The sequence below is a fragment of the Pecten maximus genome, chromosome 17 (genome assembly GCF_902652985.1).
Source record: "Pecten maximus chromosome 17, xPecMax1.1, whole genome shotgun sequence".
Classification (NCBI taxonomy): Eukaryota; Metazoa; Mollusca; class Bivalvia; order Pectinida; family Pectinidae; genus Pecten; species Pecten maximus.
The window spans coordinates 17990087-18062175 of NC_047031.1; the positions used below are offsets into that span (position 1 = coordinate 17990087).

The 72089-nt window shown below is 38.8% G+C and overlaps 5 protein-coding genes across 5 annotated transcripts; 3 read left to right on the forward strand and 2 right to left on the reverse strand.

Moving 5' to 3' along the window:
- Positions 1-12469: 12469 nt before the first annotated feature.
- LOC117315178 (neuronal acetylcholine receptor subunit alpha-7-like) lies at positions 12470-13642 on the reverse strand. The gene has a single exon (XM_033869322.1). The coding sequence runs from the start codon at positions 13640-13642 to the stop codon at positions 12470-12472; it is 1173 nt and encodes a 390-aa protein (XP_033725213.1).
- Positions 13643-16330: 2688 nt separating this feature from the next.
- Positions 16331-17020, forward strand: LOC117315179 (acetylcholine receptor subunit beta-type lev-1-like). Its single transcript, XM_033869324.1, has one exon. The coding sequence runs from the start codon at positions 16331-16333 to the stop codon at positions 17018-17020; it is 690 nt and encodes a 229-aa protein (XP_033725215.1).
- A 3101-nt stretch (positions 17021-20121) lies between these two features.
- On the reverse strand, positions 20122-22982 carry LOC117315664 (neuronal acetylcholine receptor subunit alpha-3-like). The gene is made up of 2 exons (XM_033869960.1): positions 22912-22982; positions 20122-22617 (listed from the first exon to the last, which is right to left on the reverse strand). Exon 2 carries the CDS (start codon positions 22598-22600, stop codon positions 21344-21346), a length of 1257 nt encoding a protein of 418 aa, XP_033725851.1. The 5' UTR covers positions 22601-22617; positions 22912-22982; the 3' UTR covers positions 20122-21343.
- A 3351-nt stretch (positions 22983-26333) lies between these two features.
- On the forward strand, positions 26334-27506 carry LOC117315180 (neuronal acetylcholine receptor subunit alpha-7-like). The gene has a single exon (XM_033869325.1). It carries the CDS (start codon positions 26334-26336, stop codon positions 27504-27506), a length of 1173 nt encoding a protein of 390 aa, XP_033725216.1.
- Positions 27507-31195: 3689 nt separating this feature from the next.
- LOC117315932 (neuronal acetylcholine receptor subunit alpha-7-like) lies at positions 31196-32687 on the forward strand. Its single transcript, XM_033870357.1, has one exon. It carries the CDS (start codon positions 31288-31290, stop codon positions 32467-32469), a length of 1182 nt encoding a protein of 393 aa, XP_033726248.1. The 5' UTR covers positions 31196-31287; the 3' UTR covers positions 32470-32687.
- Positions 32688-72089: the final 39402 nt, after the last annotated feature.

The window sequence follows — 72089 nt, forward strand, 5'->3', positions numbered from 1 at the left end:
TTTAATTATTTATTGACAAACATTTGCGAGACAAGCTATGCTGTTCTCCAACAGCTCTTGTTTAACCTTGTATTAAAGTGCAATAATGCTTATCAGCACAAAAAAAACCTGCTGAATGGCAAGATTAGTGAAAGTGAAGGCGTGTTTATTAATATAGATGTTGATGTACATGTGTATTTTATTTCAAATACATGGTGGAACCATTTTAAGTAGCTACTTGTATAGTGAAAATATACCCCTGTCTTTGACTAGGTTTATAGACTACAATGACACTGGGACACTGGCTCAATAATGATTTTCAGTTATGAACTTGTTTCTGTATCCACGAGGTCACCTAGTCGGAAGGTTCCGGGAACGTCTACTGTATCATGGCGCGTTGTCCGTCACCGTCTGTTAACTGTTCCTGAAAATCGCTACGATTCATGAACGAGTGAAGAATATATGATTAAATTTGACCTGAAACATCGTTTGGTGAAGGTGATCAGTTTCGTTGGGTCCAAGGGCCCGAGGGGCGGGCACAAAAGGGAACATATTCCAAATTCGTCAAAATCCTTGTTTTGTTTTGGGATTGAAAGGATTCTGTGCAGGTTTGCTCTGAAGCATATTTGGGTGAAGTTGAACCTATTTCAAATAAACGATTGGGTCTGGCACCCAGGGCTCTGAAGGGCGGGGCCCTATAGGGGAAATATAGCAAATAGTAGAAGTGGGCCCTTATTAATATGTATAAGGACCGGATCTTGCTCCTCGCGAATTGCTGGCGCGAAAAGGTATATTATAAATCCTTTGCAGTACTTTTCAACTTAATGGGGTTTGAATCTTACTTAAGAGAAAAATGTTACTGTAGTGTATTGTGTATTAATTTACAAAATTTAGTAAAGTATTCGTAATTTAAATAGATGTAGTGTATATCCATAATCACTGAAATATCCAGATGAGCGATGCAGGCCCGATAGGCCTCTTGCTCTTGATTTGAATTATACCTCATTATAACTAATGTGTGTGTTGATGTTGTATCAGGCGTATTTCGTCCTCGATACAAAGGTTTTAGTTCAACTGCGCTCTGCACCTCTGGAATATAACATGACAAAACTGAAAGCTCAATCATCGCCAGTCTGTGGATAATACAGTTTAACCCATAGATCTTCATTAAACGAAACTCGAGGTCGTTTTACCCTGAAATTGTTTTGAACTTGGATGTCGCTTCTCTGTGGCCTTCAAGAGAAAATGCATCAGCTTAGCCATTGGTCTGAGATTTTTCTGACACCAATCAAAAAGCTACATATATAGTTATGTGGGTTCGATTTTGCCATTACATAGTCTACGGTTGCATAGCACGTAAGCTATGGTGTCTTTCTCGTCTGTCATTGTGGATGGCCGGGGATGGAAATCATGAAAAAAGTTCGTACGAACGAAAAACACTGAAATATCAGAACGGGCCGAAAACAAATCGGAAACTATGAAGGGAAAAGTGCTTTAACTCCTTAATTCAATCAATATCTTTTATTTTGTTGAATATTGGATCATTTTTTTAAGTATAAAATATGTGTAAGCTATATGCACATTGTGTTATAAATATGTATTTTGATCACCATTATCAGCATTATGACAATTCAAAGTTTAATTTTCGTTGTTACAGATAGAGATATATTTATAATACTGTGTGTATATTCCTGTTGTTTTTCTCAATATTGAGATAATATTTGTAAAAAAATCGCTCGTCGACAGGTCTACTGTAGGCGGGCTACCCTCATATGATTTACTGTGTAACTTATTTCATTGTCAATTAAACATATTTATTGAATCATTCGATAAGTGTTATTGTTGTAAGTTTTGTTTATTTACTTTATTTGTTTTAAGTGTTTAAAACATAATAACGGATCGCTTGTTTTGTTAAATGTATTCCCCGTAAGGAAACACAAAAGTGAAGGAAACGGTGCAGAAAAAGAAAGAAAAAGTAAATGAAACCAAGAAGTTGAGACAAAGAAAGAGGAAGAATGTAAGAAAAGGAAAGAAAGAAAAAATAGTGAACGTAAGAAAGAAACAATAATTAAAAAATGGAAAGAGGGTGCAAAATGAAAAAGGAAAACGAGAGAACGCAAGGATAAAAAGAAAAGAGTAACATACAGGAAGTAAAAGAGCTTAAGAAAGAAGGAATAACAAAAAAGGAAAAAGAATAAGATAAAGGAAGAAAAAGAGAACGTACAAAAAGAACAACATTACACAAAAAAAATATTTCCATTGTCACAAAACAAATTTCATTTACACAAAACACATTTCCTTTTAGTAAAATACATTTTCCAGAATTTGTAAGAGTAAGGACGCCGCAATACAAATAACTTTCACCGAAAACAAGCCACGAAAAAAAACCCAATGAAATACATTACATAAGTTATCTAATGAAGGTAAAAGACAACTGTCTTGTGTTATATTGTGGCCAACCAGTTGTCCCACTCCTAAAAATACCGAGCGCTAAACAGGAGTATAAGTTTATAGACTGATATGTCTTGGGCAGGAGACATAATCCATGTCCTTCCTCACCAGGGTGAACAATCAGCTAAAGGTCAAAAGCGAGGCATTGTCAAGGGAGACATTAGGAAGAAGAGCAAAGATAAGATCCCACATTTAATCGCCTCTTACGATCATGTAATTGGGGCATCAGGTACAATTCTTACGCCCTACCTGCAGTACAGTATACGCTTAGTTATTATAAAATAATTAAGATAACATAACAGGCCAAGTCCGGTGTCTGTTTAATTGACCGGAAGTGATGTCATGTCATGGAATTTCAATGGGATGACACTATAAAGTGACAATAGCCCCGTTGAAGAAGGATCCGCCCGTATATGACCTTATTGTGTAGTCCAAGCCTAACACAAATCTTTCTCCTTAGGTTACGATAAGGTTATATCATTTTATATCAAAGGGACGTAACTCGAACACAAAGTGAAAAATAGTAAACATGGAAAACTTAAAGCCAGTAATAAAAAACAAAAACTGATGCCGTCACAATAGTCGCCGACAGTGCTATGCAGAATAAACATTGGTCAATAAACCGAGTCACATCCTCCATCTGTGGATTCTTGTCTAGTCCGTCGGCCATGTTTTCGTGCCCGTCCTCTGTTCGTCCTTCACATGTAACCGTTCGGCCATTGCTTCCAATATTGATATCACGTGTCGTTTTATCATTGCCACAAGTTCGATATCTGACGCGGTAGGTTAGCCTCAGAAACCAGCCTGGGAAAGTATTTATATCGACTGCAACGTCACAGCGAAGCGTGAATATCGTCATCAATATCTGCGCACAGCTATTCAACATAGCCACGAGGAGGAGATAGGAAACTCCCGCCATCGGATTTGAAACCTTTGGTATGTTTTCACCAATAAGTGTCATATAAACGGCCAAAGACAGAAATATAGTTAACGTGTAAGAAATACGTTCTCCCGAGGAGGTCGGCAAGAGAAACACGAAAGGGTTGAGGAGACATAGCAACAAAACCGGTATTATCATGGAAATGAAGAAGAATTCTGATCGTCTGGTCAGGTGGATTGAAATCGCTACCAAAGAAAAATCTGTCCCGAAATCAATGTTGTTTGTCACGGATGTTTTGTCGATAACCCACTCGCCGTTAGGTCTGTAGTATAACATGTTGATGTCTGAACGCGAGATAACAAACGACAACTCGCTTGACATGTAAAAGTAAGAGGCGAGCTGGAGGGAACATTTCTGTGAATCTGTAGGAAAGTTTGTCATATCGAAGCTGCAGGTAGCCTTGACATGGCGACCGGGTGTAGAGACTACCGTCCCGTTCTGATAAACTCTCACATCAAACGCGTCGTAAGAAAAATCAGACAAATCGTCCGAAGAGGTTGTAATGTAAATTCGAGGTTTCCAAACATTTGATGACTTTAACACAAGAGAACCGACACGGTTGAAGTCCCTTGTGTTCCACACAAGGTGGTCATCCGTCCAAGTCGCCATGATTTGACAGTTCAGAGTGATTGTCCCGCTTACTGTGTTGAGGTCTATAATAGACATCAGGAACATTTCAATGGTCACGTGTGTTGTCTCACTCAGGTTATAGACCGGCCGGAAGTCCTTGGTGTAATTCCGGAACAGCTTCTGCCTCAGTCTCACTAGGTCGTTCATCGTACCTTGTGTATGTGCACATGATATGATGACGTCACCGTAAATCACTATTGTCAACAAAAATGGAATCTTCGCCATCCTTAATTTTGGATTATATAGCTGCAAGATAAAACAACCAGAATACATAAACCCATGTTTATCTTTACTGATTAAATTTATACTCACAATCAATTCTAATTTCAGTTTCAATTTCTTTATTAACTGTGGGCCATATTGCCCATTGGTACATATTATGCACACAATCGTAATATACGTGAACAACAGCAATACAAAATACAAAGTGGAGAACGAGTTAAGAATCTGTACATATAGCCTGGATCTTATTGGCTTCGAAAATAAATTTGCATGGTATGCTTTAATTCACTGACATAAGTTACACTCAATAACTTATATATAAAGGTCTATACAAATATCTATGTGTATCAAGTTAAAATACATTGAACAAACAATAAGAAAATACATGAACAAGTTAAAATATGCGGGTCGAATCTAATTAGCTTCGAAAACAAATTTGCCTGAACGAGTTAACTCTTTGATATTATTTACACTCAATAACTGCATCAATTTAAACACTGAAAGTTTTTGCCGGTTATATCTTATGAAGAGACGAGTCGGACCTCTTTATCCCGAGGTCAGTGGGGATCATAGAGAAAATCTGAGATACACGGTGTATTTGAGATAACCGAATCTATATCTTATACATGTATTTAATTTTTCTTGTCTAATTGAATTTTTACTGCGAGTTAAGTAGAGTCTCCGGGTTTTCAGAGATCGAAATAACGAAGTTTGACTGAAATTAAAGAATGGATGTCATTTTAGATATGGATTCAGTTATAGATATAAGATACACGCCGAATAATGTACATAGTAGATAAAACTGCACCCTACAGCTATTCTGTCCTTTTATGAGTCGTCAGTGAATTTATGAACATCATACAGCTGTTCTGTCATTTTAAGACTCGCTAGTGAAGTAAGGGACATCATACAGCCGTTCCGTCCTTTTGGGACTCGTCAGTGAAGTTAGGGACAATAATAACAATAAATGATGTTATAACAAACATTCTAAGTATCCATTTCCCTGAAGATGTATCTCCTTATCAAGTTTTAATTAAGTTTTAAGTAGGTCTCGCCATACCTGTTTGGACTTGATGATAGTCGAAGTTTAATATGATGTGTCCATTCCATTCGCTGTCAAATGACAAACAGTACTGCATTCACGGCTGTCCAAGGCTGAAGTCATATTGCACCATACGATGGTTATATGTAATTTGCCCTTCAATTAAACTGGAATGTTTAAGGGGAAATCAATTTATAATGATATGGTAAGTTAATACAAAATATCATTTAATGTGTATGTATTTATAAAGAACTGCCATTGCCTAGCAACGACGAGTTTTGCTATTGTGTTTTAGATACGGCAGGGCAGGAGTACGGATTTGTCACCTGAAGTTATTGTTTCGTCGGTAACACTCACAACAAAGAACGAAGGACGCGGTGAGGACGCGGTACAGCATCGTTTATAAATCAATGTTTTCTACAAAAGACAAAAAACTTTTCAACGGAATTGGTAAACATTATATCAGTCATATATGCATTTGCGCTTTGTTGTTACTTATACTGTAGCATATATCGTTTTATCTTTAAAGGACTCGTCAGCGATGACAAAGGATGGGAATACATAATATGATATCAATCCATATTGACTTTAAAACACTGTTTTGTGAACACGGCCGTCTATCTTGTTGTTTTCCATACGAGATCAATTTTAGATTGTTTATCAAAAGCGTTGTTTTTAAGGACGGTCTCCACTGTTTGCGATATGCATGCGATGGCGAGTGTGTATGTTGCATGTATGTGGTGAGTGTGTGATACATACGTGTGGTGAGTGTGTAATACATACGTGTGGTGAGTGTGTGATACATAGTGTGGTGAGTGTGTGATACATACGTGTGGTGAGTGTGTGATACATGCGTGTGGTGAGTGTGTGATACATACGTGTGGTGAGTGTGTGATACATACGTGTGGTGAGTGTGTGATACATACGTGTGGTGAGTGTGTGATACATACGTGTGGTGGGTTGGTGTGATACATACGTGTGGTGGGTTGGTGTGATACATACGTGTGGTGAGTGTGTGATACATACGTGTGGTGAGTGTGTGATACATGCATGTGGTGGGTTGGTGTGATACATACGTGTGGTGAGTGTGTGATACATACGTGTGGTGGGTTGGTGTGATACATACGTGTGGTGAGTGTGTGATACATACGTGTGGTGGGTTGGTGTGATACATGCGTGTGGTGAGTGTGTGATACATGCGTGTGGTGAGTGTGATACATACATGTGGTGGGTTGGTGTGATACATGCATGTGGTGAGTGTGTGGTACATACGTTTGGTGAGTGTGTGATACATACGTGTGGTGAGTGTGTGATACATACATGTGGTAGGTTGGTGTGATACATACATGTGGTGAGTGTGTGATACATGCGTGTGGTGAGTGTGTGATACATGCATGTGGTGAGTGTGTGGTACATACGTTTGGTGAGTGTGTGATACATACGTGTAGTGAGTGTGTGATACATACGTGTGCTGAGTGTGATACATACGTGTGGTAACTGTGTGATACATACGTGTGGTGAGTGTGTGATACATACGTGTGGTGAGTGTGTGATACATACGTGTGGTGGGTTGGTGTGATACATACGTGTGGTGAGTGTGTGATACATACGTGTGGTGAGTGTGTGATACATGCGTGTGGTGAGTGTGTGATACATACATGTGGTGAGTGTGTGATACATAGGTGTAGTGGGTTGGTGTGATACATACATGTGGTGGGTGTGTGATACATACGTGTGGTGAGTGTGTGATACATACCTGTGATGGGTTGGTGTGATACATATGTGTGGTGAGTGTGTGATACATACGTGTGGTGAGTGTGTGATACATACGTGTGGTGAGTGTGTGATACATGCGTGTGGTGAGTGTGTGATACATACGTGTGGTGGGTTGGTGTGATACATACGTGTGGTGAGTGTGTGATACATACGTGTGGTGAGTGTGTGATACATACGTGTGGTGAGTGTGTGATACATACGTGTGGTGAGTGTGTGATACATACGTGTGGTGAGTGTGTGATACATACGTGTGGTGAGTGTGATACATACGTGTGGTGACTGTGTGATACATACGTGTGGTGAGTGTGTGATACATACATGGGGTGGGTTGGTGTGATACATACGTGTGGTGAGTGTGTGATACATACATGTGGTGGGTTGGTGTGATACATACGTGTGGTGGGTTGGTGTGAACATACGTGTGGTGAGTGTGTGATACATACGTGTGGTGAGTGTGTGATACATACATGTGGTGAGTGTGTGATACATACGTGTGGTGAGTGTGTGATACATACATGGGGTGGGTTGGTGTGATACATACGTGTGGTGAGTGTGTGATACATACGTGTGGTGAGTGTGTGATACATACATGGGGTGGGTTGGTGTGATACATACGTGTGGTGAGTGTGTGATACATACGTGTGGTGAGTGTGTGATACATACATGTGGTGGGTTGGTGTGATACATACGTGTGGTGGGTTGGTGTGATACATATGTGTGATGAGTGTGTGATACATACGTGTGGTGAGTGTGTGATACATACATGTGGTGAGTGTGTGATACATACGTGTGGTGGGTTGGTGTGATACATACGTGTGGTGAGTGTGTGATACATACGTGTGGTGAGTGTGTGATACATACATGTGGTGAGTGTGTGATACATACGTGTGGTGAGTGTGTGATACATACATGTGGTGAGTTGGTGTGATACATACGTGTGGTGAGTGTGTGATACATACGTGTGGTGGGTTGGTGTGATACATGCGTGTGGTGAGTGTGTGATACATACGTGTGGTGAGTTGGTGTGATACATGCGTGTGGTGGGTTGGTGTGATACATACGTGTGGTGAGTGTGATACATACATGTGGTGGGTTGGTGTGAAACATACGTGTGGTGAGTGTGATACATACATGTGGTGGGTTGGTGTGATACATACATGTGGTGAGTGTGTGATACATACGTGTGGTGAGTGTGTGATACATACGTGTGGTGAGTGTGTGATACATACGTGTGGTGAGTGTGTGATACATACATGTGGTGGGTTGGTGTGATACATACATGTGGTGAGTGTGTGATACATACGTGTGGTGAGTGTGTGATACATACCTGTGGTGAGTGTGTGATACATACGTGTGGTGAGTGTGTGATACATACGTGTGGTGAGTGTGTGATACATACGTGTGGTGAGTGTGTGATACATACGTGTGGTGAGTGTGTGATACATACGTGTGGTGAGTGTGGTACATACGTGTGGTGAGTGTGTGATACATACGTGTGGTGAGTGTGTGATACATAAGTGTGGTGGGTTGGTGTGATACATACATGTAGTGAGTGTGTGGTACATACGTGTGGTGAGTGTGTGATGCATACGTGTGGTGAGTGTGTGATACATACGTGTGGTGAGTGTGTGATACATAGGTGTGGTGGGTTGGTGTGATACATACATGTGGTGGGTGTGTGATACATACGTGTGGTGAGTGTGTGATACATACCTGTGATGGGTTGGTGTGATACATATGTGTGGTGAGTGTGTGATACATACGTGTGGTGAGTGTGTGATACATGCGTGTGGTGAGTGTGTGATACATACGTGTGGTGGGTTGGTGTGATACATACGTGTGGTGAGTGTGTGATACATACGTGTGGTGAGTGTGTGATACATACGTGTGGTGAGTGTGTGATACATACGTGTGGTGAGTGTGTGATACATACGTGTGGTGAGTGTGATACATACGTGTGGTGACTGTGTGATACATACGTGTGGTGAGTGTGTGATACATGCGTGTGGTGAGTGTGTGATACATACATGTGGTGAGTGTGTGATACATACGTGTGGTGAGTGTGTGATACATGCGTGTGGTGAGTGTGTGATACATACATGTGGTGAGTGTGTGATACATACGTGTGGTGGGTTGGTGTGATACATGCGTGTGGTGAGTGTGTGATACATACGTGTGGTGGGTTGGTGTGATACGAGTGTGTGATACATACGTGTCGTGAGTGTGTGATACATACATGGGGTGGGTTGGTGTGATACATACGTGTGGTGAGTGTGTGATACATACGTGTGGTGAGTGTGTGATACATACATGTGGTGGGTTGGTGTGATACATACGTGTGGTGGGTTGGTGTGATACATATGTGTGATGAGTGTGTGATACATACGTGTGGTGAGTGTGTGATACATACATGTGGTGAGTGTGTGATACATACGTGTGGTGGGTTGGTGTGATACATACGTGTGGTGAGTGTGTGATACATACGTGTGGTGAGTGTGTGATACATACATGTGGTGAGTGTGTGATACATACGTGTGGTGAGTGTGTGATACATACATGTGGTGAGTTGGTGTGATACATACGTGTGGTGGGTTGGTGTGATACATACGTGTGGTGAGTGTGTGATACATACGTGTGGTGGGTTGGTGTGATACATGCGTGTGGTGAGTGTGTGATACATACGTGTGGTGAGTTGGTGTGATACATGCGTGTGGTGGGTTGGTGTGATACATACGTGTGGTGAGTGTGATACATACATGTGGTGGGTTGGTGTGATACATACGTGTGGTGAGTGTGATACATACATGTGGTGGGTTGGTGTGATACATACATGTGGTGAGTCTGTGATACATACGTGTGGTGAGTGTGTGATACATACGTGTGGTGAGTGTGTGATACATACGTGTGGTGAGTGTGTGATACATACATGTGGTGGGTTGGTGTGATACATACGTGTGGTGAGTGTGTGATACATACGTGTGGTGGGTTGGTGTGATACGAGTGTGGTGAGTGTGTGATACATACGTGTGGTGGGTTGGTGTGATACGAGTGTGTGATACATACGTGTCGTGAGTGTGTGATACATACATGGGGTGGGTTGGTGTGATACATACGTGTGGTGAGTGTGTGATACATACGTGTGGTGAGTGTGTGATACATACATGTGGTGGGTTGGTGTGATACATACGTGTGGTGGGTTGGTGTGATACATATGTGTGATGAGTGTGTGATACATACGTGTGGTGAGTGTGTGATACATACATGTGGTGAGTGTGTGATACATACGTGTGGTGGGTTGGTGTGATACATACGTGTGGTGAGTGTGTGATACATACGTGTGGTGAGTGTGTGATACATACATGTGGTGAGTGTGTGATACATACGTGTGGTGAGTGTGTGATACATACATGTGGTGAGTTGGTGTGATACATACGTGTGGTGAGTGTGTGATACATACGTGTGGTGGGTTGGTGTGATACATGCGTGTGGTGAGTGTGTGATACATACGTGTGGTGAGTTGGTGTGATACATGCGTGTGGTGGGTTGGTGTGATACATACGTGTGGTGAGTGTGATACATACATGTGGTGGGTTGGTGTGATACATACGTGTGGTGAGTGTGATACATACATGTGGTGGGTTGGTGTGATACATACATGTGGTGAGTCTGTGATACATACGTGTGGTGAGTGTGTGATACATACGTGTGGTGAGTGTGTGATACATACGTGTGGTGAGTGTGTGATACATACATGTGGTGGGTTGGTGTGATACATACGTGTGGTGAGTGTGTGATACATGCGTGTGGTGAGTGTGTGATACATACATGTGGTGAGTCTGTGATACATACGTGTGGTGAGTGTGTGATACATACGTGTGGTGGGTTGGTGTGATACATACGTGTGGTGAGTGTGTGATACATACGTGTGGTGGGTTGGTGTGATACATACGTGTGGTGAGTGCGTGATACATACGTGTGGTGGGTTGGTGTGATACATACATGTGGTGAGTGTGTGATACATACGTGTGGTGGGTGTGTGATACATACATGTGGTGGGTTGGTGTGATACATACGTGTGGTGGGTGTGTGATACATACATGTGGTGAGTGTGTGATACATACGTGTGGTGAGTGTGTGATACATACGTGTGGTGAGTGTGTGATACATACGTGTGGTGAGTGTGTGATACATACGTGTGGTGGGTTGGTGTGATACATCCATGTGGTGAGTGTGTGATACATACGTGTGGTGAGTGTGTGATACATACGTGTGGTGAGTGTGATACATACGTGTGGTGAGTGTGTGATACATACGTGTGGTGAGTGTGTGATACATACATGGGGTGGGTTGGTGTGATACATACGTGTGGTGAGTGTGTGATACATAGGTGTGGTGGGTTGGTGTGATACATCCATGTGGTGAGTGTGTGATACATACGTGTGGTGGGTGTGTGATACATACGTGTGGTGGGTTGGTGTGATACATACATGTGGTGAGTGTGTGATACATACGTGTGGTGAGTGTGTGATACATACGTGTGGTGAGTGTGTGATACATACGTGTGGTGAGTGTGTGATACATACCTGTGGTGAGTGTGTGATACATACGTGTGGTGAGTGTGTGATACATACGTGTGGTGAGTGTGTGATACATACGTGTGGTGAGTGTGTGATACATACGTGTGGTGAGTGTGGTACATACGTGTGGTGAGTGTGTGATACATACGTGTGGTGAGTGTGTGATACATAAGTGTGGTGGGTTGGTGTGATACATACATGTAGTGAGTGTGTGATACATACGTGTGGTGAGTGTGTGATGCATACGTGTGGTGAGTGTGTGATACATACGTGTGGTGAGTGTGTGATACATAGGTGTGGTGGGTTGGTGTGATACATACATGTGGTGGGTGTGTGATACATACGTGTGATGAGTGTGTGATACATACCTGTGATGGGTTGGTGTGATACATATGTGTGGTGAGTGTGTGATACATACGTGTGGTGAGTGTGTGATACATACGTGTGGTGAGTGTGTGATACATGCGTGTGGTGAGTGTGTGATACATACGTGTGGTGGGTTGGTGTGATACATACGTGTGGTGAGTGTGTGATACATACGTGTGGTGAGTGTGTGATACATACGTGTGGTGAGTGTGTGATACATACGTGTGGTGAGTGTGTGATACATACGTGTGGTGAGTGTGTGATACATACGTGTGGTGAGTGTGATACATACGTGTGGTGACTGTGTGATACATACGTGTGGTGACTGTGTGATACATGCGTGTGGTGAGTGTGTGATACATACTTAAATTTACTTAACTTTCTTTAAATTGCTGTCTTTAAAAGATCTTATTGTCTTTCTGTTATTGTATACGGGTATTTTAATATTGGTTATTACGCAGACTACACAACTAATACAATGTCCATCTAACACCAGAACTGAACTACAAACACCGCGGTCATTACAATAGTCCCCGATAGTGTGACGTAAAACAGACATTTGTCAATACGTCGCGTCACGTGCTCCTTCTGTAGATCATGCTTGTGTTCGATGACGTAATTGTATTCCTCTTCCCCAATTGCCCGGACTTGTGTAATCGTTTGGTCACCGCTGATGATATCAGTTGTGTGAACTTTCTTGTCTCTACCACACGTTGGTCGAGAGCAATTCACTAGCCACTTAATCCACCGAGGGAATTTCTGTACCTCAGTCACAGCGTCACAGCGAAGAGTGAAAATTGTCAACAAGATCAGCAAGCAACTTGTTAACATAGCCCCGAGAAGAAAGTAAGAAATTCCCGCCATTGGATCTGAAACCTTCGGCATATTTCCAGCTATCAATGTCATATAAACAGCGAGCGACAGAAATATCGTTATTGTGTAAGAAATTCGTTCCCCTGAGGCGGCCGGCAGGAGGAACACGAATGGATTGAGAAAACACAGCAAAATCACTGGAACAGCCATAGATATAAGAAAGAAGCCAGATTGTCTTGTCAGGTGAATTGAAAAATCGAGGACAGAGAAGATATGTCCTAAATCGTTGCTCGCAGCGGACGTCCAGTCAACGTTCCATTCTCCGTTTGGTATGTAGTATGCCAGACTGATGTATGGCTGGGGAGATTTTAGTATCAACTCCTCTGATGAATAGAACCAAGATGTCAACTGAAGGACGCAAGTCTGCGAATCTCTTGGAAACTTAGTCATGTCAAAACTGCAGCTAGCCTTCACCTGTCGACCTGGCAAAGATTGTACCCCACCATTTGAATTTACTCTTACGTCGAAGGCGTCCAAAGGAAAATCAGTTAAATCGTCAGAAGATGTGGCAATGTAAACCCGAGGCTTCCATACATTTGAGGCCCCAAACACAAAAGAGGGGATACCAACAAACTCGTTAGGATTCCAGACCAGTCGGTAATCTGTCCAGGACAGGAGAAGGGCACAGCTCAGCGTAATTATCCCAGCCACCTCGTCTACATCTAGAATAGAGATGAGGTACATATCAAGGTCAATTTCTATGGGATCACTCTGATTTTGAACTGGCCGAAAGTCCTGGACGTAGTTTGCGAACAACGAATCCTTCAGTCTCACTAGGTCCGCCATTGTACCTTGAGCATGTACGCATGATATGATGACGTCAATAATCATTGTGTATGTAAGTAAATATTTTATCTTCGCCATCTTCTGTTCTTGGCTTTCTTTATATAGTAGATCAACTCTGAAAGAAAATTTAAAAAATGTGTTAACATGCACGTATTTCCTAAAATGTCAACAATGAACAAAACCAAACAAACGCCAACTAAACCATGCAACAATAAATCTAGGTTAATATATAACATTACAATATTTATATAAGTTTTGCATAATTTTCTTTCACAATGTTGATACATTTTTATAAATAATAATTCAAAGCTTCAAATAATCCCAAATCACAAAAAATGGATTTTGCTCCTTTAAACAAATCCTAACTTATTCCTTACATACCTGTTCAAAGTTAAGACTTGTCAACGCTTACACAACCTGTCCAAGATATGCACAGCTAAATAACAAAGCCTGCTGGCGATGCTATTCCTCCCGAAATGAATCAATTTGAGCGGTTAATCCAGTAGTTTGATATAAGGTTCGCTGTCGGCGTAACATCAATAATCTATTGTCTTGGTTTATCAGAATCACTTTTTCATAAAGTGACGACATAAATCTAATATTTGACGCCTTATGTATTTACTAACAATAGAACAATAGGGACTGGATATTATCGTGCGGCTGTGCATGTGGGGGTAATCAATGTTTTCTGTACGAAGGGCACACTGACAAAGAGAATATTTGAATATGATTTCAGAATGTTATCAATGTTACATACAGTGTTTGTCTAATCATTGACAAGATGTCGCTGTTTTGTCATCCGAGGACATTTCAGTGGTGGTTCCGGCCGAATTTCAGAAGCCCCGGAAAGAAATTCTAGAACAGAATTCATTTACAATTCATTTAAGATTGATGGTATATTTCCCTCCCTTGGGGTGACACTGGGGGCCCGGGGAATTCTTGAGCTGCCAAACTCGAGGTTTTCCAAGGGGATGAGTGATTCATTTTCTTACCTTGTTGACCCTCTTATCAATAATAGTCGAATGTTGTTAAATCCAGATTTTTATGTCACAGAAATATTGACATGATAGCTCCCTCCGTCAATCCTTCTGACACCTGGCTGGGCTATATATTTTTTTTTTTAACTGGCGGATCCCCTTCATTACTGATCGTCACACCGACTGCAACAAATGTGTCATTTTAATTACTTATGTACGTTACTGTTAGGAGAAAAATCCAGGATTTCACCAGGAGCAAAGGGGAGTAAGAATCAAATTGTGTTTGCGTCTTATATTATTACTAGAAAATAGCTTCTTACTCTTCTACCTGCTTTTCAATGATAAATATTATTTACGATTTACTGTAAGATTGTACTGCTCTGTCAATTCCGTCTCCCAGTTTAACGAAGACCTACCGACCTTCGATTAAAGCCCTTTTAATTAATGGGAATATTTTTGCAAACATGAAGGTAAATAGTGCTGATTGTCAAGTTCTGTCAATATCACACCACTGGTTCCCACCTGCCTCTTAACACCGTCGATGTCGGTACATAATATATAAAGATACACTACAATGTTAATTAATTAATCCTAGAACATTCGGTTCATTTGTTGTGTTGTCGTTGCACTGGACAATTCCGGCCAATGTTGATAATTTGCCCACCTGCAACCATCAGGTAATGTAATCTAAAGATATATATTATATTTAAAATACAGAAATACACCAACCTCTGTATCTTCAGCATGTTGTGTTGATACATTATTGGTAATATTATTTCTAACTGATATTGTATTCCTATTTAACCATTAACGAAATGTTACGTTTTGACAGTAATACAATTAACTAGGTATACCTCAATTCAAAGACTGATTGGAAAAGACTTATTGTAAACATACATGTACAGTCAAACCAGCCTTAGAAAATATTTGAATGAGATGACTTCCTGTAATGTGTGGCTGTGCTTCCCTCTCCAAATGTTATCCCCTATGCTAGTTACTTAAACCTGGATTAAGAGACCACCTGTCATATATGACGATTTTAATTGCTTCCTTGAACGGTAACATATGACAGGTTTGACTGTATAATTATCTTATGGTTTTTTTGTGGTTCACAGTGTATTCTTTTTCACAACTGACGATGATATGCATATTGCTGATCTTCACAATAACCTGTGACGTCATCATATCATGGGCACATGCACAAGGTACGATGGACGACCTTGCGAGACTAAGGGAGGATCTGTTCCATAATTACACCAAGGACTTTCGGCCGATCTATAACCTAAGTGAACCCGTACACGTGACAGTCGATATGGCCCTGGTTTCTGTTCTAGACCTGGACGAGGTAACTGGCATACTTACGCTGAACTGTGCCCTCTTGACATCCTGGACTGATTTTCGCCTTATGTGGAGCCCAAGCGACTTCGGTGGTATCACCGCTTTTGTGTTTAACTCGTCAAATGTTTGGAAACCTCGAATTTACATTGTAACATCTTCGGATGATTTGTCCGATTTGTCTTTTGACGCCTTTGACGTGCGTGTGTTTTCTAATGCAACTGTTTGATCCTCGCCAGGTCGACACGTAAAGACTAGCTGCATTGTCGATATGACCAAATTTCCAACAGATTCTCAAATATGCACTATACAGTTGACTTCGTGGTTGTATACAGCTTCCGAAATGAATCTCATTATGGTTAGTCCCTATATAAATATGGATTTCTACAAGTCCAACGGAGAGTGGTATATCAACTGGACATCTGTGCAAAATAATACGGGTCACGGGGCGGATATGTCTGTCCTAGATTTTTCGATCCACCTGACCAGACGATCTGATTTCTTCATTTTATCCATGATTACACCAATACTGCTTCCCTGCTTCCTCAACCCGTTTGTCTTCCTTCTGCCTGCCTCCTCGGGAGAGAGGATTTCCTACACAATTACCATGTTCTTGTCATTGGCCGTGTATATGACACTCATCGGAGAGAACATGCCGAAGACATCAGATCCAATGGCAGGGATTTCTTATCTCCTCTTAGTGTCCATGGTTTATAATTGTGTTCTGATTCTGTTGACGATATTCACGCTTCGCTGTTATTGTGTGAAGGATATACGGAAATATCCTGGATGGTTTCTGTGGCTAGTCGACCATGTTGCGAATCTCACATCACGCATGAACAAAAAGGATGTTACCGCCATTGAAGACCTCACCGATGACCGGACGATGACTGATGCAACATTAAAGGATGACGGAAGCGGAAATGACGTCAAAGAAATGGGATCTAAACGTAACTTACAAATTGAGTACATGACACGATTTATTGACATAAGTTTGTTTTGTATAACACTAACAGTCACCTTCGTGAAAGTCTTAGTATTTGTAACTTTCTACTGGAATGGATAAAACGTCTGTCTTCATCTTTGATTCTTTTGTTTTTCTAACTTGGAAAGTTATTTTCTAAATTTGTTATGATTTTATACCGAACCCCCATCTCTTTTTTAATCAAATGTGAGAACGTTTGGATAATTGACTTTTTATTTTCCTGACATATCGACGTCATATAATCAGGTAAATCTGTTTCATAATTGTGAGTCAATCAATAAAACTTAATCACACAAGCTTTCCATTTAATATATCTATTAATTTATGTGTCCGACAAATGGCTGTTTTGTCTTTTGTCAAGTTTCGTTTATCAAGTAGATTTTTTATGGATTTTCGCAAATTTATATGATTATCGTAACAGATGCGTACATGTCGATTGCTAACAAAAAATAAAATGAACAACAAAGAGTTTTGAGAAACCAAGACTAATGAATACCATTGTTTAAACTTAATCATGGTTGCCATTATGATACAATGGAACATTTTCCTCTTAAACTGGATTTTATGCGATTATAGGTTCGAAAAAAAGAACACTTTCGAAATTAAATAACAAAAAAAAACAAAAAAACAAAAAAAACACAGAAAACAAAAACAAAATAAAAATTAAGAACCGTCTCTTTGTTGAGGGGCTAGTCAACTAATGTAGAAAAATCGGGGGGAATCCAACGTCCCGTTCTTCTATGTAATTTTGTATACAGTAATATCATAGTGCTTCATTATCAAAACAACATTAAGTTCGGTCTACATAACATTTAGAATCCATTTCAGAACGTTTTAATCAAATGATTTAAAGTATTTTTAAGGAAGGCAAACTTCATATCAAGTAAAAAAGTATCTCCATAATTAGTGACATCCTATGATATTGAGGATATAAAAGGTAGTAACTGGTCTACGTTTTACCTTTTGTATGAAATCGATATGGAGGTAACTGTTACATTATACATTTATTGCATTTTGTGGAGGTGTACACGAGACTACACGGACCTGGTCAAGAGTTTGTTCATCGTGGCCGCAGGCCGGGGTGAACAAATTCTTGACCAGGTCCGTATATTGTCGTGTACACCGAACACAAAAGGCAATAACTGTTTTGTAATATGTCCAACTAAAACGAATGAAAAATATCCCAAGGCTCGATCCAGTCCTAATCATGTTGACTTAAGATTTCAAAGTCGGCATGCATTTGACACTTAAATATGGCCGGAATAGTTTTGTTGCACATGAAGTATTTTTTCCGGTGTTCAACAAGTCTTGGGATCGCGGTGGCCTAGTGGTTAAGGTGTCCAGACACTTTATCACTAGCCCTCCACCTAGGGCAGTTGCCTGGTACTGATCGTAGGCCGGTGGTTTTTACTTCGGCTTTCCTTCTCCTCCAAAACCTGACACGTCCTTAAATGACTCAAGCTGTAAATAGGACGTTAAACAAAAGCAAACAAACCTGATGCTAAGTTGCTGGCCGCTCGATACCGAAACAAGCTATACGTGTATTTGAAAGCATTGCTTGTCCATTTTAATGTCAGCTTTTTTACTACGCCAGTTTTTTTCAGAGTAAGACCCCTCTCAAGCTTCATCATGGCCAACATCAATAATTAATGTATGTATTCATATTCTCAAAAATGGATAATTGGCTGAAGAAGGTGGATATGAACATCTTACCGACCCTACACCTGTATAAGATTGATATTTTCAAAACAATTTTAGCACAGCGACCTAAACGTAAAGCAAAACAAATCAGTCGCCTATAACGAGTCTTGATTGCGAATGCCCCCGGTGTACCGTATTGGTCTTTTATGTTTCTTCGCGTGTCAAAATGAGCACATGATTTTGTCTCCAGTTAGAAATCATATGGACCTCTGCGTATTAACCAAGAAGACGTCATCAGTAAATTAACTCTCGATTGCAAGTATTTACATTCAACGTTACCAGCAAGTAATCCGGCATTGGCCTTCGTTTTTATATCGGGTATCCTCGATGAAACAAAAGACGCTTCCTTTTCGGAACATCTGGGTCTTTGTTCTTTGTTATTCCTTGGTCTGTGTGCAACATTTTCTTTTGTTCGTATTTTGTACGAGTTTTATTGATTTTGAGTTGGAATTGCAGAATTGTTTGGATGTTGGTATTCTTTGTTTTAACAAGACGTAAAACTATCCTAAGTCAATTTGAGTGATTACCTAGGCAGAGACGCACACATATCGTATTGCAGTTAATAAAGGTGTATACGAGAATACGTGAAATAATAGCAACCTATGATCAGACTAGTCCTGATTAGCTCGTGCTCGTTATTCACTCGATATGCAAGCATGACAACAAACATGAGGATGATACGATGATGTGGGCGTGGCTGAATATATTTTTTATATGTAGCATCATCTATAACCATCGTAAATAAATGGATTTTAAATCTATCTTCACTTATCTGCATATGTCTTTGTGTTCTATGTATTAAAAGTGTTATACATGAAAATAAAATCATTTACAAAATTATACAAGCATGAATGTTGACTATTTCTGAAGTGTTTAACGATCGAAACTCTTGGGAAAACCACACATATGTTCTATTCAACAGTAAAGTAACCGGTATGAGAATACAACAGTCGGTCACAGGACAACAATACTGTGTCTATAATTACATATAGATTGGTTGAACGGAGTGTATTTACATAACGTTGGTTCCGCCCGTGGCGTTAAGATGGTGATCAAATATATATATGCCATACCTCGTCATATCTTATGTAAACAGCGTTCCTGGAAATACATATATCTACAATTTTGTTTCATCATTTACATTAAGTCTAATTTTATACTGTCAATATAAGAGGGACGTATGTAACTACATACACTGAGAGTGGTGATATCAAGTCAATGCCATTGGGATCACATAAAAGTCTTTACTTACTAGGTGTGTGGTACAGCGAATGAAATTGGTCATTAGAAATAAAATCAACATTAATATAAATGTACGTATCTGGCTTCAATGCTTTTCTGTGAAGTCTATTTACCCGGAATCAACAAATACAACTATGATAATCAAAGCAGATAAATAAATGCCAATGGTATATTAGATATATGATTCTAACTCTTGTAAAATAAATGTTCTATTTTCATAAAGTAACGACAATGTTATCGACCATCAACTATCTGTAAAGGAAAATCTAGGCGCCCACTTTTGGTATTGCGTACTGCTATCAATACGACCAGTTCATAATGAATCGATCTTGTAAATGGGCGTTTGTGATCATTAAAAGCGAGTTAAGTCTCATGTAGATTGAAAAGACGTCTGGTTATAGGTAATGATATGTAAATATAAAATATACTATATATTGGACTAGGTGAACAATTACGAAATACAAAGGGTAGAAAGGTATTGACAATAGAAACCGATTTATTACCGGCATTATAAAGTATTTCCACAAAATATATCTAGATATACTTGAATAATGCTATACCAAAAATATCATGATTTCATGGGGTTTTATTTCGGAATTAACGTCCATGTAAATAACAGCCAGGGTCATATGGAGACGGACGTCAAGACGACATCTAGAGTGAGAAAACAAAACACGTAATGATAAGGCTGTAAAGAATGAAAGAAAAATAAAGATCTCAAGAATAACAATGGACAGAGAAGATCTGTAATGCACTCAATTCTTCAATTTCCCCTCAATAGAAAACACCGAGGAAAACAAAAACTTTCTTCAGAGGGTCAAGTTTAGTTGCCTTCTACGATCAATATGCGGTGGTGGAGATACAACATAACCACTGGACGCTTACATGTGCTCAGTAAGCCTAGGAACTAACTACACCTCATTTAAATAAATGCGTCATTGAACGCTCTATGCAACAGAAAGTGAGTTAATGTTAAATAAGCAGTTTACCGAGCAATCCGTATAATGCATATTCATTAATTAAACTGTCAGCGGAAGTGAAAGAGCTGCCATCAAGACTGATGCTATAATTACCCGTAAAAGTAGGATCTCTCCTGGCTATATCTACAATAATCAATTGAATAAAGAAAGGGGAAAATACTTGAAGACATACAACAAAGTAATAATTAAGATTAAGACACGTTGCAAAAGGACAAAGAAGGCATAGGAATAAATATATCTTTATATTCATTCATCAATTAAACTAGCTATGGTACTAGACAAACATTCTCAGCAGAGCGAAAAATGCAACGACAGTACCGTGTCTCGAACCCGGGACCTCTGAGCTCTGGACTGATGTTTTTACCAATAGAACTTTCTGGCCATCGACGTTTAGCCAAGTTCAGTTCAGAGACACTCCAATAGGTATGTCTATGTCAAAAAGAACTACTTTGATCATACACATTCAACAAAACACAAACCTCTAATACCAATAGTGGAATATAAACACCAACGTTGTCACTACAGTGTAAAATAATGTTATACAAAACAGACTTCTGTCAATAAAACGTATCACATCTTCTTTTTGTACATTTGTTTTCAGTTGCTCGACATGGACTTTATTCTTGTGGTCTGTCAATTTAGCATCTTTAATAATTCCATCATCGGCGTTCAGATCAAGTGTGGTCACTTTTCTCTTATAACAGGATGTCGAATGTGTAACTCGCTTGACCATCCAAAGGATCCAACTGGGAAAAGAATTAACATCAGTTGCATCTTGACAACGTAGAGTGAATATTGTCAGCAGGATTATGAAGCAGCTGAATAACATGGCCATCAAAAAGAAGTAGCAGATGCCTGGTATTGGATCGGATACCTTTGGCATATATTCCCCAACCACTGTCATGTATACGGCCAGCGATAATGATAGAGTTACAGAATAGGACATCCTCTCTCCGGAGGAGGTTGGCAGGAGAAACACAAATGGGTTGAGAAAAAGAAGGAGAAATACTGGTGCGGCTATGGATACAATGAAGAATCCAGATCGTCTATTCAAATGGATTGAGAAGTCCAGTACAGAGGACAGATTGCCGCTAACAGTGTTTGTTCGAACGGATGTCCAGGCGAGATCCCATTCACCATTTGGCTTGTAGTAAACCATGTTGATAACAGGGCGTTCCCTAACAAGTACCAGTTCTTGCAAGGTGTACACCAATGATGTTAGCTGTAAAACACACGTTTGTGAATCCGAAGGAAAGTTGGTCATATCGAAACTGCAGCTAGCTTTCACATTTCGCCCAGGTATAGACGATACTTGGCCATTTGAAAACACACGAACGTCATAGGCGTCGAATGAAAAATCAGACAAATCCTCAGAAGATGTTGTAACATAAATGCGAGGTTTCCATACCTTTGATGAGTTCAAAACAAATGACGTAATACCACTAAAGTCACTCGGGTTCCAAACAAGATTGTAGTCAGTCCATGACGTATAGAGCCCACAGTTCACTGTGATTATTCCAGTAACCTCATCCAGATATACAATTGAGATCAACAACATATCGAGTGTCACATGTATTGGCTCACTAAGGTTATAAACTGGCCGAAAATCCTTTGTGTAATTCCAGAAGAGGACATCCTTGAGTCTCAACAGGTCATCCATCGTACCTTGTGTATGTGCACAGGAAATGATGACGACACTGAACATTACAGTGGACACCAGCACACGGAAGTTTGTCATCGTTCGTCTTTAAAGACCTGCATGAAGAGTAGATCAGCTAATACACGTTTTAACAAAATGATAACGGCTTATATAAATGAAAATTGAAAAGTTCAATAAAGAGACTTTTTCATAACATTCAGGAATCTGAAACTTTTTATCACTAATATGTTTTAAGGAATAAGCAATAGACTATGATGCAGAAATATAGTCGAACTTATATCATTGCTGAAAAGACTATCTTCACATCACATTGCACTTTTTAAAATATCTAAACAACCATTTAAGTCTATAAATAATATTTCTTTTATATGTGGTAAAATTTATCATACCTGTTATACTAAGAAAAGATTTTGGACGTTTTCAATGCAGACTGTCTGGACACTTTGACGGTTCCTTAGAGAATAACAACATTATAATGACTCTTTACACATATCCGGCTTGTTAATATACGAGCAGATTTATCGAACAAGTTTTTGTAGAACATGACCTTCATTGATCTGCTACACTAATTTGCAAACTTGTTCAAAATGTCTAATTGGGCTTCAGTACTATACAAACATCTTAAATCAATGACGGGTAATTCTCTTTGATCTTCACATATATGCTTCCGTCTTATAAGGTCTTGTGTTGTTTACAGCGGTGCATTTGACTGTGGAGTTCATGAGGACTACGCGGTGGTTTCGCAGAGGTCAACCTTTTTGTTTTTGTTTTGTTTTGTTTTTTGCTTTTTTGTTTATTTATTTATTTACTTAATTCTATTTTATTCTATTATATTATGATTTTTTGTATGTTTTTTTCAAGAACAATATATCTTATGAATCATGCAAATAACACAAGGCCAGCAACACGATGGCAAACCAGCAGAGGATATATCAATATTGAAACAAAATCGTCAACCACAGTAACAAATGACAATGAGCGGGCAAACACATCAGAGGATACCGATATTGAAACAAAACCGTCAACAACAGTAAAGATAGACAAAACGAGATCAAAAACATCACAGGTGGGAATTTCACATTCAATTGTTGGTAGGATGTCATCTCGGGGAGTGAGAGGTCACTAATTCAAGACTCAGCGTGGGCTGGGTATTTAGGTGCCGTTGATCACTCCGAGTCAAATCTAGAGGAGAATGAGAGGTTTTCATGGAGTCAAGGAATCTGGGTCGTGGTTGTCATTGAGGGCGAAGAATTTGTGAAGGAGAAAGTCACCTTGCTAGTTCAAGCTAGCCAGAACTAGCCTAGAGTGGGCAGAGTTTTTTCAGTATTCTTTGCCATAACATATTTGGAGTCGATGACAAATCCAAGTGTAAGCTATAGGAGACTGGGAGGCTTCCTTGAAGCCAACGAATTTCGTTAGTCCTTCTGCTAGCCTAAACGTGTGTATAACGCTTTTAAACACCTCATTGTAAGTTTGTTCACAACATAATCGTCAACTTGAATTACTTCAGTGCCGAACGTAGCTACACATCCTGCTGCTTTTAGTTTAAATTGTATCCTATTAAATAGCTCCACTAGGTATAAAAGTCAATCTTTATCTTGATGCCATGTGGGTCGTGGAAAAAACTTCGACATATCCCGAACATAGGAGGTAACCGAATATATATGATTTTCTTAACTGATGTTTTTTTTTCTTTTTTCTTTTTCTTTTCTTTTTACTTCCAAAAACAAACAGTCTTTGAGCTGCATAGTCAGACTGATTTCAAGGAGATAACGAAGTTTGTCTGCAAATCTACATTTTGTTTGAACTATTGTCAATAAACAGAAACAAAATCTCTGTGAGAAATCAAACCTTGTTTTTTGGGGGGGATTTTTCGTCATTCATTTCGGTAAGGTTTGTGCTATTTTTGTGTAGGTTAAATTTATCATCGGTTTCCTTAAGAAATAAAACTGACAACATTTTTGCTACATGTATTATAATTATGACCACCACCTATTGACACTAACTATCTTGTGTTAGGAATGAAATACTGAAAATAGCATTTAACATACACTACTGTGATAGCATCTTCATACTCAATTTGGCTATCTGTGAGAAGTTGGCATATCATTCAATATATATCATTCAGCTCCACTTTTACGACAGTCAACATTCATATCTAAAATGTTGAGCCATTTCGACATACAACATTCAGAATTTTAATATTTTGCAAGTTCGGCATACGACATTCAACATTAATAACTAATTGGAATGTTAAATGAATTCGACATACGACGAATTAAAAAGTTAGGCAACTTCGATATACCCCGGTAAGACCTTCAACATTCATATCTTCAATGTTGAGCCAGTTCGACAAATTAAGAAATAAAGAATTTGAACACTGTGCAAGATCTAACATTCAGAATTTGAATATTGTGCAAGTTTGACCTGCAACGTCCCACATTAGAATGAATTTAGATTTTGTGCTACTACGTCGTCTTCTAAACTCTTTATCATGTTTAAATTATTTCAACTTGAAGATCATACACCAATTTTAACTTTGTTATTTTGATACTCTTCAAATCTATGTTGTATTTCGCAATGCGAGATACAATATAAGTAAAACAAATACGAAGCCATCAATTATATGTGACGTCAATAATGGTACAGATCATCAAAGGTCTTTTTAGAAATCTCATTTATCATAAGTATGACAAATGTAAACGGAAATATTTCAATTGGTCCGTCAGTGCCCTTTGAAATTAAAACCACTGTTAAACCAGCGAGGTGTAAAATACTTTACTTCCGACCATTACTGTAATTTATTATAACGACTCACAAACAATAAGATACAAGGTTGCGAAATCGTTATTACTGCACACAAAATCCATTAATATCATTACAGCTTTATCAGACAAAGCCATTAACACAAAATCAACCAAGTGTAGTCAGCCGTATTCTATTACAACCATTAGTTAGTATCGACCTTACTACTGAATAATCCTCAATATTGACAAGGAATCGCTAAAGTCATTATGTGGATATAAACCGGTATTTGTCTACCGCTTTCTTGATAGACAGTCCATGTAATGAGATATTCATATAATCTACTCCAGCCTTTAGAATTAATTCATTCAACACGGAGTTGGTTTGATGATGAAGGTGTTGCAGGGAAGTAGCCCAGATGCTTTGTAGCAGACGGCATCATTTACAACATTTTAAGGTAGGATTTTTCATTTTTATTTTTTTTTAATGTTCGATTGCTAATTGTCGCAAGAGGCGATATATTGTTCAACATACTTCCATAGCTTAATTTATTTATTTAACGTCAGCAAAAGCTTATCATCGTATTAATAAAACATTTTGCATCTTGTTATAAATATATACATTTTTTTTAAATCCTGCAGTTAAACCATAACTATTCAATGATGATGAGTAGGTAACTTTAATGTAGCCTAAAACTAACTTAATCTATATTAATTCACAAAATTTGACTTTTTTCATTCTGTTTACATCCAAATATATGTAGTATAAATTGTACATGTATGAAGTACAAAAGTGTGGATAGCAAAAATTGTTTGTAGGACGAAAATATTCTAATGAAATATAATAAAAGAAAATATAAATATCTAATTTTTACAAACACCTGTGCTCTACATGTGCACACATTTAAGGCAATTGTATTTTATTTTAACATGGTGTTTCTTTCACAGCGTAATTCACTTCAAAGAAGGCATATATCCAACAAAGGAGGATGTCAGAAATTCGTTTCATTTTTTGTTCATTCATGTTGATTTACGTCATCAACTCATGTGCACATGCTCAAGGTACGATGGATGACTTGATGCGACTGAAGGATACTCTGTTCCAAAATTACACCAAGGACTTCCGGCCGGTTTATAATCTGAGTTCCGCCTTGCATGTGGCAATGGACATGTTTTTGATTTCAATTTTAGATGTAGACGAAGTAACAGGGACAATCACACTAAACAGCGGGCTTACTTTGACATGGACCGATTATCGTCTAGCGTGGAACTCAAGTGACTTCAGCGGTATCACCTCTTTTGTGTTCAACTCATCGAATGTGTGGAAACCGCGAATTTACGTTACAACCACCGCTGACGATTTGTCTGATTTTTCTTATGACGCGTTTGATGTACGGGTATTTTCTAATGGTATAGTGACGTGCTCGCCTGGCCGGCATTTGAGGGCATCTTGCAGCTTTGACATGACAAAATTCCCGATGGATTCGCAAACATGCATTTTGCAGCTCGCATCATGGATATACACGGCTAATGAGATGCTTTTCATCATCTCACGTCCAGAAATCAACTTAGCTTACTACAAACCTAACGGGGAGTGGGATATCAAATGGACATCTGTCAAAAACAACACGGACTTAGGAACACTTTTTTCCGTTATAGATTTCACAATTCAGCTCGCCAGACGATCTGCGTACTTCATAGTATCGATGACGTCACCTGTTTTGCTTTTGTGCGTCCTCAACCCGTGTGTGTTTCTTCTGCCGGCTTCGTCAGGAGAGAGAATATCCTACACAATCACCATGTTTTTATCTCTAGCTGTATATATGACACTTATTGGAGAAAACATGCCCAACATTTCAGATCCAATGGCTGGTATTTCATATCTTCTCTTGGTGGCTATGTTGTATAGTTGTTTGCTAATTATGTTGACGATATTTACGCTACGTTGTGATGCATTAGCGGACGTGGATAAGTTCCCGGGTTGGTTATTGTGGCTAGCCTGTCGATGGGGTCGAAGCAAATCGATCACCCCCATCAATAAAGTCGACACAAATACCAACATGCATGTGGAAGAGTTTGATAAAGAAGCTGGTGTGATAAAACCTCGCGGAGATCGGACACTGGACAGGAAAATGAGCAAGGAAGATATTATGAGTTTTATTGACAAAAGTCTTTTCTTCATGACCCTTTTCATGAATACTTCTACATGGTCTGCATTTGCGATATACTACTGGATTTGATATAACAGTAGACCCGATACATTAGAAATCAACACTCTATTCAGACGGCGATTTTTGCATTAAATGAGGTACCTCGTGTCATATTGGGCATCCACTGTGATACGAGATGCTGATTGGTTGGTTTTGAGCCTCGTATTGAAGGATTTCAGTTTTGCCGTACATGTATTACTTTTCAACATAATCCCCTTCAGTATCTATACACTTTTGCCAGCAGTGTTAAAGGTCCTTGATGACACTTCTATATAACTCGTTTTATTGGCTGTTCAAAAAGTCACCCACTGCATGTTAGGGTTATGGCGCCTGAAATAGCTTTTTTCTGTTTTGGAAATAGATGAAAGTCTGATAGGGCGAGATCAGGTGAAAGATGGCAGTCATGGCAATGAGACTCATTCGCCTTAACCCTAACCCTGACCGATTTTGTCCATTTTGCAAAAGCTTATTATCTTGTTTACTTTAGAGTTCTACCTCGTCGATACAAACTAACCAAACGAAAGCAATCCTTGGGTACACGGCACTATATAGTCAGAGAATAGTAGGACTTGAAAAGAACATCCTTTAGTACCTCCTTCAATACGAGGCTCACAATTTATCAATCAGCCCTCATACGTCCGTTAAAGCAGTAATGGATGAGGCTCATAAACACTAAATATAGAGTACTGAAATCTAGAAGCATGATCGCAATTCAAAAATTATATTTTGAAATGAGTTAACCAATGCTGCCTTGTTTTGTATGAGAAAATGAGGCACCTCAAGTGTCCGGAAATTTTAGGAAGGCATTCTCATGTCAGTTATATTGTAAATAAAATATTCAAATAGCAATCTTGATATTTAATCTCGACATCGAGATATCGAGTGGAGAATCTTTATTAAAAAAGACAAAGATCTACCGATGTGTCGATGTGTCATCAAAGTCGTAAATATATAAAACATCATGAAACGTGAGGAAAATAATGTTGCTACGTAAGTTAACAAGAATAAGAAATCAATTTGCTTCCTACTCAAATCAATGTCTTGAAATCCTAACCAGAACCACTGTTGAGTATATATGTATTTCTGGCGTCATTATTGTAAGCTTAGTTACTTATGCCAACATATTTAAGAGACCGCCCACAAACTTCAATACAGATGTGTAATTGGACGGAAAATTGAAGAAAAAAAACTATACCCCCGATGAGCCTATAAATAAAAAGATTATTTCTTTTTAAGATGACATTTTTTTTCAGAATTAACTATTAACTAAACATAATATACATGTATACACACACATTGTAGGTTAAAAAGAAAGAGCGGATATTTCAAAACAAGGCTAACGTGAGCTTCCTGTTAGCTTGCACTTGAAAGGTGACCTTATACTTTTTTACTTTGAAAATGGAAACAATTGTTTTTTTATCAAACTTCAAATCTAATTGTATGTTTGATACTATAAAATAAGGGGGAAAGTATGTTACTGTTAATTGGTGTGTATAATATAAAAGTGTTGGCAATGCAAAATTAAGTAAGCTTTCATTATTATTAAAAATGATTCTAAATGTCCTTGGCTTATATCCTCTGAATAGATTGAAAGATTAATTTAGAGCTCGATTGTTTGTACTTAGTTTCTGACATTTTATCCATTATCTCGATAATAAACATCTTTAATGTCAAACTACCTTTCTTTGATGTTTTCATTTGGATACATATCGGTGTAGAAAATCTGTTTTGAACTCATTTGTCAACATAAAAAGGGAGCGGTAGTTACGTACCGACTTTATCTATGAATCACGACCATTTGTGAAATTTACTAAAAAGCTGTGTATTCCTCGATTGTGTGATTTTATCAAAATATGTTGGCAAATAACACGCCTCCATATTGCAATACTCTTTACACGCCTGATTTGTGGCAAGACATTTGCTTCAAATATCCAGAAAGATGACATATATTTCTAATTCTCATATTAACTGATTGCAGAGCAAACAAGGCTGAGAGAACTACTGTGTAGTGTGTACTGTATACGAAATGGTTATCCAAGTCGGATGTTTGGTTTATATTACTGTCATTTTTTGTCGTTTTCTGATTGGACGGGACCGGTCTATCCTACAGGTCTTGACATATGCAATGCCAACCTGAGATCAATGAAAAACTGGTCCGAGGTTATTTTGGATTCCAGTAACCTGAATAATAAATAGTAACAAGGAATTAAAGGGACATTCTTTGTTTGAATAAAGTTTAGGTCGTCAAAGTCAAAATTACTAGAGAATACGTATTTTTCCAAGTTAATAATAGTTATAGTCAGTTTTACTCTCAAGATAAACCAAAGTTCTTCGAGTATTAATTTATTAAAATTATTAAATCGATGTATCAATAATTACCGCATAGACATACAGTATTGTATACGTTTTTCCTGTACATTAACCTTTGGTGGTTGTTAACGAATTTCTAAGATAAGTAGCTTTTTTAAATCTTAATTACTTCAGCGTTGTTCAGAATATATATTTATAAAAAAAGATTTTTTCATAATTGACTTAAGGTTGTTAAGGTTAATATAATGATTGGTAACGGTCGATAGGCTTCCGATGAAGGTTAACCGTTCCTTGTATAAGCCTAAACAATGTCAATAATTGTACAATGTTCAGGTTATTCAGAACCATAAGTTATCAGAAATAGGAAATGTAAAACCATTTTGTTAAATTGACGGGGCAGGATTGACAAGTACAATTAACATTGGAGTAGTTATTTGAATATTTCCATCTCCATTACATCATTGTTATAACAATCACCTAAACCCCTGAAATAAAAGGGAAAAAACATTTATCATTGTCAAAAGGAACTACATTTTCGACAAATGTATCTACCTTATCAAACAGTTTAATGTTTGACTAGAAAAACCGGAACTACATTTAATCGTTATTTCTTATCTGTAATCTCAATGACATCGGTACTGGTATGTCCTATACAGATTTGTGTTTGCATGCTAAGTGCTTAGTTTTGTCACAATGTCCAAGTAAACCCAACGAACAAAGACTTATTGATCTCGCTCATGGTTGTCATTAGTCTCTTACCACCAGACAAATGATTTTTAATCAAGTAAATGGCGGTATGTCATATCTATCAATACCTCGATTGAACTACCGTGCCATCATATATTTACCAGTGGAAGTCAACATTGCGAAATGATCTAGTTCACTAATAGTCCACAATGTTGTAGCATATTTGATGTTTTCATGGTATGTTCTGGATACGTAGATTTGACTGCATCATCCGTAAATTTCCAACAGGTAAGAAAAAACGACTTTTTCAACTTTGCTTTAATTAAAATGTGCACTGTATGACCTACGAGAGTAACTTTTAATGCTTGGTAGCGATCAACGGTTCCAGATACTGAAATATTAGCGCGTTCTCTGCGGCATCGATGTTGGTCATCACAATTAGCAAATCCCTTCCACATGAACATCCCTTTTTTGCTTTCATTATTCCTATCTTAGGAATTAGTCATTTTAGTCATCTAAAGATTTAACTTAATACAGTATATTCTGAAAATTCACCACTTGTATGGTTATATTATTGGTTCAAATGCGTGATGAATCAGAAGAATTCCGAGTAAGTTTACCATTTCGGGACACCTGATTCCCCAACTTGTGTGTCCTGTGTACGTAGTTGAATAATTTTATCTTAAACAGCAATTGACCTTATTTTTACAGCTGGCGTACGTTACAGATAAACAGGATGACAAAATTCCTTGTTTTCCTCATTTCGGTGGTCTGCGTTGGCATCATCATATCCTGTGCACATGCTCATGGTACAATGGATGACCTGATGAGGCTGAAGGATACTCTGTTCCAGAATTATACCAAGGACTTCCGGCCGGTTTATAATCTTAGTGAGCCTACTCATGTCACACTTTCAATGTACCTGATAACGATTTTAGATCTTGATGAGATAACGGGAACTATCACACTCAATTGTGGACTGATGGTTCTTTGGTCTGACTATCGTCTTGTGTGGAACTCAAGCGACTTCGGCGGCATATCCTCCTTTGTTTTCAACTCCTCGAATGTATGGAAACCTCGCATATACTTTACAACATCTTCTGACGATTTGTCTGATTTTTCTTACGACGCCTTCGACGTACGGGTGTTTTCAAATGGCTCCGTTTTATCTTCCCCTGGCAGGAACGTAAGGGCAAGCTGCATGCTCGACATGACCAAATTTCCAAAGGATTCACAAACATGTGTTTTACAGGTTATGGCATGGATGTTACCAGCCAGTGAGATGGTGTTTGTAATAGGAAGTTCAGATATCGACTTAAGTTACTACAAGCCTAACGGAGAATGGGATATAGATAGGACCTCTATTGCGAACAACAATGACTTCGGAACTGAATATTCTCTCATAGACTTCACAATTCATTTGTCCAGACGATATGCATACTTCCTCGTATCGATGGCCTCGCCAATACTGTTTCTTTGTTTCCTCAACCCATTCGTGTTCCTAATTCCAGTTTCCTCAGGGGAAAGAATATCCTTCACAATCACTATGTTCTTGTCTCTTGCGGTATACATGACACTTATTGGAGAGAACATGCCACATGTATCAGATCCGATGGCAGCCATCTCTTACTTCCTACTCCTGGCTATGTTATATAGCAGTGTTGTTATCATTTTGACAATATTCACTCTTCGCTGTGATGCCGTCAAAGACGTACATGAATTCCCAAGATGGCTTTTGTGGCTAGTCCGCTGTGGTAGACGTAAGAAATTGGCTGACCCCATCAGTAAGGGCAGCTCTGCTTCCAAATCCAGCGATATCCATGCGAAAGAGTATGGTGAAGCAACAGACGAACGGAAAGTACTGGGGAACATGGAACAGGAAAAAAGCATTAGGAAGGAAGATGTTATGAACTTTATAGAAAAAAGTCTTTTTTGCTTTACACTTTCATTAATGTGCTTAATGTGGTTCGTGTTTTGGATGTATTACTGGATGTAGCTTGACTATTATGCCGAGGAGTGGGAAGTAACGTGTTTTTCGAATGCGTGATTTTTAAAGGGTAATAGACTATTGATATTTGGTATTTTTCTCTTCTTACGAAACACCATTGTCCTTATATAAATGTAGTTAATGTTCTTTTGAAATCCATCATTGAAAATTGCCGTGGTGGTTTTGCACCTTCCCCGTGCAAGAGTTGGGATGACTATTGTACCTACTGTTACCCCCCCCCCCCCCCCCCCCCCCCCCCACCCCCCCCCCCCCCCCCCATCCCCCCCTCCTCCTGAAGATCTGCCCTAGAGTCATAGCAGGACGAAACAGCTAGATATGATGGGCTTCAATTATTTTATGCTATGTGGATATACATGTATTGTGTGCTTTTTTACAATATATACAGTATATGTAGTCTTAAAACAGTTTGAGATATCATTGCTTAACCGCAGATTTGTAGGTTTTTCGGGGAATCAATCGAATAATATAAAAACAAAACATAACAATATCAAAACCAGAATTCAAAACTCAAAAGCGAGGGCAGAATATAAATGAAAACAAGGGATTTTCAATGAGACTCCTAACAAGTACGTCTGTTTGTTTGTTTTCTTTAACTCCTATTAACAGCCAGGGTCATTTTAGGACAGAAGTTAATGTGTCCCGACACTTAAACACTAGCCCTCCACCTCTGGGTTGCGCGTTCGAAACCTACGTGGTACCAGGTACTGACCATAGACCGGTTGTTTTTCTCCGGGTACTCCGGCTTTCCTCCACCTCCAAAATCATGCACGTCCTCAAATTATCCTGGCTGTTAATAGGACGTTAAACAAAAACAAAACAAAACAAAACCAACATTCAAACACGAATATGAGCATCCAAGTTATTGATCCAAGGGAGATAATCCACATAGCATGATATCTCTGATGACCCAGACAGTAATGTTAGTTGTCTCTCGTCATTCAATACCAACAGGTCGGTGTATTGTGGTTTAATTAAAACCTCATTTTTTTTATCGGATTTGTTTTACTAGTGATGCTAGCCATTTAACATTTATTCGTGTTACATTTTATAACATAAAAAAATCAATTTAATCCTCCAAACAGGGTGAAATGGTCCTTTTTCTTTCATGCTTTGTTTATCATCGTTTGTGAAATACAACGTATACGTAATACATATTTTCGGGCCCATTGCTGATTTGTACATTTGTATACTAGTATCATGGAGAGGACATTGATCGTTTGCGATGGCTTCCGTCCAATCCCTCTGTGCAGATAGTATGCAATCAGTTTGATTTAAATTCAAATAAAATACACGAAACTGATAAAAAGTCTAAATCATCTAATTATATTTTGGTTCTAAATTGGCAGGCAAAAACCTACGTACATTTCTATTTACATTTTCAAAATAAATATAGAAATTAGATTGGGTCTTTTAAGAGCGTTGCTTTAATAACATTAAAAGGTTCCAAATTTAGTCAAATTCCAGTAAGAACGTAAGCGACAAAAACAAGACAACGAACACGGCATTGATATATCAGATGATTCTTGTATACCTTCTAAATTAATATTTAATTATGACTCATTATAAGTTGTACAGAAATTTTGAATTCATAATATTCATAATCAATCCTTTCCATTCAATTCACCTTGTAAAAGGCATGTATAGCCGGACTATAAGTCACATGAGAATTTAGCAATGCGAAAACGTGGACAATGCTGCACAATAAAAAATTATTGTTGGAAGCATGTAATTGTAAAACATCATTTACTAATTTTAATTTCTAGCTACCGTGATGGAATGTTGGGTGTCTCAAGGTCAAACCACAGGGGCATGTCTTAAGGTCAAACCACAGGGGCATGTCTCAAGGTCAAACCACAGGGGCATGTCTAGTCTTATATAAAAAAAAATAGCCAGAAAAACCTATATATGTTTTAATATAAGACTAGATAGGCCCCTGTGGTCGTACACAACATTTACCAGAAATTCATTAATACATCCATGTTTGATTAATGAACTTGAGATAGTTAAAACGACGTAGAGATGGAGTTTTATAACCCATCTTTATAAACTATCAAGATAAGCTGTGACATAATTGTTAAATCGACAAAAGAAGTCACTTTCACGACGATATTACGCCTACTCCAACATGGCGGAAACCGTAGACAGAACAATAATATTAGAAAACAGGGAGTTCGTCCAGGGTCCAAAGTTCCGAAATCCTTCTAAAAATGAAAAACAATACAACATACTTACGTGGGCGCTATTATAGGTAAAATCAGAGTATCCTCACTCCTGTTGGCCCAGATGGGGATGAGACGTTCCAATGTAGAAGGAGATCCTTATACATGCACGTGAATAAAGCCCACGTAGTCCCTTGATGAAGGATCAATGTGCTACCACTACGCCTACCACTACCGCCTACCACTACGCCTACCACTACGACTACCACTACGCCTACCACTACGCCTACCACTACGCCGCCTACCACTACGCCTACCACTACGCCTACCAACCATCATGTTTGCAATGGTCGCGCATTTCATAAAACTCATTCCTGCCTTCCAAAAGAGAACAAAAAATATTATACAGCTTGTGTCATGGTGACTAGCCAATCATTACGGAATACATACTATTCTGTGTCAGATTCCATTTTGTCCGTAGCCGTTTTGATACTGTACCATCAATATCGTGAGTTTGATAGTGCGCAGTGACGTAACGAAGTGGAATAACATTTTTATGAACAATTCTGTAAGCAAAAAAATACAATGTAGTTACCTCCCTTACCGCGTATAGTGCTGTTTTAACAGTTGCATATATAGATGCGCATATTTATCCTATTTATATCAATCAAGTTTATACATATCAGATCAAATTTCTCCCTCGGGCACTGTTTTACGAATTGTGCTGTGATGTTAACATTTAACTGTCAGGTTTATTTACTCAATAAAAGTTAAACACTATCCCTCACTACAGACCGATGGAAGACTGGGTGTAGGCGGTACCTCGGGGAAATCACGCGGCCGTGCGGGGATCGATTTTTACGTGGGAGGAATGGCTCTATATAGGAATTTCCAGACAGTATTGGTATTCATTTTTTTATATATATTTATAGGTTGCCTTGAAATATAACCAAAAAAATATATACACCACGGAACATTAGACATATCTATGTATAGATTCCAATAATTACTTCTATCTGAAATCTCGCAGTTTTCACATTAGTCCTGAAACGGTTTGACACTACACGTAATTGAGGCGGTTTCGAATAGGAGATACTATTATTGACAAAGAATAGCCGAAATGACTTATTCTTTCAGATTTAAATTTACATATTGCAATCATAAGATTTTCAAACAAAAACTCGATTCCAAGTTTAGCAATTCGCCAAACATCGCGAAGGATATCTATTTAAACTATTTCTGTGATAAACTTTGCTTCTGTCTTTGTGAGACTGTACGTATGAATGCTTACGTTTTGTGATTATCTTGATCCGCCATTTTGAAAAGACCATCCCCTAACGGACACTCCATATTGATTTGGAATATTTCCATGCCAAAACAAAGGGACTCTGTAAATACGGATACACTCTTTGAACCCAAACGTTATAAAACCGAGAACATCCCTGAAAATTGTATGAACAAACCTCATATCCATGCCTTATCACGTGATACTATTGAACGGGTAGAAGGTCTACATACAGAAAAATAAGGTCATTGAGGTGTCTAAGGAACATTTGTAATGCCATTAATATGTTATGAGCGGTGCGGGGTCATAAAATCTTACTCAACCTCTTTAATGTTGTATGTGCTTTGAAAACGAGGCTGGCATTTTGTAAACAGAAACACACGACGCATGTGACAACAGTGTTTTTCGACATCAGAGTTTTGTTATATTTCTGGCAGGTGTTATTTGATAACGAAATTCTAGGGATTCATTCTGCCAATATGACCATCTTTTGCTGTTCAACAACGCTCTGATGCTTTTCAGCCGGATACGGCCATTTTTGTTTACAGGTGTTTGGTGTGTTGTGCGCATGCGATGATGCATATGATGCAAGAAATTTACATATCCAGAATGTTCTACAGTGAGATATTTCTCTTTTATAATAATCACTTAGCATATTTACGTAAATATTTCAACGAAATACAGTAGAATCATTCTTCATAAGGTTATTTAAGAAATAATTAACGATGATTCGTGTATTGTTGCAGGATATACAACGAGGACGAGGATATTTTGCAATTAAATTAATAACGAAGGCCGCAGGCCTGAGTTATTAATTAAAATTGCAAAATATCCGAGTCCGAGAATGTATATATTTGTCCATGAATCACGTAATAAAATGTGTCAGTAAAAATATACAAATACGCTGCCATACCCCTAGCAATCTCGCGATACATGTTTTCCTTCGATAGCTGTCATGGCGGATGACAAAGGCAATCCCGGACAACTGAAACATAATTGACGATTCTGAAATCGTCGTCCAAAGTCACGCTATCGTAGTTACCTGTATCAATTGCTGTGTCCGTACAATGGACAAGGAGAGCTAATTCTAGTGAAAGCTAAAAAGATTTCCTCTTGACATTGAAATTAAATGTATACTGATTACGTTGTGACATAACTTGATAATATCAAATAAATTATCAAGTATTCTACCATGTTTGCTATGTAACGCCAGTTTTGACTGGTTTAAAACCATGTATTATTTAAGAAATAATTAACGATGATTCGTGTATTATTGCAGGATATACAACTCGAACTCGGATATTTTGCAATTAAATTAATAACGAAGGCCGCAGGCCTTCGTTATTAATTAAAATTGCAAAATATCCGAGTCCGAGTTGTATATCCTGCAACAATACACCAGTTAAAGTTGATTATTTCTATTCTACCATGTACCGTTTAGTTCTGAGATCGACCTCTTTCTAATAGAAAAACAGCGAAGAAACCCCGAGAAAACCTTGTGATTTATTTCTTGGGTATTACATTATTTGTTGATGAAATATACAGGCAATACAGTACTGCGATCAAGAGCATCTTTCATATGGCATTGATTTTGAAAATAAAAAAAAGGGATAAAAAAAAAGAAAAAAAAAGTGGGCCTCCGTAGGATTCGAACTCGCTTTATATGGGACTGGATCGTTGTCATTTTAATGGCTTCCATAGTTAAACTATGTCTGGATGGTCAATGTATCAATCAACGGGTTCTTTTTTAAAAGTTGAATTAAAGAGGCTGTTTAAATGTAAATTGAAGGATCAATTTATACAGAAATGGTTTGATGATGTTGATAATACTTCAACGGGGCAATCATAATTTATATTTCAGATAATAAAAATTGAAGATTTTTAGAAAAACTTAGTAAAATAATTTCAATATTAATATTTGTATGAAGCCGTGCTCCTCTATTGTTTAATGTTCTTAGTAATTATCACAAATATGTTTTTTTATAAATATATTGTAAAATTGTGTAACTTACCGCCATATATCATTATTATTATATAAATACAGGTATGACATAAGTTAGTGTGTCGGAGTGATACCAATTAGTGCCCGTCCGATTCACTGTCTGGAGCATTCCGGATTAAAAAAATCTATTACCTGTAAGTGATCGAGATCGGGTTATCTCAGTCGAGGACTAAGATTCTGTAACATAATCCCAACCGAGGCGTTAGCCGAGGATGTTACAGAATCTTAGCCCGAGACTAAGACAACCCGATCTCGATCACTTACAGGTAATAGATTTTTTTCTCGCACCTCTTACATATATCTAGTTGTATAATAACAACCCATCTATATATGCGTTTAGAGTATAAGAGTATCCCGTCTGGGGCCTCCCGGTTCAAAGCCGATTAACCACTTCATCTGCGCTTCGAATTCAGTCCTTTCGCGTAAAAATATAGTTCGGTTATATCAAAGAAAAAAAACAATGATAAATCGGTAAATATTATTTTAATAATAAACAACAACCAACCAAACAATGCATAGTAATTAAATACACCACAAAAAACAGTTTGAATGCACATATTTCTAATAATATTGGTTAAAAATTCCGCCAAAACTCACGTAAAGGTACCAGACAGATCGGACGAGATAGAAAAATCTAGCACTGGGTATCACTTGAGATTTCCCTGTCCGAGGTGCGAGAAAACAGTCGAACGGAACGGAACACTGTCCGGAACAAGTCAATGCCATACTGACAAAATAAGATGGTGTAGCTCGCAGAGTGACGTCACCCATCATGGCCGGTAGCATGTTTCACAAATGGGCATGTGCTATTTTCAAAATAAAACATAATTACAGAAAAAAAGCTATCTAATCCATTATGATATAATTCGGAACTATTACACTTTTGGTGGTACTGTCAGCCTTGATGAATATTTCACTTCCTGTCTGGGATAGTCCCCGTATATACGGTAAGGAACAAATCCCGCACATGTTCAGATCATGTGCCAAACAGTTAATCGAACTCATGTGACATTTAGACCACATCTCTATACACCGGACACTCCTGTAAACCGGAAAAGTATTCGGACCCGGTATTGACGTCATTAACACAGAAAGGCTGTTTTTGTTATGTTAAACCGGGTAACCAATGAATTAACGTGTTTGGCGTTGATCACACGTACTTGAGTACATTGAAGACCACATTATGTCAGGAAGACAATGTTTTTGTTATGTTGAACCAAGTAACCGATGGAATAATAAGGAAGTTTCTCGCGATGATCACAAGTTAAACTCAAGCAAATTTACCCTAACAACGCCACGTGCAGTAAACACGGAAATAAAAACGGCATGAGTTTCACACTTTCAGTGTTTTACAGCCTAACTTTATTGGCTAATGTTCTTCATTTCGAGATCTGGAATGCGTCACTAGTACAATAAAAATGTATTCGTTGACAATTCATTGTTTTACTAGTGTAAACGATTACTCTATTGAAATCATTTCAATAAAGAACGTGTCCATTGAATCAATAATCAATCACAGATCGATAACTATACATGCCAATTACAGGTGAGATTTTTTTCCTCCGTTTAATTTGGGATTAAAGTTCTTTCAACGTCCAAGACGGCGTCCATGGTTGACCTAGTCGTTACTAGACCCTTTATAAAAAATAAATATGTTATTTTCTTATCTATTTTACAAACATTGCGAAACGAGTTATATCAGTTTAGATTAATCACTCTAGTTTGCCGGGACTGAAGCGCTCGAGGGTATTTACTGTGGGAGGAAACCTAAGTTCCCAGACAAAATCCACGTGGTTGGTTTATATGACTCCATACTATTTCTGGCCGCCTAGGTGAACGGCAAGTGCATTACCAGTATGCCATCCGACCCCTCTCTATAGTGTTGTCATACTGAAATCCTATACTATAATTGTGGGTTAACGAAATCACATTGTACTTAAAAATTAATAAATAGTCATCGTCGGATACCCACGGATAATTGCAGTATGCTACGCGACACTTTAATATGACGCATTGGTCAAGTTCGGGGTAGCGTGTCTAGTGCAGTCAACCATGGGTAACCGACCATGGAAATAGTCGGTCGAACATGAGCACAAGATTTACACGGGGACGCTGAAAAAAACAAAAACAAAAAAAGAACCTTTTTTTCCCTCCGGAGTATATAGAGATTATTAAATAATGTTTTGTTATATAAACCTACGCTTCGCAAAAAATGGCAGAATATCGATATCTTCACGAGCGTGTCATTTCTGTCATATTAGTAAACTATACACGACTTTTATCTGGAAATAGTTTTAAATAGGAACAGTTTCTGCGATGGAAATGCGGTTATCTTAATCCTTGACATCGTGATTAAATGGCATTACGTTTGACAAGATGACGGCACCATTTTAATTGGAATACTCAGCGCAATTTCGGCGTTGTATGTTATCATGCACTTGACGAGTGTTTCATACAAAAATGTTATTAAATGTGTTTTTATTCTTGGAACTGCCAGTCATGTCTGCAACAGCGATACAGCATCAGAAATATTTTTTATACATTCATCAAAATATGAATCTTAATGATGTTGTTTTTATTTGTTTAACGTCCTATCAACAGCTATTGTCATTCAAGGATGGCTCTCCCTGTGTGCGGGATGTATGCGTGTAATGTGTATGTGTGTTTTCGGAGTCTGCAGTATGTTTGTGTCTGCTCTACTTATCAAAGCGCGCAGCTGATTCCGACTTTACAATACCATGCAGCACCATGCCTGACTGGCATGTCTCGGACGTGGGACATTAAAAAACTTCAAGGAGACGAACGCTCAACTAAAGGTTAAAACTGCGGTCATGTGGAGGGAGACATTATTAGGGAAGCGTAATTTTGCAGATAAAAAACAGAACAAAATTAATTTAATAATTAAGTTACGTAATTAGTTAATTAGGCAAGTGCATTATCGATTTATCTAGGTTAATTGTATAGCCAAGGGCTTTGATGGCACGAAGCTATGTAATGATGAGTGGTTTCTAAGTGTAAAAAATTTTTAGGCCGACCCCAATGGGAAATTGACATTGCTGCAAACCCCGCCTTTAGTTGTTTCGTATGCCCTACGTTCCCTAAATGCAAGATAATCAAAGAGATATGAAGAAAGGGTAGCCCCGGGATCGTTGACATTTTTGTCTGAATTTGGAAACTGTGAGGTCGAATTTAGCTTTTCAACATACTCCGACATTTTTCTTCATTTTGTTTCGATCTCAATGTAATCTTGGAAACCGTTAGCAGGTATTAAGACTGTCACCGGGTTTAGGACATGTACCTTACCTGAATTTTCAGTCAATCCAAACCTGTGTTAGAGATATTCGTCTACTTAAACTGATAATTGTACACACAAATATTCCACTTTCTCTTGTATTATTTTACGGTAGTTTACCCTATCTTAACCTTCACAATGTTCAGTTCAGCGTCATCAAAAATGTATTATTTTCTAAAATCATTACATTTTCGCTCCACGAATTACTAAAAAGGTCAGAGTACACCACAGAAGATATTTTTCATCATCAAATTCATACATTTTTGAGAAAAAAAACTACGTATTTAAAACCTCGCAAAATATCCGATTTTGAAATTAGTGATCACAATATAACTTTGGCAATTAATTATTAGAGAGTACATTCAGTTGGGGTTGATGATATAATTGGGTTTCTAAAATGGTAGAGTTTGATTCAAACATACTTGTATTTGTAACTTAAATATTCAAAGGGATTGGACTAAAAGTTATACAATTTGTATAAGGCCCTTTCTTGATAAAATTCTAAATAAAAATGACAACAATATGACATATTTATTTACATACTAGTTGGTTTATCCAGTAATGATCTAGGCAAGACTCGAAAAATTATATATCGAATGATTTTCTCCTCTTCTCTGAAAGCTTTTAATATATTATAAGTTTTATCAGGTCCGATAATTATAGTTGGCATGGTCAGGATGAGGTCTTACGAGTCCTTTGTACAGAGTTTTAGGTTTTGTTTTGAATTGTTTAACGACCTAACAACTTCTTTAGTCATGGAATGACGCCATCCCATGTGCGCGAGGACTGTGTTATGTCAGTGTCTGTCTCCTTGTCATAGCGCAGAACTGATGCTGACTTTATAGTGCTACCTCACTGAACCATACTGCCGACGACACCCAGTAGGGCACTCCACTCGGTCAAAACAACGTTAAATGCATTTCTGCATAGGCCGGTAGAAAATATACCTTCTATCACAACAGTGCTTCAAAGCATGTGACACCGGACTTACAAACGGAATACATTGACCAAAATTTAGCTTAATGACTATGAACGCTCCTCTGATTACTATAAATAGCTCCCCCCTATGGCCACACAACAATGTTATAAGACTCATTCCAAACCCATCTAATATTTCTACAAAGCATCTCTTACACATTGACGACAGGAAATAGATTATTGATCCCGCCCACAAGCCTCGCAGTGATCCTGATTTAGAGGCTGACTTTGCACATCAGCGGACAACCCGTCCAATTAAGTAAAGGTCAGTCTGATCGCGTCTCGCACACGCTTGATCTATTTCCGTGTCCCTCGCACGCTTGATGTATGTCGTTGTCAAATCTTTATGTGAAGCAATATGTCATCGGACGAGTTATAGTATTTTTATGTGAGCGAGCGTAAAAAATTACGAGATAAGCTCCTAACTAGGTAATTTAAGAGCATCGTAACAATCAGTCCTAGTATTAATGATATTGACAAGAAGATGACAAAGGTGAGGACGATTTATATTTTATTCAAATATACTACTGGCGATATTCTGTGTAATTAAGAAAATTCCTTGCATATCATTTCTGAATTTCACGCTGATTATGTAAGGATAATACACAATAAGCATCGTCCAATACAAATTGTTAGATAGAGTAGAGTTGAAATGAAATAAATAGAGGTTACACAACGAGTGGTTGTTGGATATGGAATTTATTTCACACGAGTAAGTTATTTTTTAAAAGTTACAAAAGACACGAGCTTTAGCGAGTGTTTTTTGCAACTTTTAAAAAATAACTTACGAGTGTGAAATAAATTCCATATCCAACAATTTCGAGTCGTGTGACCTGTTTCTACCACAATAATACCGGCTTGAATCAAAGGGAAACGTGGCCAAGTATAATTTCGCGTATGCAAATAAAGTGTACCGGTGACGTCCGGGACCCGGTGATGTGACGTCAATAGATTATTGATGACGTCAATAACAATTGCAGCTTGGGTCAAAGTTCACCGAATTAGCCAATCAAAATGCGCACAGAGTTTATACCACGCGTGGTATAAACAGATTGTTAATCAACAGCTGTAATGATTAACTGATGGTCTGAGAGTTGAATAACACAGGGTATTTTGGTAGAAACTGCATTATACAGTTCTTCCGTCCCACTAGGACTCCTTATGATGGTCGGGACACCGTACAGCTAGCACTGTGTCGCCCTTCTAGAACTCGTTGGTGATGATAGTGATATATTTACAGCTGTGTCGCCCTTCTAGGACTCGTCAGTGACGCTAGAGACATCATACAGCTGCGCCGTCCTACATTATACAGCTATTTCATACTTCCAGAACTCGTCAGTGATGCTAGAAACATCTACATCTGTTTCATCCTTCTAGGACTCGTCAGCGATGATAGGAACATCAAACAGCTGTTTCGTCCTTCCAGGACACGTCAGTGAAGCTAGACACACTATACAGCTGTTTCGTCCCAAGACTCGACAATGTTGCTAGGGATATCATGCAGCTGTTTCGTCCTCCTGGAACTCATAGAACTCAGATATTTGTAAGAAATTATGCCAAGACATAATAGCTTTGGATTGATTCTAATGATCATCGTCCAATTAACTCATTAAGGTCATCTCAGGAAAACATTAAGTAAAATGGAATCAATTGATGCTGTAGGGCCATTTAAATGTCAGGTCGCAGGCACATTAATTGACACCAATCCTTGCCCATTGTCACTGTCACTGGATTGGGACAGATATGTTTACTGTCAGTGTTGAGCGTCATTTTTCAAGGCAGGGGATATAACCATTGTCCTTCCTCAAAGGGACGGACGTTTATCTCAAAGACCAAGAAAGAGGCATTGCCATGGGGACGACAGGAACAATTGGTACGCAGTACTTGTACGGCAGGAAGATGGTACCTGATTGGCTTAATGATCCATGTCTTCGAGTGACCCTTTATGTAGCTTAACTTTTTTCAATGGATAAGCAAAAAAAATTTAACATGCTTTGGTATAGAAGGCATTAGTAATGCCAGTATTTCGCTGATGATGTACATAATGTACTTGTTCATTGCGCATGAGGGTGCCAGGTGCCAAACTTGTATATTCAATGGCAAGTTGAATCTTTAGGCGAAATGAAAAAAAAAAGATTTATTAACAAAACCGATAATACAAAACTGGGTTACAGGGTGGTCGGGTGACACAGTGGAAACACACTGGCCTTTCACCTAGGTGGCCGGCGTTCGATTCCTCGATCGGGCGTGAAAAGGTATGGAGTCACCTGCCCGACCACGTGGGTTTTCCCCGGGTACTCCGGTTTCCTTTCATAGTAAGACCCTCGCGCGGTTCCATCTGGGCCAACAAGCGTGATTAGTATAAGTTATATAACTTGTTTCGTAATTGTTGTAAAATAGACAAAGTTTACATTACATTACACACTGTTCTTTATTTCTCATGTCAATTATTGATCCATATTCTGCATTTCTATTGGGAGTGGGGCAACGGTTTCTCCGTTGTCAGTATAATGTGACCGGGTGGGGTGTCCTGCTGGGTGTCTTCGGCAGTATGCTCCAGTGAGGTATCACTATAAATTCGGCATCAGTTCTGTGCTATCAGAAGAAGATAAACACAAACATATCGCAGCCTCCGAAAATGCACACATACAGTACACACACGTCACATGAGGCCGTCCTTATAAGACCTTGGCTGTTGTTAGAACGTTGAACAATACAAAACTAAAATTCATAAACCGGTCACAGGGGAAATTGACATTTTCATGATACATTGCCAACAAAATGTAGAAAATGTTGAATGATTTAATTTAAGCCATTAAAATTTCACAGTAAAGCTCAATACGACAGACACCGCCAAACATTGCCTGCGTTTGAGGTATCTGCGTTAATCTCATGTTTGAATCCATTCTCCTCAAAGTAGTGCATGCTTTCAATTGAGAAATTGGCGACATAGTATGTCAAAAAAGTAAGAGATGACGTAAAGGAACCAAGAAACGAACGGTCAAAATGAAGATATATATATGTACGTTCAACTTCTGCCAAAAATACGAACATAATGTACAACTAATGCTAGGGTCATATGAGGACGGGTGTCAAGGAGACACAAACAGTCAGGGTCATATGAGGACGGGTGTCTAGGGGGCACCGACAGCTAGGGTCATATGAGGACGGGTGTCAACGAGACACCAACAGCCAGGGTCATATGAGGACGGGTGTCAAGGAGACACAAACAGACAGGGTCATATGAGGACGGGTGTCTAGGGGACACCAACAGCTAGGGTCATATGAGGACGGGTGTCAGGGAGACACCAACAGCTAGGGTCATATGAGGACGGGTGTCAAGGAGACACCAACAACCAGGGTCATATGAGGACGGGTGTCTAGGGGGCACCAACAGCCAGGGTCATAATGAGGACGGGTGTCTAGGGGGACACTAACAGTCAGGGTCAAAATGAGGACGGGTGGCTAGGGGGACACCAACAGCCTGGGTCATATGAGGACGGGTGTCTAGGGGGCACTAACAGTCAGGGTCATATGAGGACGGGTGTCTAGGAGGCACCAACAGCCAGGGTCATATGAGGACGGGTGTCTAGGGGGCACCAACAGCTAGGGTCATAATGAGGACGAGTGTCCAGGGAGGACCAACAGCTAAGGTCATATGAGGACGGGTGTCTAGAGGCACCAACAGCCAGGGTCATATGAGGACGGGTGTCAAGGAGACACAAACAGACAGGGTCATATGAGGATGGGTGTCTAGGGGGCACCAACAGCCTGGGTCATATGAGGACGGGTGTCTAGGGGACACCAACAGCCTGGGTCATATGAGGACGGGTGTCTAGTGCATGGGGCACCAACAGCTAGGGTCATATGAGGTTTGGTGTCTAGGGGCACCAATAGCTAATGTCATATGAGGACGGGTGTCTAGGGGCACCAACAGCCAGGGTCATATGAGGACGAGTGTCCAGGGGGCACCAACAGCTAGGGTCATAATGAGGACGGGTGGCTAGGGGGACACCAACAGCCTGGGTCATATGAGAACGGGTGTCTAGGGGGCACCAAACAGTCAGGGTCATATGAGGACGGGTGTCTAGGAGGCACCAACAGCTAGGGTCATATGAGGACGGGTGTCTAGGGGGCACCAACAGCCAAGGTCATATGAGGACGAGTGTCCAGGGGGCACCAACAGCTAGGGTCATATGAGGACGGGTGTCTAGGGGGCACCAACAGTCAGGGTCATATGAGGACGGGTGTCAAGGGGACACCAACAGTCAGGGTTATATGAGGACGGGTGTCAAGGGGACACCAACAGCTAGGGTCATATGAGGACGGGTGTCTAGGGGCACCAACAGCCAGGGTCATATGAGGACGGGTGTCTAGGGGGACACCAACAGCTAGAGTCATATGAGGACGGGTGTCTAGGGGCACCAACAGCCAGGGTCATATGAGGATGGGTGTCTAGGGAGACACCAACAGCTAGGGTCATATGAGGACGGGTGTCTAGGGTGACAACAACTGTCAGGGTCATATGAGGATTGGTGTCTAGGGGCACCAACAGCCTGGGTCATATGAGGACGGGTGTCTAGGGGGCACCAACAGCTAGGGTCATATGAGGATTGGTGTCTAGGGGCACCAACAGCTAAGGTCATATGAGGACGGGTGTCTAGGGGACACCAACAGCCTGGGTCATATGAGGACGGGTGTCTAGTGCATGGGGCACCAACAGCTAGGGTAATATGAGGATTGGTGTCTAGGGGCACCAACAGCTAGGGTCATATGAGGACGGATGTCTAGGGGGCACAAACAGCCTGGGTCATATGAGGACGGGTGTCTAGGGGGCACCAACAGCTAGGGTCATATGAGGATTGGTGTCTAGGGGCACCAACAGCTAAGGTCATATGAGGACGGGTGTCTAGGGGACACCAACAGCCTGGGTCATATGAGGACGGGTGTCTAGTGCATGGGGCACCAACAGCTAGGGTAATATGAGGATTGGTGTCTAGGGGCACCAACAGCTAGGGTCATATGAGGACGGATGTCTAGGGGGCACAAACAGCCTGGGTCATATGAGGACTGGTATCAAGGGGACACCAACAGTCAGGGTCATACGAGGACGGGTGTCTATGGAGACACCAACAGCTAGGGTCATATGAGGACGGGTGTCTAGGGGCACCAACAGCTAGGGTCATATGAGGATTGGTGTCTAGGGGTACACCAACAGCTAGGGCCATATGAGGACGGGTGTCTAGGGGGCACCAACAGCCTGGGTCATATGAGGACGGGTGTCTAGGGGGGCACCAACATCCAGGGTCACATGAGGACAGGTATCTAGGTCACAAACAGCCAGGGTCATGTGAGGACAGGTATCTAGGTCACAAACATCCAGGGTCACATGAGGACAGGTATCTGTGTCACAAACATCCAGGGTCACATGAGGACAGGTATCTATGTTACAAACAGCCAGGGTCATGTGAGGACAGGTATCTATGTTACAAACAGCCAGGGTCATGTGAGGACAGGTATCTATGTTACAAACAGCCAGGGTCATGTGAGGACAGGTATCTATGTAACAAACAGCCAGGGTCATTCGAGGACAGGTATCTATGTTACAAACAGCCAGGGTCATGTGAGGACAGGTATCTATGTTACAAACAGCCAGGGTCATGTGAGGACAGGTATCTATGTAACAAACAGCCAGGGTCATTCGAGGACAGGTATCTATGTTACAAACAGCCAGGGTCATGTGAGGACAGGTATCTATGTTACAAACAGCCAGGGTCATGTGAGGACAGGTATCTATGTTACAAACAGCCAGGGTCATGTGAGGACAGGTATCTATGTTACAAACAGCCAGGGTCATGTTAGGACAGGTATCTATGTTACAAACAGCCAGGGTCATGTGAGGACAGGCATCTAGGTCACAAACAGCCAGGGTCATGTGAGGACAGGTATCTGGGTCACAAACAGCCAGGGTCATATGAGGACAGGTATCTATGTTACAAACAGCCAGGGTCATGTGAGGACAGGTATCTGGGTCATAAACAGCCAGGGTCATTTGAGGACAGGTGTCTAGGTCACAAACAGCCAGGGTCATGTGAGGACAGGTATCTAGGTCACAAACAGCCAGGGTCATGTGAGGACAGGTATCTGGGTCACAAACAGCCAGGGTCATATGAGGACAGGTATCTATGTTACAAACAGCCAGGGTCATGTGAGGACAGGTATCTATGTTACAAACAGCCAGGGTCATGTGAGGACAGGTATCTAGGTCACAAACAGCCAGGGTCATGTGAGGACAGGTATCTATGTTACAAACAGCCAGGGTCATGTGAGGACAGGTATCTATGTTACAAACAGCCAGGGTCATGTGAGGACAGGTATCTGGGTCACAAACAGCCAGGGTCATGTGAGGACAGGTATCTAGGTCACAAACAGCCAGGGTCATGTGAGGACAGGTATCTATGTAACAAACAGCCAGGGTCATGTGAGGACAGGTATCTATGTTACAAACAGCCAGGGTCATGTGAGGACAGGTATCTATGTTACAAACAGCCAGGGTCATGTGAGGACAGGTATCTGGGTCACAAACAGCCAGGGTCCTATGAGGACAGGTATCTATGTTACAAACAGCCAGGGTCATGTGAGGACAGGTATCTATGTTACAAACAGCCAGGGTCATGTGAGGACAGGTATCTATGTTACAAACAGCCAGGGTCATGTGAGGACAGGTATCTATGTTACAAACAGCCAGGGTCATGTGAGGACAGGTATCTAGGTCACAAACAGCCAGGGTCATGTGAGGACAGGTATCTATGTTACAAACAGCCAGGGTCATGTGAGGACAGGTATCTATGTTACAAACAGCCAGGGTCATGTGAGGACAGGTATCTATGTTACAAACAGCCAGGGTCATGTGAGGACAGGTATCTATGTTACAAACAGCCAGGGTCATGTGAGGACAGGTATCTAGGTCACAAACAGCCAGGGTCATGTGAGGACAGGTATCTATGTTACAAACAGCCAGGGTCATGTGAGGACAGGTATCTATGTTACAAACAGCCAGGGTCATGTGAGGACAGGTATCTAGGTCACAAACAGCCAGGGTCATGTGAGGACAGGTATCTATGTTACAAACAGCCAGGGTCATGTGAGGACAGGTATCTATGTTACAAACAGCCAGGGTCATGTGAGGACAAGTATCTAGGTCACAAACAGCCAGGGTCATGTGAGGACAGGTATCTATGTTACAAACAGCCAGGGTCATGTGAGGACAGGTATCTGGGTCACAAACTGCCAGGGTCATGTGAGGACAGGTATCTAGGTCACAAACAGCCAGGGTCATGTGAGGACAGGTATCTATGTTACAAACAGCCAGGGTCATGTGAGGACAGGTATCTATGTTACAAACAGCCAGGGTCATGTGAGGACAGGTATCTAGGTCACAAACAGCCAGGGTCATGTGAGGACAGGTATCTATGTTACAAACAGCCAGGGTCATGTGAGGACAGGTATCTATGTTACAAACAGCCAGGGTCATGTGAGGACAGGTATCTAGGTCACAAACAGCCAGGGTCATGTGAGGACAGGTATCTATGTTGCAAACAGCCAGGGTCATGTGAGGACAGGTATCTAGGTCACAAACAGCCAGGGTCATGTGAGGACAGGTATCTACATGTGTATGTTACAAACAGCCAGGGTCATGTGAGGACAGGTATCTGGGTCACAAACAGCCAGGGTCATGTGAGGACAGGTATCTAGGTCACAAACAGCCAGGGTCATGTGAGGACAGGTATCTGGGTCACAAACAGCCAGGGTCATGTGAGGACAGGTATCTAGGTCACAAACAGCCAGGGTCATGTGAGGACAGGTATCTAGGTCACAAACAGCGAGGGTCATGTGAGGACTATTCTACAACGGCATCTGATATAACCGTATTTCTCGCAAATTAACTGTTTTCGTCGTCTGGCCATGTGCTAATATGTTATAAACGCAGATGTTCTTAATCATGGAAATCAATATTTGACCGAAAGTAAAAGAGTTATCAATTGTTTAAGGAATAAAACCACCATTAGTTTATGGTAATACTACAGTGCCTTGAGGTCTGTTATGTCAAATACTTTATTTGGGAATGATTTTCTTCGTTTTAGTTAGTTGTGGCCTTCTGATTTGTTCCCAAATAAATGTCTATTGTATGTAAGGGGTTGAACGTCCTCGCCTTAGTCGAGGTGATCACCCAATCGGAACCCCTCGTCATTTTCTCCGAAACTAGACTCGGACCAAAGTAGTAACCATTTTGGACTACTTTCGATCACATGACACAAAAAATGGCGGCGCCCATGTTTCATTAAACGGCGAGATTCAGCGATCATCATACATCGACATGATGTGAAAACGGTAGTTAATGGGATGTCAAAAGTTTTCCACATCACGATTGTAGTATTTCGTTATATTTCTCATATTTCGATCATTAGGAAGTCGCTGATTTACCTTCAAGTAAATATTTGTCTAACAGTCTCAAATGGTTATGTTTTGTTTTGTCAGCGAGTGTTCGAGTGTCAAGTAGGGTATTTCTAGATCTGTTACTCAATACATATTAGTTCTCTAATTTTCTTCAATGATTTCGACAGATCTCACCCTTGATTCTTTTATCTTTTAAGATATATGTATATTTTTTTTTGTCATGACAGGTCTGATATAATATATATGTACATCAATATATACAATGTATACATTTGTATATGCCAAGATATCTATAAACATCATCATTCCTGCCATCTCATTATGACAGCCACATTTTTATCAATTGCAAGATTTGCAGAACATCATGATCACCTTCAAATATGATATTTTTGTAGATATATTTATATGTAAAAACACTGAAATTTAAGACTCATAATTTGGAGGAATTAGCATACCTGAATGTTATAATTATGATATTTCAAGTACAATTGTATTTCTTATTGATATACATCCAAATTATCACTAGCATATAAACTATAAAGACTTCTACAATATCTGAATTACATGTATGCAGGAATGTTTATGTTATAAATGCATATAAATTATAATATGAAATCTAGACAAAAGTAAAATACAGAAAACTTGTAAACACGGCCGAGATAAGTGTTCATGAAAGATGTGTTCTTTCTCTAACTTGAAAATCATAAAAAAAGAAGTGACAGCAGATATAGGTCTAGTCTGATTCATATTACACCAGACCCATAATATCTGTACTGTTCTCCCACAGCTGGATTATAGTCTGATTTATATTATACCAGACCCAGAATATCTGTACTGTTCTCCCACAGCTGGATTATGCACTCATACATTATATACAGGGTAATGATCATACCTGCACTTTGATAAAGTCTATTTTTTTTTCAATATTAACAAATTTTTGCCAATATTATATATATATGTATATACTATTATATTATTTTCATCAGCATTATACAGAACACAACCATGTGTCATCCACAAAGGCAAATGAACCAGGATGTTTTCTTTAGGAAAGTGGTTAACATGGAGTTTGTTTTTCCAAAAAGCAAATAAAATTCCTATTAGAACATTATTTCAAATAATACAAAACCCGTTAAAGAATGGTGAAATAAAATATGTTTATGTTTATTAGGTATAAAAATACATAGTTAACCCTGAAGCATATCAATTTGGTATGATTCTATTAATATATTATGATAGAGGATAAAGTTTACTAATGGTAAAATCATTATCGGGTTCTCCAACTTTTCTTCTACATGTCTCCAGAAATGTGTTTTTTCTTATCTTGTTGTGTTTCTTTTTGTTTAAAGTTCACGGATTTGATTTTTCTATATGATTACATCCATATACACTGTACATACCAGAAAAAATATTGATGTGATGGAAAATTGCCTCCTAGGCCGGTGAAGGAAAGCTTGGAATAGCCCTTTATGAAAACCTGAACATTGACAAGTCAGCTTTTGTTGCTTCATGCTACAGCTAAAACAAAATGTGTACCAGTGTAAAAAAAAAACACCAGCTAAAAGTGACTTGGCATTTTAACAGTGACATTGACTGTTGACACAGTGATACTTATCTCTGGTCAGCTGAACCAAGACTGAATTTTGTTAAAAAAATAAACTTAAATCATTCATTAAAACCAGGAGTAGAAGGTCATTAACTGTTGTTGACAGATATCATATGTAATTAAATCACTGATGATATCACAGTTCAATCACCTTTTTATTTCACTCCACAATCCAAGCGAAATATATTCTGAAGAAGTTGAATTCTAGTCTTATTCACTTTTTAATTAAAATTAAATTGAATTAGAAGATTGTTCCAAACTACACTTACTGTACTTAAAGATTTCTGTTAATTATTCACGTATAAATAGGATTGATAATGAAATTATCATTATTATTGAGCAGTATCTATACCGAATGAGTTGTTTTCACAACTCAATACCTATAAACTCTTTAATCAACACAAAAAATGACATTTATTGTAAAGTTCAAAAATCTATTGCTTCTGGTAGGAGTGACTGTTAAGGAAAAGTTTGAAGTACAATGGAGTAAATGGTAAAAAAAGTTACAGTAGTTAATTAATAAGTTGGGTATTTGGTTTGAATTGCCAAGTATGATTAAACTATTACTATTACAACTATTATTGATATCATTTTTACACTTCACAAGAAGCACCCTTTTGTACTTACTCCCAGCCCTTGACAAAGCCAAACATACTAGTATTTATTTGTCTTGTTTTCCACTATCTTTCCTAACTTCTTCTCTCTTTCACACTTTCCTGTCCATCTTGACAATAAAGTTTGATATACAATAGGCAATTCATTAGTTCATATGTGAATGATATCTTGCTATATGAAAGGTTGTGGGTCATAGTATGTGATGTGGAGGAATGAGGCTGTAAGATCTGCCCCCTGTGCGCCCCCCCCCCCCCCCCCCCCCCCCCCCCTTCCATCTTTTTTGTTTGGTGATTGGATTGGAAGTTCAATATATGTATGCCATATATGCATGGTAAAAAAAAATTCTGATGGGTATTTTGATGAATATGCAATGACATGTTGTTTTTATGTCAATATTCAGCTTGTAATGAAAAACAGTGTTAAAGAGGCTGATGATGAGGGTGAGGATGTAACAATCAGGTATCTAACAGTATATATCAGGATAGTATCTAACAGTTTATATCAGGATAGTATCTAACAGTATATATCAGGATAGTACATTCACATGATGATGATGATGATGATGATATGATGATGATGATGATGATGAGATTGTTGGTTGTACATTTGAGAGTGAGATGATACATTAGAATTTGACAACAGTTGTGTACATGAAAATGAAAATAAAGAATAAATTACACTTGTATATACATGTACAAGTAATAAATCTCTGGTCAGCTGATGTCTTATTCAATTAAAAACTTTGCTTGATAAATTAAATGGCATGTCACTATTTATCCATTAGAATACATGTACTGCAAGTGCGTTTGTTCCTAAGCTGAACTTAGGTTTGTTTGTTTGCTAGTTTCATCACCACACATATGGTTCAGTCATGCAGGATCACTTTGAGGCTGGGTCTCCTTGTAGTAGTGGGTGACTACCTCACTGAATAACACACAGGAGACCCTGAACATATGTTTGGATAGATGTCAATTGATGTCTCATAATCAATTAAAGTGTCATATTCCAGAAAACTGTAGAAATGTGAGAATAATCACACTGGTAACCAAAACCTTTCAATTTCCTCGTGCCAGTGTTAATTTTTAAACATAATTGAGGATTTAAATGTTGCACGAGTGAATGAAGTGCATGTGTGGTATTAAGTGAAAGTGAGGAAATTAAGTGCAAGGTATTAATGTTAAAGGAAAGGAAATTATTTTTATCCGTCTTTCGTGTTCCAACAGAGTTATCGCCCCTCACTACACATACCCAAGCATATTGACAAATGAGTGAAAAGTACAAATTAGATCCAAGCTATTATTGTTGAATCTCTTAGATAACCTCACAATCTTCAAAGTAAATGGTTCAACTGACCAATCACAACAGTTATTAATTGCCAACAGATTTCATATCAAGCTCTACAGAAACATACAAGTGCCATGAACAAATCAAACATAAAAACTGCCAGGAAAAAACTGAGAATTGACAATACACCATAGAAATTGTAATTAACTCAATTTCAATTTTCAATTTCTTTATTGACCGTAGGCCTTGTGGCCCATAAGTACATAATACAAATACACAATACATGAAAATGACAATGAAACAGCAATGAAATACATTGTGGAGAACGGGTTACATATGTAAAGATCGAATCTTATTTGCTTCGAATATGAATTTACCCAGGTTACATAATTCCTTGGTATTATTGACACTTAATAACTGTATTAATTTAAACATTGATGGCTTTTGCTAGTAGTACTTTTCAGAAAGAATATACCATTACATGATAAAACACCACTGAAATTATACACAAGTGCATGGGTTCGGGAAAATTTCTGTAATATTATTTTTAAAACATCCACTTCACTAAAAGGTATTTTTTATAAAATTATATATGTAGCGGGACTGGACTGGGTCGATCATCGGTGACCAGGTAGCTCAATTGGTAGAGCATCCGGCTAGTGTTCGGAGGTCCCGGGTTCGAACCCCGGTCTGGCCGCTACATTTGCTCCTCTCCTATTACATATATGTATATAGGTTTCAGAATCAAGGTTGCTACCTGTTAATTAATGTAAAATTTAAAATCATATATAAAATGCATTTCAAATACGGTATTTGATGACTCAATGATGTAATGTCTAATGTTTAAGATTTTATTTTATTCTTATGATCATCATACTCATGACACTTATTTTTTTGACTCAAGCATCTACCAGAATTAAATCAGTCTAGCTATTATTAATGTGTATTCTGGGTGAGGTAACTAACATTTCGGACATTGGCAGACAATAGGACTTTTTTGGGATAATTTTGTTGATATAAGGAATGCATCGCTGTCGATAAAAAAAATTATGGATCTAATAAAAACAATAACCTGGCTGTAGATGTTACATGTACCGGTACACACACAGTAGTTCTGTAATCTTTACAAATACGGTTGGATCATAAATATAACACAAAACTAAAATGAAAAACATGTCAATAACATTTATATAACGCTTACTCTTCACATATACAGTGAAATACTTAAAAATCGCATGGAATAGACTGGGCGCAGCCATTGTTGTTTACCCTATCGACAGCTATAGTTCGCGGTAATTTGGTCATCGTCCGGCGAATCACCTGGACCCATCATTTTCATGTGTATTCATACACTTACCTCCGAGCCTACGTTCGCAGACGGAGGCGAGGTGTTCCGATTGGGTGATCACCTTATATTCCGAATGGCCTATAGTCCGAAAGCCCACTAGGTCAATCCCCGATAGTCCGAAAATAGGTAATATTGTAACGTGGCTATATGGTTTAGTTCTAGAAGAAATTTATCAGAGCTATTTTTCTTAATAACAATCCATATCACTTTAGTTTTTGAAATATCCACTTTTAGTCCTCATATCTTAGCATAAGAGTTAATTTCTTTAATAATCACTGAATGATCGTTCTGTGCCATCTAGTGATGTATCGTCAGCATATTGTGACGAAACCGGACAGTTATCAACAAAAGTACCCTTAATTTAATCACTATGTCTTCATTTAACAGCAGAAAGTTCCGCACATAGAATAAAGAAAAATGGTGCGATAGGATACCCTTGGCAACCGCCTCTTTTAATTGGAAAAGATGAAGATAAGTTCCCATCCTGATTAATAGTAGCACTAGCATAAATATGAAATACTTTTACGCAATTTATAATACTGTTTCTAAAACCAAAGATATGTAATGAATTTTGCAAAGGTACCCAGGAGACCGAATCAAATGCTTTCTCAAAATTAATCTTCAAAAACATACATGGAAAATCACATTCTTCTGTGGATTGCATACCATCGTAAACAAGTCTAGTGTTTTCTCCTATGCAGCGACCCTTTAGGTACCCCGTCTGAACTTAAATTCAATTAATTCATCTAAATCTGATCTAAGTCGTTGGGCTTTAGGCCCAAAAGCTATTTTATAAACAACATTTTATAAAGATACTGGCTTCCAGTTTTTGATGAAGTGTCTAGGTTTATCTCCCTTTTGGAATGCAGGAGATAATGTCTTGTCGTTGTGATATAGATCATGCTCCAGTACGCTAAACAAAAGTTATCGACCTAACAGCAAAATTGCCTAAATATTTCCATAAACACGTGAAAAACTCCACTGTATAGGTATCTATACCTGGACTTTTGCTAATTGTTTTTTTATATTTGTTAAGGTTTTCACAGTTTCTTATAAAGTGATTGGACCTTCTATATTTTATGAATAATGATTAGTGTTTTTGACATTAAAAGGTTCTAGAAGATCATTTATTTCAGCATTTTCTAAGCTACCATCGGAATCATACATTTTTGCATAAAAAATTATAAACTTAAAAGTAGTCAAAATATATCCATCATCTTATCGTAATTTTGGTTTTATCTTTGAGGTTAAAATTCCTTTTTTCTAAATGTAAAGAATACTTGGTAGGCATTTCCCCCTCTTCAACACATTTGACTAAAGATTTAGTCTTCTTTTTTTTTTTCATTTCCAATTCTGTAATGTTTTGTTCATTTATTCTTTTAAAGCCTGAGTATATTTCTGAAAGTTATCCGGAAATTCGAATCGTTCATCAGAAAAGTGTCTTTGAGAGGCATGCCAAATAGCAACGCTCTTTTCTTACCATTAGTAAGAACAGCAAGCCGTCTATACTTTATGGGTTTCTGACACACTGAGGTTTGTAAGCGTCTTTCAAAGTCTGTTGGTTGGTCACCATGAAGTCTTCGAATATAATATAGCCAGTTTTCTTAGTTTCCTCCGGGCTTTGACGATCTTATTCCTTTTCCGTCGTTATGTAAACTTCACAAAGACGTTTTCGCGGTCTCTCCCTGTCGAACTTACCGTGACGATGGACAACGTCTATATCATCACTAGAAATATACTTTCAGTTCAGTCGACACAAAGTTCATGATCTTACCAAAACACTCAACACCTTCAGCATCAGACGTGTCCATGTATCCGAAGAGAATTCTTCCGTCCGTGCTGCTCGAGATCGTTGTGTCGGGCCTCCATAGCGTCCTTGGAACATTGAAGGTCACTCACTTGTGAATCTCTAAATTTCCAATAATTTGGCGGATATGGTCGTTTCAAGCCCGAACACTCTTCCCTTTAGCTAGTCGATTAGCTCTCTGTTCTCCTCTCGTATGTTCTCCCTCAGTTTCCTCATCTTCGTGTCATAGACACTAATTGTAGCTGACAAAGCTGCGATCTTGTTAAGTCTTTCTTCAACATTCCTCTCTGTAGCTCTGGTCTTAACTCCCGACGGTCCTTCAATGTTTTCTGCTGTGTCTTTCATCCTTACATGGTATTACACAGTATGAGGTGTCTATATATGTGTACAGTCTATATCATCCATGTATAGAAAACAGCGTCCCGTGAACGGTAGTCACTTTCTGGTATATTAGTCCCTTGTCCTATCTCCACGAGTTCAAAGACATATTTCCATTAGTGCTTTCCAAATGTTAACTTCACTAAAACAATATCCAGCAGTAGTTAAAAAAAGAAGTGAATGAAATAGGAACAAAAAACTCTTTTTAAATGGAGCTCCTGACAAATGACAACCCAGGTCCGGGCGTGACTTCATAAAAATGAATATTGATATAAAGAAAAATAACCACATTTCTACCATTACTTAGATTGAAAATATCCAATCTCTACCCAGAGTTTTCGTCCCTTTAACTCTCATCTTGATGAAGGTTGCTGGTCATAGGGCCAATTCTTGTGCCTACTTTTTGTGTTTACTGCGCCAAGACCTCTTTCTGCAAATGTCACGCATGTTTTTATTTTCTCTTTTCATTTGCGCCATTTCTGTTGATTTTCTTGCGCCAAGCTTTTATCTATGCTTTTCTTTGAAGCATTTGAGAATACATCTATAGTAAACTAGTTAATAATCTTTAAGTAATAGTTTCGATTAATACTGACATACAACTATTTATCAACATTATTATACAGTAGGTATCAATATTTACCTATTTTCGGATTACCGGGACATTTGAACTATCTAGCCTTTCAACTATCAGTCTTTCGGACTATTTGGTCTTCTGACTTAAGGCATTTGGAATATAAGTTTGTCACCCGCAAGTCGAGGTCATATACCAACAGCTTCCAGAGAGACACCAAACAGTAAGGGCGTTATGAGGACGGGTGTATAGAAAACACCAACAGTCAGGATCATATGAAGACGAGTGCCTAATTGGAAACCAACAGCCAGGGTCATATGAGGACAGGTGCCTAAGGGGACACCAACAGCTAAGGTTAGGTTGAACTCTGAAAAAAGAACTTTCTATATTGGAGGGAGAGAGTATTTATCTAATAGTTATATCGTTAAGACACATTAACATTAGCCTGCCCTATTATCGTTGGTGCAAATTTGGGTTTGTCCCTGTTTTGAATGTATTTGAATTTTCAAGTTGAATGATAGCTATGGAAATAATATATAACTTCGCAAAAAATTATTAATAATTTTGAGACAGCTTAAGTCTTTGTTGAGCGAGATCGGGCTAGAACGTTTCATTGCAAACGTACAGTGTACATTTAACAGGGCAAGCGTCATGTACAAATAACCAACCAAACAGCTGCTTCAAGTAGCGGACAAGAAATTTGAGTTAAAAATACGTTATCGAAACTAGAACAGGTAAGAAAATTAAAGTTTACTTTGACTTAGTATTTTTCAAAGTTTGCCAAACAGCTCTAGTCATTTTAGGATGGTCTACCTTGTCATATAAATCACAAACTGTTGTATTACAGGACAAGCTTCGCGAATATCAAATTTCATGTTTGAATTCGCTTTTGTTAATAATTGAAATTCAACAAAAGAGGATGTGAGTGCGTACAGGAGACCATATAATAACTCGGTGAACATCGTGTAAGAACACCCCTCGAGGTGGTGATTGAAAGGCGTTTGAAGTTGATTGTACAGTTGTAAATATTTAACATGCTTTCAGATTATTTAGTCTATTTAAGGAATGAGACTTGTTTGTGTATAAATAACCGATTTCTCACCAGTTAGTGTCATATGGGTTTGAGGGAGGGGGAGTCGTCACAAACTTCCAGTAAAACAATGACGGATGTGTAGTCAGACACAAATAGCAAGGGAAGGGCCATATTGGGATGGATGTTTAGTTGATTTGGTATTGTATAACGTCCTATTACCAGGTGAGGTCAAGTCTAGAGGACAACATCTAAACTTATATGATTCGGAGATGCCAACGGTCAGGGTCATACAATTAATAGTCTGGGTATCTCGGGAAGCTAATAGTCAGTTTATATGAGAACGGGTTTCTATTGGGACATCAACATGATAATATATCAGGAACACACCATACGCTGGGGACACATGAAGTTGATTGCCTAGGAGAAACCAACTGCCAGGGTCATATACAAACGGATGTGTAAGGGAAAGCAACAGTCATGGTCATATGAGGACGGAAGTCAAGGAGAACACCATCAGCCAGTCATATTAGGACAGGTGGCAAGGGGACGCCAACAGTCATGGTCATATGAGGACGGAAGTCAAGGAGAACACCATCAGCCAGTCATATTCGGACAGGTGGCAAGGGGACGCCAACAGTCAGGGTCATATGAGGACGGAAGTCAAGGGGAGCACTAACAGTCAGTCATATTAGGGCGGTTTTCTAGGGGATTCCAACAGTCAGGATAATATGAGGATTGGTTTAGTTTGGTTTGGTTTATTTTGTTTAACGTCCTATTAACAGCTAAGGTCATTTAAGGACGGCCTCCCGTGCGTGCGACATGTATGCGTGTGATGAGTGCGTATGTGTGTTTTGGGAGGCTGCGGTATGTTTGTGTTATGTCTCCTTGTAATAGACCGGATCTTTTGACGTTTTTTTTCTAGTGGGAACACCAACAACTGGGATCATATGAGAATCTTTAGGAGCCAAGTTCTTATAAGGACGAGTGGAGAGGGGAAAACAACGACCCGGGTCACATGATGATGTCAAGGAGATGCCAACCGCCAAGTCCTTATAAGGACGGATGTCCAAAGGGCACTAACAGCAAGGGTCATAAGAGGATGTCTAGGAGACGCCAACAACCAGGGTCTTGTTAGGACGATGGGACTCGAGATCCGGGGTCATAGGAGGACGAAAGCAATATGTGGGCACATCCAGGAGAAAAGACATGAAAGTGGATAAAGACGAGGAGTCACAATTTCTTAAACCTTACACGCAGAAATGAACATTTCAGGAAATATCTACAATCATTAAAATGCGGGACAAATATTGACATAAATATTTTCTTGAAATCTCACAAGTATCTGTTTACTTATAATTATTTTTTACATCATTGAATCCTAATTAAAGGACTTATTACACCTAATGTGCTATGTATAGCTGAGATGGGATGGTACCTTGTTTCTAAGTGAAAGGCTACCAGTCATTCCTTAATATTTGATGTATCAAAAGCAGATCGATACGTGGGGAGACTATCCTTGTAACTAGCACAATGCAAATGGTTTAAATGCGGTTCTTGTCGGCAAAACAAACAGCAATGGATGAATGTGTCACGTTCTCAGATTTTTTTTATCTAGAAGAACGAATAATGTTTATTCCACAATTTTGGTTTGGTTTATTTTGTTTAACGTCCTATTAACAGTTATGGTCATTTAAGGACGGCCTCCCGTGCGTGCGACATGCATGCGTGTTGTGTTTATTCCACAAGGTCATCATCTCAGTTCGCTAAATTTTGATTGCGCTAGTTATTTTATTTGTGTGCTACTCCTACCGAAAATATGATCATGCGCGTATTCCTATATCGCGCTAATTCGTTATATTTTTGAAATGCCAGTGCGCCAAAATTAATACGTAAACAGTCAGGTATAACATAAAATATCCACGTGTACTTTATAGCGTGGTTTAGAGTTTTCAAATTATTACCTAGGCCAAACGTTCGTGGTTAGCCTATGTAACTCTAATTTAACAAACAATGCATGAACATTCGTTATTTTTAATATTCGTAGCTCAATGGCAACTACGAAAAGAGCGAAAAACTACACAGAACGAATGTTTTATGTTTCCCAGTTTAGACATATGCACATTAAGGTTAGTGCTGTGTATGAAATGCAGGTTGTGTTGTTATTCCAATCTATAGGGTGTTTAGAGCCAAGGAAGCTATAATATTTATATGAAAAATATGTTTTCCAATTTTCAGGAACACTACTCTTGAAATTAATAAATGAATAAAAATTAATGATGTAAATTGTTTTTTACATGTCTTAGCCGTAATTAAGTAAATATTGATAATTTTTTCCCCGCCAACTCATTATCATCGTACCGGATGATGATGATGATGATGATGATGATGATGATATGATGATGATGATGATGATGATGTTAGACAATTTTGATTTGTGAATGTGAGGGGGTGCTGACATCTTTTTATTTATGGTAAATTGTCTAAAATACAACAAAAAAAACAATACAATATCGCGGATCATATGAGATTAAGAATTACAAAATCAACGAGGAATGTCGATATTATAACAAAAAATAGCATTGTAACTCAACATACGTAATTGCATGGAGACTCTTGTAAAAGTACAATGAGAATAGGCCATAAGAATGAGAGCAGACACATTAAGATCGAAATACAAACACTGTTATCAATGTTTTACTCCTCCTAGCGCTAAACAACCTAGACATGTCGCCTGTGTCATTACTCAGGTGGTAGCTAATTTAAACCATCCTTTAAAAAAAGAATGTCTAAATATAGAGCCAATATCTCCGACAGTCGGCGTTATCGCCTCTGACGGGAACTCTTCAGTACATCATAACCGGAGATAAGAAAACACATTTACCATATAAAGGTTATTCTGGGTATGCTAATGAACTCGGTGACAGTTGAATAATTGATGGCTCTGCCAGTAATCGTTTCGCTCGCGCTCATCGCGTGACAATCACGAAACATAGATAGCAAGGCTAGCCTGTCGTTGTTTAAAATGTCAGGTTGTCCTTCATAAAATATAGAATCCTGCTGATGCGAGGCTTTTATCTTGTCTATGTTGAAGACATTTTGTCACTCTGTCTGTTTGCTTTTTAGAATAAATTTACAGTCGTCGCCATGGTGACCTCATAAAGACATGTCGATAACCGTTGATATGACTTTTATCAATAAAAATACTAAAGTATTTCCTTGTGTGATACGGACTTTGACGTATTTCAAAATCGTTACTATATCCGATAGTCACTATTCAGACCAACCCCGGTAGCAGCGGGAAATGGCACATGTATACCTGAATTATATAAATGCATATTGTCAAAGACACCTACATGTAAATTTGGAACACCGTCAATGACCGATGATGTCCTGAAAGAAGAGGCATCAGAGAAAAAATGATATCCTAAAACAAGAGGCATCAGAGTTCAAAGGAATACGAGATGATGTCCTCAAAGAGGAGGATATCCATCTTTATGTTGATGATATAACATGAAAATTGTTCTTCTCTGGGGATAGTTATGTTCCAGTTGATTAACGTCCTTAACCCGACTGTCACACTTTCTTACCAAACGTCCTCATACAGACCTTGATGTTCGTGTCGCCGGAATCAACGTCCTCATCGAAACTGGGTACTGGTGAATCCTGATCCAATGTCCTACAACCTTGATGTTGGTGAATCCAGTATCGGGACACCTTAACCACTCGGCCACCGCAGCCCGAATTGTAATGTCGTAAAAGACGACTACTAGTAATTTTGGTTTTCTTCGGTAGCGTAAAGCGTGGGTCTATACTGACGGAATAAAACACCTAGTTAAGACTAAATGGGTGATCAGGGCTAAATAAATATATCATTAATCCATATATGTAAGGAAGGTTTAATGTCACACCCGACTTTTGTATTTGTACCCAAATCTTAGCGACACCAAACAGTGTCAGAGAATTCCACGTTTTCATATGGTAGTGCGCTCTGTCCCTACACCTATACCAGAGGAAATTCGGGCTAACATCATATTAACAGTTTAAGTTATTTAAAGACGTCCCCTTCTGTGAAAGATGGATACATTGGATAAGTATATGTGTGTTCTTGGGAATTTGCGGTATATTCGTGTTTGTCTCCTTGTGATCGAGCGGAAATGATGCCGACAATATAGTGCTACCTCACTGAAGCATACCGCCTAAGACACACAGCAAGACACTTCACCCGGTCGTTCTACTCCCCGAAATGCTGAGCGTTTAGCAAGAATATAAGGGGCCAACACTTTATCACTAGCCCTCCACCTCTGGGTTGCGAATTCGAAACCTACGTAGGCCGGTGGTTTTTCTCCGGGTACTCCGGCTTTCCTCCACTTCCAAAACCTGGCACGTCCTTAAATTGCTGTTAATAGGACGTTAATCATAACAAACCAAAAAGCAAGAGTATAAACTGACATTAGTATAGACTCTGGTATATCTTGGCAAGGGAACATAATCGAAACTCTTCCTCGTAGGGGCCTCAGTGCCATCAATATTCCTTTGGAAAACACTATTCTTATTACGCGAAAGAATAGTCAATGTCCCTGTGAAAAAAGTAATGAAAATATTGATGAAAGTTGTGTCTGGTCTTATTCTCCTATAACCTTTTAAAGAACAAAGAAGATATTTATTTTCGTTAGAGTTACCTACGAAGTCATATTACTCTCCTTGCGAATATAAAAACAAAGATTAGTTTGACATTTTGTACGTCATATTTACAGAGTAAGGTCATTCACGACCAGTGTCAAGGAATGATGGCGCCACTGATTGATGTATAACAGTGATATCGCTCAATCGTGGTGATACACCTGGATATGACTGCCCAATACCCGCCTGGTCACATTAAACTTACAAAGAGTTGGTTGGTTTGTATTGTTTAACATCCTGTCAACAGCTAATGTCAACTAAGGGCGGCCTCATAAGTGTGCGAGATGAATGCGTGAAGAATGCATGCGTGTGTTGAATGTGTGAGTTTTGGGAGGCTATAGTATACCTATGTATGTCTCTTTGTGATAGCACGAAAATTATTGCCCGATTTCAGAGTGCTACCTCACCCGGGGACATTATACTGAGGAAGGGCGAACCCGTCCTAACCACTAATGTGTAAAGGCTGTTGCTCTATCACAAGGGGACTAAAACGAATATATCGCAGCATCCAAAGACAAACACACATTCACCACGCGCATGCATTTTGTAGACAGGGGAGACCTGCCTCTAATGACCTTTGCTGCTGACAACACGTTTTACAATTAAAAACCAAACCGATTACGATGTGGCATTTCAGGGTGACGTCATCATGGTTGTTTGTTTTTTTATTGTTTTTCCGGCCAATCGAAATCTAGTCATTTAGAGCCAAACTAGAAAGTGACGTTCACAAAACAATTACAAAAAAGATTCATCAAACTCGCCAAACAACATTTAAAACAAGAATTCTAAAATCTTAGCAGTACATCAAAATATACACTCTAACATTAAAATTATACAAGCCATTGGTGGTAAGCGAATTTGTTGTCAAGAATCATTCCTTAGAGTGAAGGTGAATCGCAAGTAAATACATGGTAATCAAATATAAGTGACAAAGCAAACCTTTCATTGAAGAAACGCTATAAAATCTGCACAATCTATCATGATGTGTGAAACAGTAAACGGTTGATGACAAGTCTGACAATGAGGTTGGTCCTCCTCTCTAAACGGGCGTGTGTAACGTGGATATAGCCTATACCCAAACATCATTATGGTAGCTTAATCAGTCATGGTACCTTAGCTGGTTCGAGAAAATTAACAACTAACACGCACGTCCTCCTAATGGTTTTTACTGTACTGTCTTGGCTACTTCTGGCTACAAAGGACCACAGCACAACAGATTGCACAAGTGCTCGGGTGCCCTGATTTCAAATATATACATACTTCCCTCACGTTCTCTTCGCGCGGTTCGATATTTTCACATTTTTAAGTTTTAAGATGTTTTAACAGTAAAATTATAATAGAAAAAGACAAAGAAACTGTTTAACAAAATTATTTATTAAAGATAACCGCAATTCAAGACCACTTGGTCAAATCAGGGTCAAATATTGGTCAAATCTAGGTAAAATCTGGGTCAAGTCAAATTCTAAAATAAGCTTTAATCATCCTTTATCGAGTTCGTACCAGTTGTTCCTGAAACGTACCACATGGAGTTCACAATTTGCGAAACTATTATGCTTCATTTTCATACTATTGTACGTTGTTAAATACGAATTGAGAAATCTTCATTTGCGATTAAAATTTATGAATCGTTCGTGGAAATAAGTGAAGGAACTATTCAGGTATTGATTTCACATCCATTAAATTGAAAAAATAAGCAAATAATGGCTTTTTATGTTTGAAGCACATAGGTTGCATAGACGGCCGCCATCTTGGGAACTCACTTGATATTCAGTTGCGTTCCATTGTAGGTTACCGTACCTATTCAGTACAACTAGTACGAACTAGATAAAGGAACAGACGCCAGGTATATCGACAATCTAACCTCAATATCGTACAAGTTAGTAGACTATTTCCACTGAGATCATTTAAACCGCCCACCGATCCTTATTACCCCACCTATCGCCCTATTATGATATCAGTTGCCCTTATATCACGAGCGGCGTAAATGGGATATCAATTATGGTCGGTGCATGAACTTGTGTACTTTTATGACGTCATGAATTTCTATTTATGAATAACACATGTTGTATTCTAACTATGTGACAATGATGTTATTAAATGTTGAGGTAGTTTAGTTCTTCGACAGCCAATGCTATGATAGGATTATGACGTACTCGGAAATAAATGTGTGATTCTTCATAATATCACACTCGACACTGCCTTTATTTTTGGCCTTTAGTTGAGCTTTCGACTCTGTAAGGAATGTTTTGGTCTCTACTTCCGGACAAAAAATATACCAAGTCACTTATTTGTAGTTGTTTCCCCTTTTTAACGCTCGGTATATTTTGGAAAGGGACTAGTTCGCCCGTTGTCAGAACAATGTGACCGGGTGGGTTGTCCTGCTTGGTGTCTTCGGCATTATGATTCATTGAGGTTGCACTATAAAGTTGGCATCTGTTCCGAACAATCACAAGGAGATACACAACCATACCACAGCCTCCCAAATACACACATACAATACACGCATGGATCTCACACTTAGGGTGGGACATTCTTTGAAGACCACGGGCTGCAGACAAACAATGCCAAAGGGAACGAAACAAAGCAAACATACCACAACCTCCAACATACACACACATATCAACTACTGGTATTTATTTTAATGCATCATGTTGCTTTCTTTTATATCTATAAACTGCATATATTTTATATTGAAATAGTTTTAACTTTTTAATATTTTTGTTTTAGATTGATGTTTGTCTTGTCATTCATTTGCATATCAACTCTATTACAAAATATTACTGACTGACACTGTGTCAGGAAGATGTCTGGTAATATGCTTCATTGAGGTAACACTATAAGGTCGGCATCGGTTCCATGATATCACAAGGAGACAACGTCCTCATATGGCCCTGGCAGTTGCAAGGAACATGTAACTTCAACACAGGGGAGGTCGTCCTTAAATTACTTTAACTGTTGATAGAACCGCTAAACAATACACAGGGGAGGTCGTCCTTAAATTACTTTAACTGTTGATAGAACCGCTAAACAATACACAGGGGAGGTCGTCCTTAAATTACCTTAGCTGTTGATAGAAAGTTTAGACAATGCAAAACCAAACCATTATTACCTAGACTGACATTAATCAGCATATATAAACACACAAGGACAAGCAAAAACAAAAGCCAAAACATGGGGAGCTGACCGGACAGTGACTCGCATCCAAGACAACGATAATGATAATGTTCCAATTTCCGGATGCGGCATCATAAGCTACACAAGGATATCTGATAAAATCATCAAATATTCTCATCTATACATCAGTACATGCTGGTCAACAGTTATAGGCTAGGGTCCTTTATCGACCAGATATTTGACCTTTACAATAATCCCTTGTTGTCTGTCATGCTATTGTTTGTGGGAAGTCATTTTTGTTGGAATATATTTGCAATTCAAATTTTTCAAAGCTGTGTTCTTGTTGAACCTTGTATTTAGCGGAAACATCAGGTAGAAAGATAAATCAATCTTTGTAAGGTTTGGTTTGTTTTTGTTTAACGTCCTATTAACAGCCAGGGTCATTCAAGAACATGCCAGGTTTGGAGGTGGAGGAAAGCCGGAGTACACACCCGGAGAAAGACCACCGGCCTACGGTCAGTACCTGGCAACTGCCCCACGTAGGTTTCGAACTCGCAACCCAGAGGTTGAGGGCTAGTGTTAAAGTGTCGGTATACCTTAACCACTCAGCCACCGCGGCCCCATAAACTTTGTAACATTAATATCTCTACCGATGTAGAGAGAGTGTTCTGGATAGGGAATGTCTCTTCAAGAACATACAATTTTCAATAAAGAAGTAATGCCCAATAATAAAATGATCTTTATAATTAGTTTCGTTGTTTTTGTTTTTGTAGTTTTCTATCTCGATAGAAACCTTACATATGCTATATTATGGAATGATTATGTATGGTCCTACTTTGTACCATTATAGAAAGATAAATTAAAAACTATTTATAGATATATCAACATATTTTAATCACGTTTGTTGGCCTGGATGGAAGCGCGCTAGGAGTCTTACTGTGGGAGGAAACCGGGGTACTCGAGGGAAACCAACGTAGTAGGGCAGGTGATCCCGTACCTTTTCACTTCCAAACGGAGAATTGAACCCCGGTCGACTAGGTGAAAGGCAAGTGTGTTACCACTGTGCCACATATGTGAATGCAATATAACTAAACGCACCTTTAACTGTACAAACTGTTTCCTTAGTTACGAATATTATATGTGTCCGCATCAGTCCAAAACAATAACAATACAAATTGGTGCGTCCTGCAAGAATACATATGTTACCGGTCGTAAGCAGAACTTTGGTTTGGTTTGGTTTATTTTGTTTAACGTCCTATTAACAGCTAAGGTCATTAAAAAACGGCCTCCCGTGCGTGTGACATGCATGCGTGTGGTGAGTGCGTATGTGTGTTGTGGGATGCTGCGGTGTGTTCGTGTTAAGTCTCCTTGTGATAGGCCGGAACTTTTGCCGATTTATAGTGCTGCTTCACTGAAGCATACTGCCGAAGACACCCAGCAGCACACCCCACCCGGTCACATTACATGTATACTTAGAACGGGCACCGTGTGGACTCTTCACTTGCACCCAATTGACTCCCTTCGGCATTCCCTTGTCAAAGTGTTTAAATTCATCAATCGATGTAAATAATATTTTTTTATGTATTTATTTGCATGGTATATTAAATTAGCCCAAATTTTGCGCAATTAAATTAAATTTTCCGCGAACATTACCAACTGCACCGCAATGACCCTAAGTAACCAAACAGTCGTGAAGCCTTCCCAATTAAATCTGTTGTATACATTATCACATATAATGTTTATACACAAATAACATGTTTTACCAACCTAGCTGTTTGACTTTCATTAAATGTTGAAGTGAGATACACAGATAGGAAATATATAGATATTCTAAGTGTATTGATAAAATAGCTCATCGCCATTAAATATTGTGTAGGTAGTTTATTCCGGGGAGATTTCTTTACATCAACAGACGTTTTAGCCGTCGCTAATGGACGTGTCTCCTGATTTCGCTAGATGTAGGTTACAGTTGTTGATATTTTGAAAACTGCCATAAGGCTAAGTGAAGTTAGTGCTGACAAAATTTTATGATCGGAAGTCGATCTATATTTGAGATAATGTTAAATTGATTTTCAGTTGCTAAGCAGTTTAGTGTATGCAGTATATGAAGCTGTCTTCCATACTTCCAACGTGTCACGTGACCTCGGTTGGCATTCCAAGTATTCTACAGACGTTGACGAGTAATTAACCTGAGCTCTCTGCTTCGGGACACGAAAGCGATTAACATAAATCTACACTTATTGTACAATCTGCGATCTATGTTTCCTCTCTACGCCCCGACTAGACACCGCTTTACTTACTTCTTTAATGGTGAAACAAGCGAGGAAGGTTTTGGTTTGGTATGGCATTGTATAAAGTCAATTAAGGACAGATAAGATAATGCTCCGATAACCAGTCGCATCTTCCGACTGGCGCCATGACGCCTCCTATATGTATAGCATGTATGATTCAATAAGGATTTCATCAAAAATCAAATTATACAAGGAAGGTAATTGAACAAAAAATCGGTTTGAAATTTCAGATTTATTTGTGATGTTCAAATTATTAACACCGTATGCATTACCCAAGTGATGAAAATCAAGATCGGCCAAACCTAACGTAGTATGTGAACCAATTATATGTATGACTATACCTCAAAACATTTTGAAAATATCAAGTTCAAATACAAATGCTGTACAACTACCGTTCAAGAAAGGATCACTGCACAGTTTAAGATTACATCCGAATCACCCATACTTTCCTGAAAAATGGCAACTCCTACGATTTAAATTTTAATGTTAAATTTCTAAAAGCAGAAATTTCCCAAAACGTTACTTTTCCGGCCAGAAAACCATTAAAATCTTTGATGTATATGGCCTTTGATAAACTATTAAAAGTAAAAATCTAAAGCGACGTGTTGATATTTGATATATACTGATTTAAGTTGAAATGTCAAATTTTTAAACTTCGAAACCGTTTTGGTTGTTTTCAATGTTACGTAGACCTCCGATATATGTTTGGTTTGGTTTACCTTGTTTAACGTCCTATTAACAGCCAGGGTCATTTAAGGACGTGCCAGGTTTTCGAGGTGGAGAAAAGCCGGAGTACCCGGAAAAAACCACCGGCCTACGGTCAGTACCTGGCAACTGCCCCACGTAGGTTTCGAACTCGCAAACCCAGGGGTGGGGGGGCTAGTGATAAAGTGTCGGGACACTTTAACCACTCGGCTACCGCGGCCCCGATATATGTATCAATAATGCTGAAAAATATCAATTTTATCCTATTAATTGAAAAATCTGGTCAAACTTGATATCTGACTCTCAATCAAACTTCTAAAAAATATTCCTTACAAATAAGAAAGGAATTCAAAGATATGTATGCAGTCCATTGACCTCTAGGTCTTAAATTCCTGAAACAGAACTGGATTATAGCTAATGTCAATTGTTAGATGTACACAGAAGCCACGGACGTCAACTGTTCCTGTAATCGTTATTCCCACGGCGCTTGACCTTCCGTTTGTCACGTAAAACACGAACGGTTATAGAAACAAACACTATTCCAGCTTCGTTTTGTATTTGTATGATCAATATGGCTTTGGCGTCATGAATGGCTACAATCAATTTGTTGTTGACCGAGAAGCCTCGTCGAGCCAATTGTTTTGTCTACAAGTTAGGTCAAAGCTTCTGTAATCTATCTCTATCCAGCAGCTGTCCTGCAGGTAGGGCGGAAGAATTGTACCTGCTGCCCCATCGCATGATCGTATGAGGCATATACATTTGTGATCTTTGCTTTTCCCTTCTTACTAAAAACTATATCTTCTTCCTAATATTATGGACAATGCCTCACTTTCGGCTTTTAGGTGGGTGTTCGTACCTGTGAGGACAATTTTGGGTGCTTTCATCTGGCATACTAGAGTGGTAGTTTCTGATCCTGCTTGGCGATCAACATTTTGGGACTGGGACGACTGCGTCGTCCGTTGTCAGTATTGTGACCGGATGGGATGTCCTGCTGGGTGCTTCAGTGAAGGAGCACCATAAAGTCTGCGTCAGTTCTGCGTAAAGCGAACATACCGCAGTTTCCATAAATACACAGACACCCACCACACGCATGTATCTTGACCAAAGGGAAGGCTGTCCTTAAATGACCTTTGCTGTTGGTAGGACGTTAAACAATACTTAACCCAACCAAATACATGAGAGGTCGTCCTTTAATGACCTTGGGTGTTATTTTTACTTTCAATAATACAAAAAAATGTATATAAATATAAGTGTGTACAGCATCTTTTTTTCGATTTTCCTCGTGTTCTCTATACAACTAGAGCAGTTGTGTTCATAGTTTTGAACTTTATCAAATCAACATTTCACTATTAACCTCATTAATTGAACAAATTTTGATGTAAAAAATAACATAACATCAATTAACTAGCGATAACCTTTAAAAGAATGAATGTAAAACTGTTATGCTTGATCAACTTTGGTAAAACATGCATTTACCAGTCCTGATTCTGAGAATGATGATGCAAATTTGACATGACTGTCCTGCTCTTCGGGTGGGCCTGTGTATTGACAACCATCTCACGATACAATACTGTTTGCTGGGGTTATTGCCACGTTTTACAGCTTTTCAAGAAAAACAAACGTATCGTTTGTGCTTAATCCCGGTGTTATCATCTTAAAACATGATGTATGTTTTGTATTGTATTATTTTACAGCCCAACGACAATTTGAGTCAATCAGTATCAATAACACCAGATTAAAAGGACATCCACAGAAAAAACATTAATCTCTAGCTTAAATGTTAAAAAAGTGCAATATCTAATATAAAATCATTGATAACAACTGGTTACAATCATATTATATTATATGGGAGCCTGAAGTTGGTTCCGAGTTCCGAGTTCCATTTAAGTAAAACGGAACTCGGAACCAGATCCGAGTTCCGTTTAAGTAAAAAGGAACTGGGAACCAGTTCCGAGTTCCGTTTAAGAAAAACTGAAATACTATGTATTAGCTTTATTGAATAA

What these genes read in the sequence shown, in the direction of transcription:
- LOC117315932 (XM_033870357.1), top strand. Translation starts at nt 31,288, where the DNA reads ATGGATGACCTGATGAGGCTGAAGGATACTCTGTTCCAGAATTATACC.
- LOC117315178 (XM_033869322.1), bottom strand. Translation starts at nt 13,642, where the DNA reads ATGGCGGACCTAGTGAGACTGAAGGATTCGTTGTTCGCAAACTACGTC.
- LOC117315180 (XM_033869325.1), top strand. Translation starts at nt 26,334, where the DNA reads ATGGATGACTTGATGCGACTGAAGGATACTCTGTTCCAAAATTACACC.
- LOC117315664 (XM_033869960.1), bottom strand. Translation starts at nt 22,600, where the DNA reads ATGACAAACTTCCGTGTGCTGGTGTCCACTGTAATGTTCAGTGTCGTC.
- LOC117315179 (XM_033869324.1), top strand. Translation starts at nt 16,331, where the DNA reads ATGGATTTCTACAAGTCCAACGGAGAGTGGTATATCAACTGGACATCT.